This window comes from Tursiops truncatus, chromosome 4 (assembly GCF_011762595.2).
Source record: "Tursiops truncatus isolate mTurTru1 chromosome 4, mTurTru1.mat.Y, whole genome shotgun sequence".
Taxonomy (NCBI): domain Eukaryota; kingdom Metazoa; phylum Chordata; class Mammalia; order Artiodactyla; family Delphinidae; genus Tursiops; species Tursiops truncatus.
In genome coordinates, this window is record NC_047037.1 from 21,838,283 (window position 1) to 21,910,371 (window position 72,089).

General features: G+C 37.4%; 1 long non-coding RNA gene across 1 annotated transcript; it reads left to right on the forward strand.

Annotated features, from left to right (window-relative positions):
- The first annotated feature begins 4,097 nt into the window (after positions 1-4,097).
- On the forward strand, positions 4,098-12,313 carry LOC141278450 (uncharacterized). The gene is made up of 3 exons (XR_012331202.1): positions 4,098-4,161; positions 4,489-4,530; positions 11,918-12,313. It is a non-coding gene; the product is annotated as an uncharacterized lncRNA (long non-coding RNA).
- The last annotated feature ends 59,776 nt before the right edge of the window (positions 12,314-72,089 follow it).

Below are 72,089 nucleotides of genomic sequence, written 5' to 3' on the forward strand. Positions count from 1 at the left end.
GTGGATGGTAGTACTATTCCCCCCCCCAACAAAGTTCTCTTGGAAATAATATTACAATTTAAATTTATCATTTAAAGTTTCCTTTTAAAAGTAGAGTTAGAGCGGATCTTACATAATTAGTTTATAGAATAGATAGCAAAAACGTTTGATTTAAAATACTAGTTTTACAGATTTAATCAGTTCCTATGAAGCCATTTCATCCACTTTCTTGCTCTGAAATATACATTTCATGCTTTTTTTCTTAAAGTGTGAAAAAATCTACATTGCTTCCCAAGCACTTAGATTTTTTCAAGATGTTTGTTTCTTTGGTCTCATTTAGACTCTCCTCATATTTGCTTCATTCAAAAGCTGTATTCTTAACAGTGAACTGTATGTTTCCACCGTAAATGTATGGCAGACCACTTTCCCTGGATCATGGCTCAGGATCCATCTTTAGCTGTAGTTTTATGGGGTCAGTTATTTTGCTTTCCAATTCTGTCTGTTACACTAATTCCCTATTCCAAGGTTTTCCAACTCCACCCATCATTCTCTCTGAGGAGAGTGCCATACTGGGGATGTGTTTTCCTTTTTCAGTGGTAAGTCACTGGAGCAACACTCACTTTGTAACCCAGGGTGTTCCTTTTCCATCGTTACAGACCTTGTTTTTTTTGAAGTAACCCTACATGTTCATTCTATTAGTGAGTTAATAAGATCTCTTTTGGTTGCAAGAACCAGGGAACATTCTGAAAGCCAGCTTAAACCAAAAAGGGAATTTATTAGCTGATATAATTGAATGTCTCGGGGACAAAATTGTATTCAGGCAGATATATCAAGACACTCAAAAAACTCTGTTACCTGCAAACTATTTCTTCCCATCTCTTGGTTCTTCTCTCCTCTGTGTCATCTTCATTTTCAAGGTTCTATTTGTGACTCCAAGCACCTCTCACCTTATATCATCACGGCCCAGAAAACCTAGCAGAATGAGACTTTCTCTTTTCAACCATTCCAGCAAATTTCCGTGAACTGTCATACTGGCCTTGCCTGTCTCAAGACTTCAGCCCTGGCCAAGGGGTTGTAATACATCAGTCCTGGGACCAATGTCCATGCATGGAGCCTGGAGGATGAAATTAATTTCACATCTGTCGTGGACCCGTGGACTAAGAGTCCAGAAAGGGCAGTTTCTGAGGGAAACTTCAGCTATTGGTCTTTAAAATAGAGGGGATGGATACATGATCTTCAGGAAAATGTTTCTTGTGGATATTTTCCCACTAAAATTCTTTCAACATATCCTTCCTTCAGGATAAAATTTGACTTCTGTAACTGAGTATTCAAGGCTCTGATCTTTTTTACTTCTTCAAACTTTGGTCCAATTACCTAGTCTTACAAGTAGCCCCCTTATCAGTTAGATGAATGCTTTTATTATGCCACTGCCTTCATGTCTAATATCTTTTTTTCTTTTATAAAATTGTTATGAATCTTCCCATCCATCCCTCAACAACCTACTCAAGCCCCACGGTTTCCAAAACAGTTTCCTTGGGCATCCTCGTCCGTGATGTTTTATCTTGCCTTTGAACTCCAAATAGTTTTATTGTTTACAATGTTTCCAAATCTTTATTTCATTTATTTATTTATTTTTATTGTGCATATCTATAAGGCTCATAAACTGCCACTAGTTGTTAGTTGTATTTTGGGTATCACGTGTTTGAAAAAAATCACAAAGGTGAAAACTTGCTACTAATTCACTAATGGATTCAAATGAGATTGCATATCGTGAACTTTAAGAGAATCCACATATATGATTGAAAAACACTTTGTACATATATATGCAAGACTTTATTTTTGGGGGGGGGACCGTGCACGTGAATTAAAGCCTTTCCATCTGGAGTGCTCCACACTTAGTGTTCCTATAATTAAGGTGAAGTACTCTTAGTTTATGCCAATTTTTTATCTCCCTTGATATAGCTACTTCCATAATACTAATTATACATTCATATGTTAATAACCTGGAACATTGGACTAATGATAAACATGTATTTTTTGTTGTCATGTTTTAACTCTATGGTTCTTTTATATAATCAGACAAAAATATTGGTTGACTAATTAGAAATTTCTTTTCTGGTTTGACATTTTTACTCCTCTCTGTTGCTATTCTTAACACATTGTGAGTTTATGACTTTCATCATGGGTACTATAAATCAACATTGATATTTTGAAGCTTGGAACTTGGGAGCAAATAAAATGAGCTCATTGTTAATAAATCTGCTGACATTTTGCTTTGCAGAAGAGGTACTGGTATGGCCTGAATTGTATCTCCCCAAATTTTGTATGTTGAAGCCCTAAACCCCAGTGTGACTATACTTGGAGATTAGGCTTTAAAGAGGTAATGAAGGATAAATTAAGTCATAAGGGTAGGATCCTGATTCAATAGGACTGGTGTCCCTATAAGAAGAGGAAGAGACACCAGGAATGCCTGTGAACAAAGGAAAGGCCAGGTGAGGACACAGTAAGAAGGTGGCCTTTCTCTCCTGGGAGAAACCAAACCTGCCAACACCTTGATGTTGAACTTACAGCCTCCGGAACAGTGAGAAAATAAATTTCTGTTGGTTCAGCCACCCAGTCTGTGGTATTTTGTTATGGCAGCCCTAGCAGACTATTACAGGTACAATCAGCATTCTAGTACTGTATTTATCTCACTTGGTTTTCAAATTTTTATTAATTTAGACCTGTTTTGTAACTCCAGTTAGATTATTTGAGTTGAACCCAAAGGTATAGTGGATTTCAAGCATGGCTGCCCTCTAGTCATTTATCACTGAACCTGAGTTGCAAGGTAAAATGTTAATGAACTCATCCACCATTTCCTATTTCCAAGCTTTGAACCTTGCAATTGGTGATGAAGTACCCGAAGCTAGTTCTAGCTTTCTAAGAATAAATTTGGAAACTATGTAAGAGTGTTGTAGATCTTGGCTCTATTGCAATAATATACATTATCTCGTTGGGTGGAATTGTATTGGAAAAATCTGCACAGTGAATTAGGTATATCCACAATGAATTGTGATAAAACAATATTCTTCTTAGGGGCTTGATAGGGTCTGTCTGTCTGTCTCTCTGCCATATAATACCGTTAAGTTGGCTGAAGTCCTTTAATATTCATCAGTGTGCTAATGTGATTATCTTTAGAGCAGATAGACGCTTGGATCTTCTCCGAGGACTTTCAGAAATGCTTATTTGGCATTAAAAGGATCATACATCTATGTAAGTAATTAAAATAAAGATACAAGTGGACTGATATATAGACCTGTGATTTGGCCATTCACAGCAATATCTAAGGAATTGTCTCTAAGTTGCCAAAAGAGCTATGTAATTCACTAATGGATTCAAATGAGATTGAATATTGTGAACTTTAAGAGAATCTACATATATGATTGAAAAACACTGTGTACATATATGTGCAAGACTTTATTTTGGGGGGGGACCGTGCACGTGGATTAAAGCCTTTCCATCTGGAGTGCTCCACACTTAGTGTTCCTATAATTAAGGTGAAGTACTCTTAGTTTATGCCAATTTTTTATGCCAAAAGAGCTATGTAAGTTGCCAAAAGAGCTATGTCTCTAAGTTGCCAAAAGAGCTTACTTGTATAAGTTTAAAGATGACAATTTAGTGAAAAATGTCAGTTATGCTACTTGGTGACATAAAGAGCAAGAGAATTTTGGTGAGTTGGATGGTTGTTTTATATTTTCTTTTTACATTTTGGTCATATTTTTTGAGCTATTATATGTTTTTCATTGCCTGATTATGACTTGAGCTTAGGTTTGACAGAAATTGTCAAGGAAGACTGCAGCAAAGTGATGGAGACATTAGCATTTTTAAGCATATTTATACATTTTGGAATAAATAAAAAGCAGCATAAATAAAAAATAAAATAGTGAACATTTTTATTAATAATAAGAGCTGAGTGCTGTGTGCTAAGTTCTACATTAAGTTAATATGCACTTATCACCACATTTAATCCTTCAAATGACCCTATGAGTTAGATTTTATTTTATAGATGAGTAAACTGAGTCACAGAGGGTTAAGGAAATCAATCAAGCCACAGAAGTAAGAAGGGCTTTGAAGGTTCTCCAGCCGCAGAGCCTATGTTCTGAACTGCTAACCTCCCCATGTGCTAATGTGAGCACATGTAAGGTAATTTATCCAGTAATGAGTTAATAACGTTTGCAGATGTTACTACAGTTTTGGTGAGAATATAACTTTTGTTAATAGCCTGTAATTTTCTAGATAGTTTATTAAATTGCATTCTAATTTCTCAATGGTTGATAAAATCATGAACAGCTGGGGAGAAGAGTCTGGTCTTTATTCTAAAGCCCTTATTTATTTTCAATGAAAGTAAATATAATAGCAATTGCATGGTCTTTTGAATTTTTAAGTAAGGATTTAATTCTGAATTCAGTTAAGCTTTGCTATAATTTTTTGGTGGGACATCTGTTAATATTATTTCTTTATATTGATTAGGCAAATAAAAATTATTCCAAGTGACATGATTCAGATTATATGGTGAGTAAATTGTGGAGTTGGGTTTTTTTCCTTTCTTTTTTCACTAAAATTCGTTTGCTCTTGAAAAATGATATAAATCGTAGGGATTCCTAGGGTTTATAAAAAATATTTCCAAAGTGAAGAAGCTTGTATTTAAATAATTAATAAGCTTAACTGATAATCTGGCTTAATATACATACACACATGTATACACATTTACATGCATTATAAACATATACAGTTTACATATATATGGTATATGTAAATATTTAATATATGTGGATATAATATATATATATAAAGCTATATATTTATTACCTGCTTTGAGAGTGCTCTCCCTCCCTGCCTTTCTCTTCATCTGTCTCTCTGTCTCTGTCTGTTTCTCTCTACACACACACACACACACACACACACACACACACACACACACACACACAAGTATGGATCGTCCAAAGCAGATCACAGTAGTGCAGGCACTTGAACGTTTAATGATGAGTACATTGGAATCATATTATTTGCTACTTTCATTTAATTACTTTTAGCAAAGTTGTGTGGGTCCTGATACGGACTGTTCACTTGCCCATCTTTCTTGGTTGTACCAAACTGAAAAATTGACCCAAGGAGTGAAATGAGGCAAATTATTGTATCAGTTTTCTTGCTGGAAAAGTTGGATTGTAGAGTGTAATGGGTGACCTGAGACCAAAACAGGGCCTCCTCCTCTTTTGAGACAACAAGCCCACCGACTGGGCTGCCACTGCTCTTCTTGGAGGGCCAGACAGAGAAGGTGAGACAGAGCTGCCTCCTTGAGGGAAGTGCATGTTGTCTTCCCCGTGCACGGGGACTGAGAGAGGAAGTTCCACTACACCTGGGGTCTGAAGGCCACGAGCAAGAGAAGGGCTGAGGCCAGTCAGCACTGCTTCTGCAGAACTCACTGCTAACGGCAGCCAATTGTTACTCCCTTGGAGAGGAGTAAGTAATAGGATGACATTTCTTCCCTAGAATCTGGAATTACTGGCAAAAGTCCCCTCTTGGGGACCACAGTGGGAATGTGGTAAGAAGATCTGGGTCCTCCTCTATCCCCATGGTTGGGTCCTCTTAACATTGTCATGTAGAATCTGAGCTCCAAATCTATCCCTATTTTATTTTTCATATCAAATTATGCTCAGCCATGCACTTCAAAGCAGCTTACTAGAGACTGTTATAGGCAACCCGTGATGACATAAATACCACAAATACAGTGTCAGCAACATAAAAATCAACAGAAACCCCTTCCCTTTATTATATTTCTGGGTGTATATAAAAGCCCACAAAACACTGTTGAATTATGGTCAAAATATTAAATATTCAAATCCTGGACAGCATTCCTGCCCCAATATTCTTTTATAATCAGATTATTCTCAACAATATAAGCCTGAGCTCTTGAAGCTATTTCTTTCTGTGTCTGTTCATGACAGACAAGAGAGTACGGCCCCAACAGGGGCATCGCCTCTATAACCATGAACGGCACTTCAAGAAAGAGTCTACTGTGACAGATTTGAGAGCCAGAAAGTAGTGTCAGTCCTTTTATAGCCTGTTACTCCCTGGATGGCTGACAGCTTATAACTTGAAGCAAGCATCTCTGGAACATTTGTACTTCTCAAGGAAATCTCTGTCTTCACCCTTCCAGGAATTTCTCTAATTCCTCTTCCCCACTTAAGTGAGGAATGAATCCATATTAGAATTATCTAAGCAATTTTAAAACTCTACATGTCCATATCTCACTCCAGATGAATTAAGTCAGAATCTCTAGGGGTGGGACCCAGGCATCCATATATTTTACAGCACCCCAAGTTCAAATCCCCTAAGAAAATGGAAGATGACCATTCCATAATAGAACCTCTGTTCTTTAACTCAGAAAGTTGGCCTGTGTTTCTATTCATTCTTGGCCAGTTTATAGTCCTTCCCCACGTAGCTCAATAAGAACATTACATTCAGGATCAGAAGTCCTGCAGAGCCTGATAGTCCCGGATATACCATAGGCACGGGTTTAGGAATCTTCCTCATATTGCAGGTCATGCTTTGCACAGCTGATGATCTTGTTTTTAATCTTGTTATTTCCACAACAGCATGTTTTGCATATGTTTGGGTAAAATTTCTCATTTGAGCTCAGGTGCCTTTTTTTTTTTTTGGCCATGCCACGCGGCTTGTAGGATCTCAGTTCCCCAACCAAGGAGTGAACACAGGCCACGGCAGGGAAAGCCCTGAATCCTAACCACTAGCCACCAGGGAACTCCTGGACCTCAGGAGCCTTAAGAAGCGTGCTCCATGTCATCAGTCATTACACTCTTGAACAAATCTCCAGCGTCATGCACCCCTATCTAAGCCCACTGTGTCCCAAGGGTTTTAGTACAGAGACTTTTCCAGATCATTTGGCATACTCCTGCCTCGATATTCTGGGAATCTTGATGATATCTCTGCTAGAGTCTGTTAAGAAGGTAAATGTGTGTGGCCACTGATTACTTTCTGAAGTGTATATAATGCTGACTAACATCTTTGCTAGGTTTCAGCGGATCAGCGTATGTAGCATCATGGGTCATCTCCTTTCTGGAACCACTGAAGCTACATTATCATCAAAGTTCAAGTATTTGTGTTTGACAACCCAGTAAATATCTATATAAATTCTTTGGCCCCTCATGAGTAGCATCAAGTTTGTCCTCTCTGTAGCAAGCAACAAGAGAAAATTTTTTCTTAAACCTTCTTTGTTAAAAGCTGATAGCCAATATCAGAATTCACAGCACTCCATCAATGTGTGGCATGATGATACTAAAAAGAACTCATCACACCAGTACTAGCTCATTAAGGATGAGCTGTAACACATCAGATGAAACATCTTCAGGATATCAGTGATTCCCCAAGGATAAGAAGCAATGAAACTTCTCTAACACACAGTGGTACTTTGTAAACATGCCCACAATCCTTCACCCTTTTCTGAATTCCCATCCCTTTGCATATAATTTTGCAGCATATCTCAGCAAGAGCTGGAGTCTATTTCCCTTCCCCTTGAATGTGGGTGGGCAGTATGACTTGTATTGGGCAATAAAATTTGGTAGAACTGTGTGCCAGTTCTGAGACCAAGTCTTAAGAAGTCTTTTCATGCTTCCACTTACTTCCTGGGACCCTGCCTCTGCTCTGTGGACAAGAGCAGGCAAGCATGCTGTGGATGAGAGACTGCCTCAGCCAGAGTAATGTTAGTCCAGTTTTCCCAGCAGAGGGCTAAGACAAGTGGAAGAGCCTGGACAATATCAAAGCCATGCGCCCAGATGATAGCTGATGCATGAGAGAGGGAGCCCAGCCAAGTCAGGAAGAATTGCCCAGCCAAGCTCAGCCTAAATGGCTGAACTAGGGAATTGTGGCTAAATAGATGGTGGTTGTTTTAAGCCAAGTTTCGGGTGCTTTGTTAAGCAGTGATAGCTAATGCTGTCATACTAACATGCTACATTTGGGTGATATTTCTGTCTTAATGTGTGGAACTGGGTTAGAACCTAGGGATATTCATGTTCTGTCAAGCTTACTCCAGCACTGGAATTTTTAATTAGAAATATCTTCGTTCAGATCACAGCTCTGCCCTCTGCTAGAACACCTACCATGGCAAGAAGAACAAAGTGCACCAATTTCTCTCCAAACTCTAACTTGTTAAAACCGAGTCCTTTACACTTCTATAGCTACTGTGAGAGGATTGATGTCCCAGTACCACAGTTTCTTGATAAATGATACCAAGAGCTGCCAGTTATCCCTGTGGCTTTCTTTCTCCTCATAGGTACAACTTCCCAGATATCAAAGGCATTTTATATAGTGTAGTATACACACACACACACACACACACACATACACACACACACACAGAATGAGAGAATGGCTGAAGTTTCCGGAAAGCACAGTAGTAGTCAGCACTATTACTATTTCCAGATGAGTTGCTATGCTGATATCTTTTAGCAAAGGTGGTAAGTTGAATATGATTATTTAGAAGGAGAAAGGGGAGAGGAGGACACAGGAGGATGAAGAGGATGGCAGCATCTTCCTGGTAAATGAAACTCTCCCTGGGATGCTAGTTCCTAGGCCCCAACTGGTTCATCCACTATTGCCCTTGAGGTCTCCTCATATTTAAGGGAGTGAACACATTCTGTCACCAGTCCTCAGAGGTATAGGGTAAATTCTGGCATTAGGAATTATTTCAGGCTCTCTCAGTATGGATTTCGTATATTACTATAACTGTGACCCATATGTCCAACCAGGTGTCCAATGTTTTTGAGAAAGAAAATATAACCAAATCCCAACTTATTAATCTGTTTGTAATTTGACATGGATTTTGGCATATGAGTTTTGATAAAGGATGTAGAGTATCTAGAATTTTCAAAACAGTATCTCCCATATTGAGGGGAGTTAGGACTTTTTGAAATATGCACTGGCTGGGCCTGTATTGCCTTATGATAAACATTTAGAGCAAGATTCAGGGGTAACTAATAATTGCACCAGTTGGTTGTAGCCCCTGGATATTTCCTGTATCTACAGTGGTAAAAGTGATGAGTAGATTTTCTCAACAATTTGATAAGATGCGTAATTTCTTCACTTGGAAACTTGTATCCTGTTTCTTATTAGGAAAAAAGGTATATGATTGTCATAGTCTTTTCTTTCATCGCAGCCATTCAAAGCTCAGTATTTATTGTATTTATTATACAGTATTGTATAGTGTGCATTACATAGTCTTCTGCTATAGGAGGAAGGTAGATGTAGTTACCAGGGACTATATAGTTACTGACACTAATTCTTATAGTGATGACACTACCTAACTACCTATCTACTGACAAGTACATGAAAAGGGAAGGTGATTAACTCTGTTTGTAGGAGGGGGAAGTGGGGAAATTTCTAAGACTGTCAGACAGAGGGGGTAGCTTTTGGAGTAAACTTTGATGGATAAGATTTTGCCAGGCAGAGAAGGGGGAAAGGACATTGTAGACAGAGATAATAAGATTGAGTAAAAGTTCAAGAAAAAAAAAAGTGTTTGACTTGCTTACAGAAATCTAAGTAACCTGTGCATTTGTAGAGAAGGGCATATGCTGTGGAGTGAGAGGACATGGGTCTGAACAGATAAGCTTGCATCCCAGTTTAGATGAGTTTGCTAAGGAATTAGCTTTGTCCTCTAAGGACTGAGGCACTTTCCTGATTTATAATCTGAGGGCATGGTAAAAAGATATGCAGATCAGAGCACAAATTGAGCCAGGCAGTGAAATAGTGAGGACTCAGATTTAGTTCTTTATCCTTACTTAAAATGAATAGGAAAAACCAAGAGGATAAGAATATAATATGCTTTAAATTTTTATTTTATTTTTCGGAACCACAAAATATTGACATTTTAGTCAGTGACAGATGGGTGGATATCAATAGCCATGTAAAACCTTTTTCTATTTCCCCTTTTTATTTCATACATTTTCATTATCTTCCTTTCTTCTGCATATTCCATGTGTGTACTTTAAAATATGTGTTTGTCTTTTTGTATAATTGTATTTTATCACAATATTGTGATTTGATCATTAATAACGGTAATAAATTGCATAGCGTCTATCCAATAATAAAAGCTGCATTATAATCATAGTCTACAAATCTTAAAATCTGGCTTGAAATTTCTAGGAAAAGTGGATAAAAACATTGAGTTGACAGCCTGATCATGTTGCACTGGGTTATCACCATATATGTGACTCGGTAACTAGAATGTTTGCTGTCCATTATGTAAGAGAAGTTTGTCATCCCCAGCTCATTTAAAGGTTATAGAATTTCCTTTTATGTAACATTCTTTGTATTCGTGAATCCTATGTCAATTTTCAGGTGTAGCCTCATTGCTGAAAAAAATCCTTGGTGAAAAACCACAATGAAATGAGTTCATTTTCAGAAATTTTTTAAGGATTAAAAAAGGAATGGAGCTGAATTAGAAACAGGAGAAATTTGGTACTAGTCCCCATTCTCTATCAAGTTCCTTCCTCAGCTAAATTTGGTATGATAATAACTTGAAAAGAAGATACAGGAAGATTATAAAGTTCTAGTTGTTAAGATCAAATTTCCATGTGGAAACCCTGTTTTCTTAGTAGGAAATTTTTTTAGAAATCTTAGTTCATGCTTAGGATTGAAGGACTGAAAAACATATGACTATCTGATTTCTGAGCACACCATGTAAGAAATCAACTGGCAAATTGACATCTATAAAATAGGCAAACTTTACACAAAAAGCAGTTTTATAAAATATTATAATGATTATAATGTTTAGATAATTATGGCTTTAAATTTTTTTAATGAAGCTAGAGAAAAAAATTCATGAAAATATCAGATAGCTATTTGTACTACTAGAACCAGAAATAAGAATGTACTGTTGTGTATCTCTATGCACTTTATAAAATATGTTTACTTATGTTATTTTAACCTCACAGCAATTCTCTGAGGGAAAGGGGTTTGCTAGTATTCCATGTAGAAACTAGGAACCTGGGGTCCTCGTGGTTCCTTTAAACAGGTCACACCACGCACAATGTTTGAAGACCATTGAGTTTGTGGGATTTTTTTTCCCCCAGCTCTGACATAAGCCTAAGTTTCTTGCATTGTAAGATAATAAGCGTAGTAGTAAAAGCTCAGCTCTGTCCTGGTATAAAATGCCACTGTATCCATCCTTGTCCTGCAATGTAAAAGTATTGGATCCTATTACATGCAGTACAAACCGTCGATAGATTATGGTTTAGTATATTATCAGTGTCTGGATATATTCCATTAGGAATTTTGGCTGTGAGTACTAGAAAAATAAGATTTTAAGACTTTTCTATTGCTATATCATACAAATGTGTCTTTCCAAAGAATAGGCACTAGAGTGTAAGATTACAAGAACTGCCACTGCACATATATCAATGGAGGTTACATCTCATATATAAATAGAAAAGAGTCTCTTGTCTAAATGTGTAAGCTAGTCAAGCTACTCACTATGTATGATGTGAGCAATTTTGGAAGTTATATGAAGTGTTTAAGGTTACCAGGACATATTAATGCACTTAGAGTCACCATTTAATGCTTGATATATTTTCCAAATGTGCACAACTTACTCCTTGGTACTGTTTTATTATGTGTGCCAAATTTCCAATGCCAAAAGGCTGAATTCTCAGTAATAGGGAGCTTTTTCTCTATCTTGCTTTGACAAACCTCTAACTGAGACCAGACTGACAAGCTGTTTCTGCCATAGCTCTCAGCAGGCCACCTTGGTCTTGGCCTTGACTTTTGGAAAGAGGTTGCCTCATCAGATAACCCTCAGCTACTAGGTCCATCTGAACTTTGAGAGAATATAACACATTTGACTATTAAATGGCCTCTATTGATATCATGCTCTATTGTTTGTTTTTAGATAGACTCTGGACTTCTTTGTTCATCCACCCACTTCTGTTCAAGAATGTATGTTTGGCCTCGAGAACTTGACCAGACCATCTGTGAATATTCCTTTTTTTCCTCTGTGGGAATTTTGATTACGGAGCTCAAGTTTCAAAATGAAGCCAACCAATCATTTATGTATGTGAGAATCAATTTATATTTTCTTTTTATTTTTACTTTTGTTTACTTATTTTTTTGGTTGTGCTGCACATCATGTCGGATCTTAGTTCCCCAACCAAGGATCAAACCCACGCCCCTTGCATTAGAAGCATTAAGTCTTAACCACTTGACCACCAGGGAAATCTCTACATTCTCTTTTAAACTTCTTAGTCATCTTTAAGAGATATACCTCTCAGCAGTGAAATGGAATAGGATTTCTTGATAGAAATAGAGAAAGGAAGAAAATAAATGGCTTAAGCAAAATATACTGTAGCATAGAGATAAGATGTATGGAAAACAGTCTGTCATTCATTAAATAAAATTCTATAGATTTTAGGCTGAGATCTATAGATAAAAAGAAAAGCAGAAAAAAAAAGAGAGTCTAGTTGCCAAATATATGTTACAGTGTTCATCACTAAATTAAAAACCTTTGTGGTGGCTTCATAGAATGAATTTGGGAGTGTTTCTCCCTCTGCAATGTTTTGGAAGAGTCTGAGAAGGATAGGTGTTAGCCTTTCTCTAAATGTTTGATACAATTTGCCTGTGAGGCCATCTGGTCCTGGACTTTTGTTTGTTGAAAGATTTAAAATTACAGTTTCAATTTCATTACTTGTGACAGGTCTGTTTATATTTTCTAATTCTTCCTGGTTCAGTCTTGGAAAATTGTACCTTTCCAAGAATTTGTCCATTTCTTTGTTGTTGTCCATTTTACTGGCATATAGTTGTTTGTAGTAGTCTCTTATAACCCTTTGTATTTCTGTGGTGTCAGTTGTGTTTTCTCCTTTTTCATTTCTAATTTTATTGATTTGCATCCCCTCCCTTTTTTTCTTGACGAGTCTGGCTAAGGGTTTATCAATTTTGTTTATCTTCTCAAAGAAGCAGTGTTTAGTTTTGTTGATCTTTGCTATTGTTTTCTTCATTTCTATATCATTTATTGCTGCTCTGATTTTTATGATTTCTTTCCTTCTTCTGATTTTGGGTTTTCTTTGTTCTTCTTTCTCTAGTTGTTTTTAAGTGTAGGGTTTGATTGTTTGCGATTTTTCTTGTTTCTTGAGGTGAGATTGAATTGCATAAACTTCCCTCTTAGAACTGTTTTTGCTGCGTCCAATAGGTTTTAGGTCATTGTGTTTTCATTGTCATTTGTTTCCATGTATTTAAAAATTTTTTCTTTGATTTCTTCAGTGATCTCTTGGTTATTTAGTAGTGCACTGGGGTGAAGTGAGAGTAGCATTGATATATATACACTACCGAATGTAAAATAGTTAGCTAGCAGGAAGCAGCAGCATAGCACAGGGAGACCAGCTTGGTGCTTTATGATGACCTAGAGGGGTGGGATAGGGAGGATGGGAGGGCTGCTCAAGAGGGCGGGGGTATGGGGACATATGTATGCATATGGCTGATTCACTTTGGTGAACAAAAGAAACTAACAGTACCGTGAAGCAATTATACTCCAATAAAGATCAATTTTAAAAAAACAATAAATAAAAAACCTTTGTAAATTAAGGTATAGATGTTACTGTGTCATCTGAGAAGGAACGTTTTGTTGAGTGTCTACTACAGAAAGCTGGGAACCTCACCACTGTATTCCCAGCAAGGTCCCTCTTATCAGCAAGCTGAAAGGAGTCTTGCTAAGTTCACTCCCTGAATTCTGATCCTTGTTGGAGGTAGCTGAAAAAATGACTTAGGTAGAAACAGACTTAAGCTCCATGTGCTACACCAGACCTGGAACTTGCCTTAATTATTGCTACAGTGTCTACTCAGAAGTGGAGCAGAATTGTGTGAAGTGCTGTGTGAAGACAACAAAATAGGTGGACAATCATAACCTCAGGTCAGAAGAATTGATTCAGACCAAGTATTTTTTTTTGCAGTCATATTATTTTATTTTCTATTTTTTAAAATAGATCTTTATTGGAGTATAATTGCTTTACAGTACTGTGTTAGTTTCTCTTGTACAACAAAGTGGATCAGCCATATGCATACATATATCCCCATATCCCCACCCTCTTGAGCCTCCCTCCCACCCTCCCTATCCCACCCCTCTAGATGGTCACAAAGCACCGAGCTGATCTCCCTGTGCTATGCTGCTGCTTCCCACTAGCTATCTATTTTACATTCGGTACTGTATATATGTCCATGCCACTCTCTCACTTTGTCACAGCTTACCGTTCCCCTTCCCTGTGTCCTCAAGTCCATTCTCTATGTCTACGTCTTTATTCCTGCCCTGCCACTAGGTTGATCAGAACCATTTTTTCTTTTTTAGATTCCATATGTATGTGTTCGCATACAGTATTTGTTTTTCTCTTTCTGACTTACTTCACTCTGTATGACAGACTCTAGGTCCATCCACCTCACTACAAATAACTCAGTTTCATTTCTTTTTTATGGCTGAGTAATATTCCATTGTATATATGTGCCACATCTTCTTTATCCATTCATCTGTCAGTGGGCATTTAGGTTGCTTCCATGCCCTGGCTATTGTAAATAGAGCTGCTATGAACACTGTGGTACATGACTCTTTTTGAATTATGGTTTTCTCTGGGTATATGCCTAGTAGTGGGATTGCTGGGTCATATGGTAATTCTATTTTTAGTTTTCTAAGGAACACCCATACTGATTTCCATAGTAGCTGTATCAATTTACATTCCCACCAACAGTGCAGGAGGGTTCCTTTTTCACCACACCCTTTCCAACATTTATTGTTTCTAGATTTTTTGATAATGGCCATTCTGACTGGTGTGAGGTGATACCTCATTGTAGTTTTGATTTGCATTTCTCTAATAATTAGTGATGTTGAGAATCTTTTCACGTGCCTCTTGGTCATCTATATGTCTTCTTTGGTGAAATGTCTATTGAGGTCTTCCACCCATCTTTTAATTGAATTTTTTTCTTTTTTTTTTTGATACTGAGCTCCTTGAGCTGGTTATATATTTTGGAGATTAATCCTTTGTCCATTGTTTCATTTGCAAATATATTCTCCCATTCTGAGCGTTGTCTTTTCATCTTGTTTATGGTTTCATTTGCTGTGAAAAAGCTTTGAAGTTTAATTAAGACCCATTTTTTAATTTTTGTTTTTATTTCCATTACTCTATGAGGTGGATCAGAAAAGATCTTGCTGTGGTTTATGTCAAAGAGTGTTTTTCCTATGTTTTCCTCTAAGAGTTTTATAGCGTTTGGTCTTACATTTAGGTCTTTAATTCATTTGGAGTTTATTTTTGTGTATGATGTTAGGGAGTGTTCTAATTTCATTCTTTTACATGTAGCTGTCCAGTTTTCCCAGCACCACTTATTGAAGAGGCTGTCTTTTCTCCATTGTATGTTCTTACCTCCTTTGTCATAAATTAGGTCACCATATGTGCATGGGTTTATCTCTGGGCTTTCTCTCCTGTTCCATTGATCTATATTTCTGTTTCTGTGCCAGTACCATATTGTCTTGATTACTGTAGCTTTGTAGTATAGTTTGAAGACAGGGAGCCTGATTCCTCCAACTCTGTTTTTCTTTCTCAAGATTGCTTTGGATGTTTGGGGTCTTTTGTGTTTCCATACGAATTGTAAAATTTTTTGTTCTAATTCTGTGAAGAATGCCATTGGCAGTTTGTTAGGGATTGCACTGAATCTGTAGATTGCTTTGGGTATAATAGTCATTTTCAAAATTTTGATTCTTTCAATCTAAGAACATGGTACATCTTTCCATCTCTTTGTATCGTCTTTAGTTTCTTTTATCAGTGTCTTATAGTTTTCTGCATACAGGTCTTTTGTCTCCTTAGATAGGTTTATTCCTAGGTATTTTATTCTTTTTGTCGCAGTGGTAAAAGGGAGTGCTTCCTTAATTTCTCTTTCTGATTTTTCATTGTTAGTGTATAGGAATTCCAGAGATTTCTGTGCGTTAATTTTGTATCCTGCAACCTTACCAAACTGACTGATTAGTTCTAGTAGTTTTCTTGTGGCACATTTAGGATTTTCTATGTATAGTATCATGTCTTCTGCAAACAGGGACAATTTTACTTCTTCTTTTCCAATTTGTATTCCTTTTGTTTCTTTTTCTTCTCTTATTGCTGTGGCTAAAACTTCCAAAACTATGTTGAATGATAGTGGTGAGAGTGGAAATCCTTGTCTTGCTCCTGATCTTAGTGGAAATGCTTTCAGTTTTTCACCATTGGATATGATGTTTGCTGTGGGTTTGTCATATATGGCCTTTATTATATTGAGGTAGGTTGCCTCTATGCACATTTTCTGGAGAGTTTTTATCATAAATGGGTGTTGAATTTTGTCAAAAGCTTTTTCTGCGTCTATTAAGATGATCATATGGTTTTTATTTCTTAATTTGTTAATTAGTGTATCACATTGATTGATTTACGTATATTGAAGAATCTTTGCATTCCTGGGATAAATCCCACTTGATCATGGTATGTGATCCTTTTAATATGTTTTTGGATTCTGTTTGCTAGTATGTTGTTCAGGATTTTGCATCTATGTTTATCAGTGCTAATGGTCTATAATTTTCTTTTTTTGTGATATCTTTTTCTGGCTTTGGTATCAGGGTGATGGTGGCCTCGTAGAATGAATTTGGGAGTGTTCCTCCCTCTGCAATTTTTGGGAAGAGTTTTAGAAGGATGGGTGTTAGCTCTTCTTTAAATGTTTGATAGAATTCACCTGTGAAGCCATCTGGTCCTGAACTTTTGTTTGTTGGAAGATTTTTTTTTTTTTTTTTTGCGGTACGTGGGCCTCTCACTGTTGTGGCCTCTCCTGTTGCGGAGCCCAGGCTCTGGATGCGCAGGCTCAGCAGCCATGGCTCACGGGCCCAGCTGCCCCACGGCACGCGGGATCCTCCCGGACCGGGGCACGAACCTGTGTCCCCTGCATCGGCAGGCGGACTCTCAACCACTGCGCCACCAGGGAAGCCCCTGTTGGAAGATTTTTAATTACAGTTTCAGTTTCATTACTTATGATAGGTCTGTTTATATTTTCTTATTCTTCCTGGTTCAGTCTTGGAAAATTGAACCTTTCCAAGAATTTGTCCTTTTCTTCGTGGTTGTCCATTTTATTAGCATATAGCTGTTTGTAGTAGCCTCTTATAAACCTTTGTATTTCTGCAGTGTCAGTTGTGATTTCTCCTTTATCATTTCTAATTTTATTAATTTGCATCCTCTCCCTTTTTTTCTTGATGAGTCTGGCTAAGGGCTTATCAATTTTGTTGGTCTTCTCAAAGAAGCAGCTTTTAGTTTTGTTGATCTTTGCTATTGTTTTCTTTGTTTCTATTTCATTTATTTCTGCTCTGAGCTTTATGATTTCTTTCCTTCTACTGACTTTGGGTTTTCTTTGTTCTTTTTTGGGTTTTCTTTATTCTTCCAGACCAGGTTTTTGAGGCTTACATTCAATGGCAAAGGTAAAAGAAGCTTGCAGCAAGTTTTCTAGCAATTAAAAGCGGTCAAGACATGACTAGTTTTGATGAGGAAAATTACATTTCAAATTTGGGGAGTGTTTTTGAATATGATATGAGATATATTGATAATTAGATCCTTATTTCATCAGTGAATGTGTACATGACAGGGGAAAACACATTCTCTTTTTACATACAAAATAACAATGATAATAACTAAAATGTATTGAGTTTTTTACTGTGGCAGGCATTATTCTGGGATTTCTTTCCACACAACTTAATTCTGACACAGTTAAGTACTATTATTGATTCCGTTTTAAACATGATAAAACTGAGGCACAAAGAGGTTAACCAATTTGCCCAAGATTAATGACGGAGCCAGGATTCAAACCTATACACGCCAGCTCCAAATCCCCAATCCCTAACCGTCATGCTACGGAGGATTATAAATTTACTTAGTATTGAAATACTTTAACCCATGAAATAAAAAGTAATGAACTAAGAAACAATGGTTGTAGGAAACATTTGGTTGAAGTCCTTCTAGGAGCATTTCTGATTCTTGAGAATGGTTAGACATAAATTTTCAGTAAAATGTATTTTCATGTATGAAAATAGGAGACTGTGTGAGATCCTTTTTGGCAATTTTATGGAATGAACAAAATTAAAAATTATGAAATTTTGTTTGAGTGGAACACATACATGAGTGTTGCTCTTAACCTTGGCTACACATTGGACTCACCTGGGGAATTTTTAAAATTTATGAATGCCTGGGTCCCAACCCAGAGCTTCTTTCTGAATTGGTGCCAGGAATGGCCTGGGCATTGGGACTTATAAAAACTGCTAGGTGGCAACCACAGCAAAAATTCAGGGCTTGAGTTGAGGGCAGTGTCGTGGTAAAGCCAAAACACTTATGATGGAGTCAGGCTGACGTGGGTTTGAAGTTATAAACGCACACGTGTGAACATTGTGATTTGGAGGAACTGACTTTTTCTTCCTGAGAATCAGCTTTCCCCATGTATACAATGGTGATAATAAAAGTACTTAACTATGGTTTTGTGGCATACACACAAATTTTTTGGCAATGCATACATGTCTCCAAGCATCGTGATTGGCATGGCATCATCATTCAATTAACTTCAGCATTTTGTTTTTAAGACTGAAGGCAGGTCATAGGTGAGTTTTTCCCCATATTGTGAGACCATTATATGGAAAATTAGTAAGGTAGGGTTACTCTTCATTGAATTTAATGCTTTAATTGATAACCTCTATGAATATTAAATGATATGTATCATTTTATATCTAGCTAGCTAACTAGCTATCAACCATCTATCTATCTATCTTTCTGTATATCTCTTGCTTGCTACCCAACTAGCTAACTATACAGTATTTTAGAGCAGGAATTCTCCTCCGTTTGCTTGGCAACACCTATATTCCAGGGCACAGGAGAAAGTCAAAAGACATATAAATCTAAAGGAGGAAGCTTTATAGACCTTTTTCTATCTTCCTGGATCTTTCTGCCTTACCTCAATCTGGCTTATTGAAATGTCCATTAGAAAGTCTAAGACCATCTTTTTGACTGTCCTGGAGCAGGAATTTAACATAGTGACATGTTAGTCACATTGGACATTGTTCTTGGAGGCACAGAATTATGAGTCATTCTATCTTTCTGTGAGGTCTTGTACTGACTCCTGACTTAGATCCAACATCTGCTTTTCTGATTCTGTTTAATTCCCCCTTTCCTGGCTCATACCCACGGCCATGTGAAGGTTTCAAGTTCTTGCCGGCCATACGCTACTGTTCCCAAGTAATGGCCAATGAGCAAGTGCATTAAGACATGATATCATTCAACATACTGCAGGTATTTTGGCTATAAACTTTATTCATTGGGCCAGAAACATTTAAGGATGTCCCAGGCTTTTCAGTGTATCTAAGTTAAGCAAATCTGATTAAAGTGGGATTGTTAGGTCCTTCCTTTCTTATCAGATAATATGAAGACACTGTAGTAAAGGTGATGTTTTAGGGCTGGCAATAGAAAAATCTAAAATATATTTATCTACTTTTAAAATCTAAAATATGTTTATCTACTTTTAAAAATCCTAATTGTTAATTTCTTTAAAGAAATGATTTTTTTCTTTCTTTCCTTTTTTTTTTTTTTTTTTTGCGGTACGCGGGCCTCTCACTGTTGTGGCCTCTCCCGTTGCGGAGCACAGGCTCCGGATGCGCAGGCTCAGCGGCCATGGCTCACGGGCCTAGCCACTCTGTGGCATGTGGGATCTTCCCGGACCGGGGCACGAACCCGTGTCCCCTGCATCGGCAGGCGGACCCTCAACCACTGTGCCACAAGGGAAGCCCTAAAGAAATGATTTTTTGTTTGGATGTTTCATGCAGGCTACATCTCATGATTTCTACAAGTATTAGTTAATTTAAACATCATGACAAACTTGTAGGGTTGATGCTATTACTACCTCTGGTTTACAGATAAAGAAACCAAGGATACCCAACTAGAAACTGATGGAGATAAGATTTAAATGCAGGCAGTCTCTTTCCAGAAAATGGTCTCTTTAACATTATACCCTGTTAACAGCAGCAAAGATTTACAAACACTGTAATGCCCTTTTTAACAGGATATAACAAATTCCCTTTTATTTTTTTCTGGTGTTTAAACATTGTCAAATGATAATATCAGATTCATTATTCCTTTCTGTATTTAACTTTTTTGAGAGATGCCTTGCCAGGGAGGTCTCTGATCATGAAGTTGTCAATAATTAAAGCTTTCTTTTTAGTTTGCAAAATAGGCAATCCGAAGCAATGCTCTTCTAATATAACATATTCTTCTGGAGCTCCACTTTCCTTCTGAAATTCTTTTCCCTTGAGCAGACCTTTCCAGACAGAGAATTGTCTCAACAGTAAGTCTCCATCTTTACTTTCTTCTTTTTCAGTGGTTACTCAAAATATGACAATTTTTTCAGATTGCTTGTTCAAAAACTAAAATCCTGAGGTTTTGTCAATTAATTTTTTTGCAGTAAACTACTTAAATTGGAACTGGTGATAAATACATTTATGAGAAGTTTTTAAAGGCTCCAAATAATTTTCTCATTGAAACATCCTAAATAGAGTAACCACTGCCAACTTGGAGCCCTCTTTGTTAGTAGGTAGTTATTACCTAATTATCTCCAATCCTTACTTATATATGAACATGAAAGAAATCACATTAATCTTAATAACCCAAATTTCTAGTCTTATTTCCAACTGCACATGCAGAAATTCCATATACCTCCCCCAGGTATTTCTGTGGACCCACAGGGATGCATTGTAGGAATTCACACCCCTGTCAATCATCTGCAGTACCAGCTGGCATCCATTAGATCCTTTCCTTCCTGTTCCGCCTCCTCTGTGAAGCTGTAGAAGTGTAGCACCAATGTGGGTGGTGACAAAGCACACATTGAGACCATTACAAGGACATCAATGTACACACCAAGGGTACTGTCCAGGTATGCATCCAAAGCTGCCCATCCTTGTAGGGCTGGAGATGTGCTGAGTTCTGTGCAGTCAAGGAGGAAGTACCCTCTCTCCAACTCCTTCAGAAACAGCAATATTTCTGCCCAGAGTCTCCTATAAATAGCAACCTCTCTTCTGGTCCTTAGCCATTTTTCATAAAGAGCTTAAATCTAGTCCAAGTGATTGGGCAGGGAATAGGTGGCCTACAATAATCTTTTGTTTCTTTCTATTAGTTCTTTCTCCCTTGGGTCCCTTTATAAAAACGAATGTTAAAACTCCTCTCTCAACCTTCTGCTAAATCCTTACCCCCTTGTCTCTGCATAGGAATTCTTGGGACTGGAATGGCAGTTGCATAACTCTACTCAGCAGAAACATTTATTCCAGGATTTACTTTTCCATGGCTGAGAGAATTTTGGTTCCACCAAATCATGACTCATTTCTATTGGGGAATAATTAGGAAAAGAGAGAAATTAGAAATAGAAAAGGGAAATAAAAGAGACAAAAGAATAAGAATAGAGGATCTTGCAATAAAGTTTGGGAGCTGTAAAGGTCAGCCAGAGTGTCAGATCTGCGCTCCCAAGATTATTAGAAAAATTGAATTTAGGATATTCTGTGGAAAACAGACTATAAACAAACTCTTGGTCTAAAGTCATTCTTGGCTGAGCTAAGATTCTATAACCATGTGTTGAGGAGAGCTGTTGAAAACTTACCTTTTTAGCATAGCTGAGTGTATTAAATAAAGATACTCCTGAATCTTCCATCTCAAATAAATTATTATCCATTTCCAGGATAATGGGGAGACGTTAGAGGAAATCAAAACTCTAATTCATATATAAAATAGCTGTTAATATTTGGATGGAAACTCAGGTCCTGGAAAATACAAACACTTCTAAGTATATATATATATTTTTTCAACAAAAAGCTAAAAAAATCCTGCTGAAGGTTTTTGTGAGAGAAAATCTAAAGCTATCATCTAGTGACCAAAGTGATAGTAAATAGAAATGAATTTTAATGTCTTATTAGTAATAATCTGAGATGTGTAAAACATCTTTTATGCTTTACTTTAGTAAAATCTTTTTACTTGAGTGATCATAAAAGTCAGAAAGTCATAAGAGTTACAAAGTTAAATGTGAATTTAATGAAAATTCCATTATCATCAAGGAAGTGCTTTATTCTCTTAGCAGGACCTATGTTTGTTTTTGAAAAATGTGGAATATTGGTCTCCACTATGTTTGTGCGTGTTGTAGGAGAACAGTAATAAAGGAGGTTGTATGTCACAGGATCAGTTGAAAACCTCCACAACTGCATGTGAGTGGGTATGAGATTGGGAGTGAGAAGACCCCAGTTGGATCCCTCACCACTCTCTCCTGATGGCTGGAAGAAAGAGATCATTTCTTCTGGGGTAGTGGCTTAAATGGTAACAGGAGCACATCTCATTTTCAAGTGAGCTTCATTAGCATCCAAGAAAGAGCAGGAGCTTGAGTTTGTAAGACAAAAAAGAAGACAAGACTTTGGAAGTTTCCCAAGGAAAGGGCTTGGGAAAGAAAATCAGTAGTAGGCAGACAAGGGAAGAAGAGAAAGAAGGAAAAAGAAGGGAAGTAAAGAGAGAAATTGAGTGAGGGGGAGAGAGGAAGGGAGAGAGGAAGAGGGAGAGAAGCTCTCTTTAGGAGTCTATAGCCAAGGTGTACAACCAACCTTTCTGTGGTTCATGAGGAAAAATTAAGTTAATGTTAAAGTTCCTGGTGCTTCTTATAAACCCAATAGGACCCTGTGGGTCTTGGGCACAGAAGATTTTCTGTCCCCTGTTCCTTGACTCCAGCCTCCATGACCTTCCCTGAGATCCAAAGGGCAGATTCAGAATAGTTGCTAAACCAGGAAGGGAAGGGTTGCAAAAGACAAGGGAGAGGCAACCAGGAAACAAGAGTGCAGCTTTGGGGCACTGGTACTGGGGTACTGGTTCCACCTCAAGGGATACACGTAACAATGTCTTTAAGCTCTTTAAGATGTCAGCATTCTTCATACCAGAGAAAGACATTAAAGGAACCAGAGAAGCTCATCAAGATTACCTGAGACCAGATTGAAGGAGTGCAGGCCCTGTGCACACCCTCATCTTATCAGCAACCCCACCCTTGAACCGTTGCTGTAAAACTGCTCCTCAAATCCTCCTGGGTTGAGACACACAGTCTTCGAGGGCAGGAGCCTGCTGTGTCCCCCTTTTCTACTTCAACCAAAACTCTGTGTCCAAGATTTGATTCCGCACCAGTGCACAGAGGCTGAGTATTCGGCATCACTATTTTCTACTGTTCTGTGAAGGCCACAGATTCTCCTCATACCCCTATTGTATTTTAGGGATGTGTTTGTTATGGGGAAACTTGTGAGGCAGAATGCCCTTAGGAAAAGTGATGGTAAATTGTGCCCTGATCCTCTTATAAGGATTTCAGTGAAGATAGGGCTGTGTGTCATTCCCCTTCCTGCTCCCCAGTCTAGACAGTCATCCTTGATTTCCTAACCCAACAGGCCTGAGAGGCTGTGAGCTAGGATTTCTTGAATTCCCCAATGGCAAAGACTATCTTTGCAAGATTAAAAAGGAGGCCCCTGACACACCAACTACTGATGTTACCTGAAACCTGAGTTCACCTCTTGGTGGGTGCTGAGCCAAAAGACACAACCAAGACAAGGCACAGGAGAAAGAAGGATTTATTACTTGCAGCAAGTAAGGAGAACAATGCGCATCTTTCCCAAAGCACTGTATCCCCAAAGAGCAAAATTGGGGAAATTTTAAGCTAAGGGTACACGCATATTCATGAAGGGGTGTGAGCAGAGGAGAATTCAGCATAGAATTGGGTCAAAGGTTGACAGAGTCCAAGCTTTAGTTGATTGAAATCAGGAGGGTCAACTTCCATCCTCCACCTGGGTGGGGACCTTAGTTCCTACAGAACTCAAAGATAGATATATATATATATATATATATATATGTATATATATATATATATATATATTTTTTTTTTTTTTTTTTTTTTTTTTTTTTCGGTACGTGGGCCTCTCACTGTTGTGGCCTCTCCCGTTGCAGAGCACAGGCTCCGGATGCGCAGGCTCAGCAGCCATGGCTCACGGGCCCAGCCGCTCTGCGGCATGTAGGATCTTCCCCGACCGGGGCACGAACCCGTGTCCCCTGCATCAGCAGGCGGACTCTCAACCACTGCGCCACCAGGGAAGCCCTCAAAGATATATTTTTATATCCCTTGAGAAGGAAGTAAGATTCTGCTTTGTCACTCCTCTATTGTTTACTGCCTCTTCTCTGTTCTTGCATTCCTTTTTTCCCTTAAGATCATTAATTACTGAGACCTGTTCAAGGGCAAGCATTGTGGCCAGGCATAGAACACAAAACGGCTTAGGCCAAAATGCTTCTCTTATGTCAAGAAAGCCATTCCTGGTTCTGTTTCTCTGGGGACCCCCTAACCTATCTGCTTACAATGGCAGCCAAGCAGTGGAAAAGATGGCCAGCAGGGAATAGTTAGAAGTGTTGTCTAAGACAAGTTCACGTGCCTGATGCACAGTGAGACCAAACAAACTGAACAATCAGAATTTGGAGCAGGGAAAGGTTTATTGCAGGGCCAAGAAAGTAGAATGGGTGGCTCATGTTCAAAACCTTTGAACTCCCCAATGACTTTTGGGGAAGAGTTTTTATAGGCAAAATTTGGGGTGAGAGCTGCAGGGCGTGTGACTTTCTTCTGATTGGTTGGTGGTGAGGTAAAAGGAAAGTGCTCTAGGAATCTTGTGCTCAGCTTAAAGTTACCATCCTCCACCTAGATGGGGGGGCCTCAGTTCCTGCAGAAGAACTCAAAGATATTGTTATGTATATCCCTTGAGGAGCAACCAGGACCCTGCACCATCACTGTACTATTGTTTGTTTTCTTTTCTTTTTAATTTATTTATTTGATTTACTTATTTTTGGTTGCGTTGGGTCTTCGTTGCTGAGCACGGGCTTTCTCTAGTTGCGGTGAGCAGGGGCTACTCTTTGCTGCAGTGCACGGACTTCTCATTGCAGTGGCTTCTCTTGTTATGGAACATGGGCTCTAGGCACATGGGCTTCAGTAGTTGTGACATGTGGGCTCAGTAGTTGTGGCTCATGGGCTGTAGAGCGCAGGCTCAGTAGTTTTGGCTCACAGGCATAGTTGCTCTGTGGCATGTGGGATCTTCCTGAACCAGGGCTCGAACCTGCATCCCCTGCATTGGCAGGCAGATAATCTTAACCACTGCGCCACCAGGGAAGCCCTGTACTATTGTTTCTTGAGTGCTTTTCCTTTGTTTCTGCATTCCTTCACTTTCTTAATTAGAAACTGCTTGAATCTGCCCTTGGGAACTCAGGGAAGGTCTAGGAGGCTGAAGCCTTTTTCCTACAAACAGGAAATGGGGAGCACGGAAAGGCTTTTGCAGCTGGTAGAGCCCCACGGTGTCCTGCTCAGTTTCAGAAGCACTATAAAAATGAAAGCTCCCAGATGACTAACTTTAGTCAAAGTAATGGCTGAAAACCCAACAAAAGTAGCTGTTTTGAGAGAAAAATCACCAGATGTTAGAGGGACTAAAATTTAGAGGGTGGTTAAGTAATTACATATTTTATGTGGACATAACCCCCCTTGGAGATTATAAAGAGGTCCAGGTACGAGTCTAAAGACACTTGTGGGCATTTTGTCAAAGAGTTCCATTAGGTAAAGGACAGAGAGAGACTTGCCTCATCATGATTAGAAGGCAGAGGGAACAGAACTAGTCTGAGGAAGGCCTTCACAACGACACTAAAGCTACAGATCCTTCTTGTTCTCTCATCTTGACATGTGGCCACCCTAGCTCTTTGAATGAAGGGTGTAACTGCTCAAGGAGTGAGCATAGTTATTTGGAGTACTAAGAATTTAAAGCAGCCTTCCTGTCAGTCAACCCCTCCCAGGTTTGTCCCCAGGCAGTTCTTTCCTGTGAAACTAAGAATCCCTTAGGCTATCCTCCTGGGATGGTAAAAAGAAAAATGTCAGTTTATAGGCAGAATACAGAATCCAAAAGCCTAAAGAGTTCTTAATGAATTTCTAATCTGTCTCAGAAAATACCAGCTCAGAAAATTGTTTCTTATACATTGGTACAGTGAAGGAGAAACTCAGGATGAAAATTCTGGTTTCTTATTCCAGTTGTGGGATAATGTCCTCTACCCCTTGTCTGAGAAGGTATAAAAAAATGGGGTGGAAAAAGTCTGGACAAAAATGTTTTTGGATCCCTTATGTTATTTAAATTATTTCTTCTTGTTAAAATCCCCATGAGGCATATTTTTTTTCTAACTTTAGCTTTAAATTCACATTGAAAATTGGGAAACAAATCTTGTTCCATTGGGGGAAAAAGAAGAAAAAGTAAATGAATATAACAGAAGTAAGTCTGTTAATTTTCTAATTAACTGACCAAAGACCTCATGGGCTCATATATCAGAAGGATCAGTTGTGAAAGATGATTTTTCATGTCTAAATATTTTATAGATGCTTTTACCTATATTACTTCCAGAGATGCATATTGTAGATATGTAGGTAGTTTGCTAAAAAGCTACTATTACTCGAGAAATTGGAAGTCTGGGTGGCCCTCTGACCACTTACGTGAACTGATGTATGTGATTGTATGCTCCTGAAAGACACAGCTTATTATATAATTTTGTATTACCCCATATGCTATTCTTAAACCTAGTACACTGAGGTTCTCTATATGACATCATGACAGATCTATGATTCATCAAAATGTCATACAAAAGATGAAAGATTTTAGAAAGCAAAAAAGAATGTGGTGAACATGGAAAGAATATATATATATATATATATATATATATATATATATATATATGAATGGAGTAAGAAGGACACCTCAGGATTTTGTGATTAAATCCATTGGAAAACATTGACTTAGACTTTTAACCTTTTATTTAACCTTTTATTCCATAAATAGCTGGTTTTAAGTGGCTTATTATTAAGTGTATATACATTTAAGTTATATCTAAATTCAGGGTTGACTAATGTTGAACAATCACTCTACCAGTCAGTACCCCAGTGTGGAACAGAATTCCATTCAAATAGTTCAGCTGAAGACTTTAATGAAAGAACTGCTTACAGAGTTGTGGGCAGGGATAAGGGACCAAAAGGTGAGATGGAGACAACCAAAGATAATCAACAATAGGAAGTGGTTACTACCCTTAGACCTGAAGAGACAAAGGGAGGGAGTAATGTACTGATAAAGTAAAATCTGTACTGGAAATAAAGCTTTGCAAGGAAAGCCATGGATAAAGGACCACTTCTTAGGGGCCACAGTCAAGAAGGGATACGGGCAATGCCAGAAAACATAGACCTGGTATATGTATGGGACAGTGGGGTTTGGGAGTGTGGTTATAGGAAAAAGAGATAGGAAAAAAATCACCCCAATACCCCAAACTTTCTCCTCGCAGTCTTTAATCTCTTGTTCATGCTTCCTTTGGCCAAACCCACTAGAAGTCAGAAAACAAGAAACGTGGGAAATATACTTTATAAGGGTCCACTGCTTGAGGCACACAGCAAGACAGAAAGAGGGTGGAGAATGGATCTGGGAGGGTAAGGAGAGAATGACCACTGCAATCTCAGATGTTAAGAATCACAGGTCTTTCCATTGACCCAGGCCAATAGAGAGATGATGGGTAAAAGCAAGCTTGACTAATGCAGAAGGAGGGCAGTGAATGACACCACCTCTGATACAGGCATTCTAGTCGGAAAAAATATGCTCTTAACACACACAGCATGACTATCTGGGTATGGACTAATTGCTTCTGGTGTTCTCTTTATTATTTGGGTGTAGATGGGAGAGGTTGCTATGAAGGAGATCCTGTTAGTAGCACAAAACTCAAAGATATGTTCCTGGGGAGAAAGCATGGTTTGGCAAGAAGACCGTTGTACTGAGAGTCAAGATACCCTGTTTTCTCACTTACTGGATATATAACCTGGCTACCTAACTTTTTGAAAATCAGTTAACACTCCATAAAGTGAAGAAGCTTGACTCTAAGAACCTCTGGTTTTGAAAGGTTACGAGTCTTTAGTCAGCCTCCCTCAAAATGCCCACCTCCTTCATTATTAGAAGATTAACCTCACAGAACATTAAAGTGATATAAGGTTTTTTGTTTTTGTTTTTGATTTAATTTTCCTAGGCTTTGGTGCCATGTTAGATTCTTCTTGCACTTTTCCTAGCATTTATCACCAAATTCTGAATTTTCTTCCCCTGATGTTTTATTCAGTTTTGCTCTTTCTCTTCCATTTTGCTTTGATCCAGGCCCTACCACTTCACAGCTGGAGCACTAAAGCAACCTCCTTATGGCCTGAACAACCCATTCTCCTTAAATTGAGTTGTTATAAAGAAAGAAAAATTGTTAATGGATTCTTCATAGAGTAGGATGGATTGTTCACAATGGGGTTCAGTGTATGGCTGCCCTAAGATGTGACACTCTAGCATGCATATTATTTTGAGCTGAGAAAAATTAAGGCCCCAAATTCTCAGCAAGAACTATTGAAATTCCCCCTTATTGCCTAAAATAATTTAATATAGGAGACCTGTCCTAGGAAGGAGCTATCACCAGAGATAACTTGGTAAAGTATGGACTAGGTGTGGTAGAGATAGGGAGAAATCTAGGAAGGCCCCTTTGATCAAATTCATCTCTCTGTCCCATTGCTTTTGAATAGCCTGTTACTGAACAGAACTCAGGTCCCCACTCCTGCTGTTCAGCAAAGCCAATCTACTGACACTAGGTTGTGTCAAAGGAAAGTACAGCATTTATTGCAGGGTGCCAAGCAAGGAGAATGGACACCTAGTGCTCAGAAGACGCAAACTCCCTGATGGCTTTCAGGCAGGGGCTTTTAAAGACTATTTTAGGGGAGAGGGTTGTAAGATGCATGACCAACGCGTGGACAATTTTCTGATTGATCGGTGGTGAGGTAGCAGCGTGGTGTTTCAGGAAACTCAACCATCAATCTTCTGACTCGAACCTAAGGTCTATGTGTTTGAGGTCAGCAGTTTTCACCTGGTGAGGTTCTGGTTTCTGTAAAAACAGCTTAAGAATGTGTATCAGACATTGTTTCCGTTCTTCTCAAGGACTCCATCTCACAGTTTGACTTATTGCTTAAGTAATTCTCTCCTTCTTTGTTTGATTGCCTCTTCTTTGCTCCCATTTCTGCTCCTTCTTACATGATTAACTGCTTGAGTCTGCTCTTTGGAACTCAGGGAGGCCTAGGAGACTAAAGCTTTTTCTACAAACAAGAGGCAGGGACACAAAGGGGCTTTTATATCCAGCCCCCCTCCCACACCTCCCCCCCGCCAGGGTCCTGCTGGGTTTCAGTCCCCCGCTTTCTTTCATACTCCTCAGTCCTGAGGGAAACAGGGGTGGGACAAGAAATGGAATAAAGTTGTGGATAGAGAGGTTAATTATAAACTTGGCAGGGAAACTTGGTTTCAGGCCCAGGAAACATTTGTTTATCAAACATTGACTCTTTTTATCTTCTTGTGAATTACCTTACTTCCTTTTGAATGCTCAGACCCCTACCTCCTTTTCCTGAGCCCAGAATAATATAATACCTCAACTTGCCTTGCTGTCTTTGGAATTCTTTATACTTATGTGTATTCCCCATGCACAGGTAATACATTTTATTTTATCCTGTTAATCTGTCTTATGTTATTTTAATTACCAGTCAAAAGAACTAAGAAGGGAAAGAGGGAAAATGTCCCCTTCCCCACAGTCACAAAGTAAACAGAGATGAACTAAAATACCCGTATTTTGATTTAAATCCAACAAACCTCTACCAAGTATATACTGTTGTACTTAACATTATATTATATGCTGAGGATGAAACAATGAAAGACATTGAACCTGTCCTCAGAAGGCCCCACAGTTTAGATTTTAGCTGCTGAAAATATATAATGGGAGCAGTGTGTTTCTTTCGTAAAATGTTAATTTTGTTTAAATATAATTTTTTAAAGGTGAAACCATGACTCTTACAAAATATAAAAGGAACAAATGTTGGAGGTTTTATTTACTTCATTAATTAATGAGGTGTTATGGACTGAGTGGTGCCCTCCAAAAAGATGTTGAAGTCCTAACCCCCTGTAACTGCGAATGTGACATTATTTGGAAATAGGGTCTTGGCTGATATAATTGAATTAAGAGGAGGTCGTCCTGGATTAGAGTGGGCCTTTAATCAAATGACTGGTCTCTTTAAAAGCAGGCCATGTGAAGACATAGGAACATAGGGACCCTGTGGAAAAGGCCACGTAACTATGCAGGACAGAGTTGGAGTGATGCAGCTGCAAGGTAAGGAAGGCCAAGTATTGCCAGTATCCACCAGAAGCTCGGAAGAGGTAAGAAAGAGACACCCCCAGAGCCTTCAGAGAGAGCATGGCCCTGCTGACACCTTGATTTCAAACTTCTGCCTTCTAAAATGTGAGAGCATAAATTTCTGTTGATTTAAGCTATCAAGATTATGGTACTGCATTGCAGCAGCTCTAAAAATAAACCAATGCATAAGGGAAAGAGTAAACTATCAACAGATTCAAAGGAGACTATAAAGAGCCCATATGTCTATTTAAGCAATGAGCAATGCTGAAAGTAACTTTTTAAATAGATATAAAAGTTGTAGATCACTACAGACTAGGATAAGACCAAGGGTGTGGTAGACACCATAACAAACCCTAGAATAAGATGTTGAAATGTTGTCATTTCAACATCTTTCACAATTTAATCAAAATCAGAAAATCGATCAAAATCAGAAAATCAATCAATGATAAATTACTCGTTACTCATTTGAAATACATTTCTGTGTTGAAAGATTTATCCCCCTTTTGGTTTTTTCAGTCCTCAGTACTTCTTATTTGGTTACATTTTTATTGTAACAATTTTCTTACTAAAAGGTTTTAGTATGGAAATTGCAATTGCATATATCTTTTCTCAGATATGCAATGGGGCCCTATACCCTAGAACATTCTGTTCATGGTTGATTTTAATCTGCTTTACATTTGTGCTCTATCTTCCAACTTTATCTCTTGCTTTTCCTAAGCAATCTTTCAGTCTTACAAGGAACGATGGATCTTAAGGAAAACATACATTCGATGCTCTGTGCATAAATTCTCAGAAGGTGCCCCCTCTCTTCCTCGTGTCCATCTATCTGGATATTACTCAATCTTCAGGGTAAGACTTTAAGAGGAACACACCCTCTCTCCCTTTCCTGCAGCTCTCACCCATACCCTATCGTTACACATCTGAGCATTAATCCTATGTGCTCCCTTTCTGGAGCCAAAGGCATTTGATTTTGACACCTTGTTACAGAGACTGAAGGATATAAGCTACTTGTTATCAGGAGTCTTGATTTCTACTAAGCCTATATCCTTTGTGCAGTCCTTGGCTCAGCTGTGCATGTAGATGTATTTACATATGGATTTATTCTGTTTATAAGTCAATCAAAATAAATTTTTAGGCTATGTGAAAAGCCAGTGATAATAGCATGAGTTCACATTTGTATATTCTTGAGCTTGCATATATCTGTATATGCATTTTCTCATTAAATTCTCAAAATTATCTGATGAGGTAGGAATTATTTTCTCTATTTTACAGATGGGAAAACTGAGTCTTAGATAAATGAAATGACTTACTCATCACACAGCCAATAAGCAGGAGGTCTGCTTTTTTTTTTTCTTTTAACATGTGAAGAAGTTCAAATAAATGTAAACCCACGCACATCCTTTTGCTTCTAGTGGAAAGAAAAATTGCATTTAAAAAATGCTGCAGGGCTTCCCTGGTGGCGCAGTGGTTGAGAGTCCGCCTGCCGATGCAGGGGACGTGGGTTCGTGCCCCGGTCCAGGAAGAACCCACATGCCATGGAGCTGCTGGGCCCGTGAGTCATGGCCACTGAGCCTGCGCGTCTGGATCCTGTGCTCCGCAATGGGAAAGGCCCACGTACTGCAAAAGGAAAAAAAAAAAATGCTGCAGCATGTTAGTAGGGCATTTAACTGCAGAGCTGAGAAAATGAGAGTAAGAAAATCTTTAGTTAGCTTTGCAAATCACCTGAAAGCATTCTATCTGTAAACACAGGATTTGGTTTGTAAAATTAGCCTCACTTCTACCCACATTCATCAGTTCTATCTTATTTTCTGATTGCTTTTGCTCATCTCCTTTTATTCTTTCCTCACAAGGTTAAAAAGAACACACGTAGCTGTCTACACAGAGCAGCTTCACATGCAAACAAATTTCATTTTAAAACGGCCAACAAATGATACATAAGAGGACTAGCTAAATATATTATGTTTCTATTAGTTCCATTACCAGAATTCTTTAGATCCACTACAAGATTACTTTTAAGTCTATCCTTATTTCTGTAAGATACCAAATTAGACATCGATACTTATTTTTCATAACTGATTTAATCTAAAATTGAACTAGTTCATAATGATATTGAAATATATTACTACATTAAAATTTTGTGCACCTTTTCAAAAGAACAGAAACAAATAAACAAGTTGACCATTTAATTTATTATATATTTAAATGCTGTCAGGAAATGTAAGTCCTGTTAAACAAGGAAATAAACTAAGCTATGTGTATGATTTGCTTAACATCCAAAGGCTTCTTCTTTGGAAGTAAACAGGGAAGAAACTGTTTCACCAAAATAGAATTTTCTTTAATAACTGAAACTTTCTACTTAGGAGGCCAACACTTTAATTTTTATTACGGATGACAGTATTTCCCAAATAGGTCATACTCTTTTATGACTTCTTAAATAGGAAACACTTTACCCATCATTATGAAATGGTTCACGATTATGAAATTGATGAGTGTACTCTGTTACAAACACAATTTCAGGAACTATTATAATGTGAAGAGTTATTTACTCCCAAACTAAATTGCTACAAACTGCTAAAATGTTTGAATGCCTCCATTTGCTTTTATTTTTTTAATTCTGTTTTTTACTAAATTTTTAATAGAACTTTAAAACATACAGCAAAGTTGAAAGAATTTTACAATAAACACCTATATACCCAAAGCCTAGATTATCCTATTAACATTGTATCATATGACGTATTTGCTTTATCACATATCTATGAATCTATGCATTCCTCTATCCATCCATCAATTCACCTTACTTTTTTTTATTCATTTGAAAGTAATTGCAGACATTAGTATGTTTCTCTCTTTATAATTCAGCATGCATATCACTAATGAGAGTTCAATATTTGATAGTTTTTTCTTTTGAGATAAAACTTATATAACAATGACATGAAAATTGCTGAGTTTTGACAAATGCATACACCAATATAATCCAAATTCTATCAAGATTTCAATTTTTAAAAATTGTTTTGTTTTAGTTTATTTGCTATTGTTTTTGTTTTATTTGTTTTGATAGTTGTAGGTTGTTTCTGTACCCAGGGTCAGCCTGAGGTGTAAACTTCACATCTCCTCATGTCTTTTTTGAGCCTGAGTTTTTCCCTGGGCATACACAGCCACTGTCTTCTTTTCTCCATATTTGCAGTTGCTTTTTCAATGTCCTAGTTTTTAATGTCTCATCTACAAAAGGAGAAAAAGAAAAATTAAGTGGGTGCATAAAAGGGTGCCAGTTCTTTAAAGCCCTAGGAAGGCATTAACCAGAGGGGGAGAGGCATCTGACATTAGGGGGTGTGCAACAATGGCTACCCACCTCTTTGCACCTCCCTGACCAGAAACAGTGATCAGCAATCAGAGCACACGTCCCCTATATTTGAAAGACAGTGTGCTTTTTGCCCACCTTGGCTTCCTTCTGTTGTATGCAGGCTGTTCCATGAACAAGTGCAGAGCCACCTACCACAGGGCTGGGAAGAAGGGGACTGAGTAGCTTCTACTGTGGTAAGAGATTAGACTGACTGAAATTAACCACAATTTACCGTCCAAACCTTCCCTGGAAGTTGCAAACGTTCAATAAACTCCAGAGTTCCAAAATAGTTCCATCAGACAGATTCTGCCAGTGCCATTGTTTTCTAAGTGGGAAGACAGATTCCTGGTATTTCCTACTCTGCCTTCTTCCCAGAATCCTTTCTCTCCCTCCACTCGCTTTTGATAGTGTTTCTGACTCTTTCCTCTTTTTTCAGAAGACATTCTTGAATATCCTATAGATGGAGCTCAAGATCTCCTGACATTGTATTGATATTCCTTCTTGAAAAATTTTAAAATGAAACTAACACTTTCTACTATTATTAGGTAAATTCTCTTGCACTTCTTTAGAGATGGACCACATTTTGCATTGAGGAAGAAAAATATTTAATATATCCAAGTTACTTTTTAAATTTTCTGTTGTCCAAAACTAATGCTTACTTGCTTGTTATGTTTTGATAAAATTAGGAAGAAACGTACAATTGTAATCCTAAGTATTTAAAACAACAAAAATAACAAATGGCTGTGAGGATATGTCTCATATGGTTACTTCTTCTGTCCTGGGAGAAGAAATAAAACATGTCAGGACAGCATCTCTGCTCTGAGTCCCACCACTAAAAGTGTTTTGCCGGCTCTAGAGATTGAGGACTAGTCAAACTGATGGAGAATCCCACCCTTTGCAGATGACTGTGAGGTGTGTAATATCTGAGAAGTGCTTGATTCTGCATTTATCAGGGCATAAAGGAGACTGAACCAGTTTGATGGGTCTTTCTGTCTGAGGGTTTCTGTGGTTTCCATGTCTACTGCTATGGCTCAGGGAGTGGAAGTGCCTTAAATTTTCAGAGCCCAAGCAGTTAGTTAGGACTGTTGCTTTTCCCACTGTGTACAACTAGTCTTTTTCTTTTCCCACTTAGGAATTCAGCATGGTGTTAATAGGAAAAGAAATGTTTCAAACTTTCAAATCTGGCAAACCTTTGCTAATTCCTAATACTCACTTATTCTCTGACCTTATTTAGTTTTAGAAACGTCTTTGAATCTTGGTTTCTTCACCTGCAAAATATCAATAATAACCCAGAACTCAGAAGGTTGCTGTAAGTAACAAGTTTGGCACAGTTATCATCAAATAAAGGTTATCATCAAATAAAGGTTTGTTTACTTCTAAATTGATATGTCAAAACCCTGGCAAAATTCAAATGGTCAAGTATATTATTGTTGATTTTAACTAAGAGCGAATAGTTCAGGGGTATGCTAACATTTCAGTGCTAACAAGAGCAATTTGGAAAAAATCTGTAACCGGCCACTCTGTGTGAATCTGTGGCTGAGGAGAGTAAATGAGCCTTGAGGATACATGGTGCCCCTGTCCCCTCCTCTACCTTCCAAGTTCAAAATTCAAATTCCATCTCTAGACAGTTTGTGTCAAATTCAACTCAGGCAGATGTCAATATTCACTGGGTCTACTCTGACGGGAACAGGACCCTAAATAATTCTTTACATATATTATCTCATTTAGATATTTCAGAAACCATGTTTTGGAGATTTCACCCTGTTTTTTATTTTTGTATTTTTAAATTTTAAAAAATTTATTTATTTTATTTATTTATTTTTGGCTGCATTGGGTCTTCGTTGCTGTGCGCAGGTCTTCTTTAGTTGTGGCGAGTGGGGGCTACTCTTTGTTGCCGTGCACGGGCTTCTCACTGCGGTGGCTTCTCTTGTTGCAGAGCATGGGTTCTAGGCATGCGGGCTTCAGTAGTTACAGCACGTGGGCTCAGTAGTTGTGGCTTGCGGGCTCTAAAGCACAGGCTCAGTAGTTGTGGCGCATAGGTTTAGGTGCTCCGCGGCACGTGGGATCTTCTCAGACCAGGGATCGAATCCATGTCCCCTGCATTGGCAGGCGGATTCTTAACCACTGCACCACCAGGGAAGTCCCCTCACCCTGTTTTAAAAATGAAGACAGTGAGACTATAGAGAAATTTGGTGAATTGATCAATGTAGTAAGTGGTAGTAAGGAATCAAATCGAGCCAATCCAGGTCCAAAGTCCATTCTCTTAACCAGTGGGTTCTTCTGCAGATTTGTATGTTACCTAGAAAGATAGATCAAGAATGGACAGAGCATTGGGGAAGAGAACAGAGAACAACTTGCTGGTGAGGCTAGGTCTCACTCCATGATAACTTTGGAAAGGGAGGGCCACCAGGTAAAGAATATCAGGCAAATAATTTAGCCTCAGCAAATTGAGGATGGGCTCTAGCTGGAAGCAGATAAACATTTCTTCAGCTCACTGGCTATGATTTAGAGCTATGGTGTGGGCTTGGAGGAGTTGAGGTGAAATCTGATACCTAGGCTTAAGAAAGAGTCAGGAGTTTTCATGATTGGCTTCTAGAACTAATTTTTGATTCTTCTCTTTTTTTTTAAGAACTTTTTATTGGAGTGTAGTTGATTTACAATGTTGTGTTAATTTCAGGTATACAGCAAAGTGAATTAGTTATACATATATCTACTCTTTTTTAGATTCTTTTTCCATATTGGTCATTATAGAGTATTGAGTAGAGTTCTCTGTGCTATACAGTAAGTCCTTATTAGTTATCTATTTTATATATAGTAATGTGTATATCTCAATCCCAGTCTCCCAAATTATCCCTCTTCTCCCCCATTCCCCCCAGTAACCATAACTTTGTTTTCTACATCTGTGACACTACTCCTTTTGTAAATAAGTTCATTTGTGCCATCTTTTAGATTCCTCATATAAGTGATATCATATATTTGTCTTTCTCTGTCTGGCTTACTTCACTCAGTATGACAATCTCTAGGCCCATACATGTTGCTGCAAATGGCATTATTTTGTTCTTTTTTATGGATGAGTAATATTCCATTGTGTATATGTACCACATCTTCTTTATCCACACCTCTGTCAATGGACATTTATGTTGCTTTCATTACAGCACTATTTACAACCTTTGATTCTTCTTTTAGAAAAGTTCACGCAGAGACTTTAGTGCAGCTTCTCCAAACTGTTTTCAACAAAACACTAGTCTCACAAGTTGACAATTGTTTTGCTTTTGTCTGTGTATGTGGGGAGGGTGGGTATGTATGTGACAGTGTGAGGAAGAATCTGATGGGAAAGATTTACCAGTCAGATTAGTTACAGTCTAGGACTTCTCAGGATGCCAATGTCTAGAAGGAATGAAGTAAGAAGTCTGTGGGCTCCATTTTATTTTTTCATAATCTCCTGATTAGACCTAGCCTTAATTTGGTTAGGTGATCTGTTACTATGTTATTTAAAATGTTATTTAAATTTTGGAATAGTCTTAAAAATATTTTAAAATTACGTGTTTTTGCAGATTTTAGTAAGTTGTGATGTTACTTTTTATATTCTATTTGGGAAATCTAAATGCAAAACTTTAGATTGAAAGAAGGAATCAAGCTTTGTAAATAACCTGGAAGAAAACAAAAGTAAATATAAAATGTCTGCAAAATAGAAAGACTTTTAAAATCCAATTTAAAAATAATAAAAAAAATTACACGTCATTAGTACAAAATTCAGTCTTCACAAGAAAGTACAAAATAATTAGTAAACACAAACGCCCCCTCCTTCTCCCACTTCTATCCCTCTCAAATGGCGTTCTCTGAAGGTCGCTACTGTTACTTTTTTTCTGAAGCCCTCTTGAAAAACATAAACATGTAACAAAATATGTATGAAAGGTAATTATATGTTATATAAATAATTGCATACTATGTGTATTTTTTACATTCATGAAGTCATAGTACTCATATTGTCTGTACTTCTAATATAGTGATTATTTCCTAACAGTGAATGATGATCCATATCATATTTTGATCAGCTGCATAGTAGCTTTTTGTCACATACAACATAATTTATTGAAATACTGACTTAAAAATGGACATTTAGGATATTTGCAGATTAGCCAAGTCTTTAGCATGCAACCACCAAATCATCAGCAGCAGTATTACTGAGCCAAAAATTATTTTAAAAATTAGAAATTTTACTTTTGTATGAAAAGTGAATGATACTATTAACATTGGGCTTTCTAAGCTTAAAAACTTGGGGGGGAAAACCTTCAAACTCAAAGAAGATTGATTAAGTTATGAATTTTTTTCCTGACATCAACATAAGTATAAACCAAATTAAAATATGATTAAAAAATGGTTAAGGGGACTGAGGAGTCTGAAAGGGAGATTGGCCAAATGGGCTTTGTGGAGGCAAGGGAGTCGGTAGTGATTATGTTCCTTCCTGGAAAGTGTAGGTTTTCAGGAAGATAAAATGAAGGGAGCACAGAAGAGGCTCAAACTTGGGGAAGGTCATTAAACTATAAAAAGTAACCGCAAAAGGTCATATACATGGGAGAAAAGCCAGAGCAAGATAGCTCTAGAGTATGGAACCATGACAGTAGCTCTAGGTACCCAATCTACTTTAGCAAGACTCTCAAGAGGACTATTTAGTTTCAAAGAAATGGGGTGGGACAAATACATGTTAACAAATGAAGAAGCAAAGAAAAACAAAATGAAAGAACACAAAGAGGTGCATCCCCAAGGAGGCAACATAATTGGGATTACCATTTGAAAGAGGACTCAGCCTCTGCAGAAAGTCAATTAAACATAAAGAATATGAAATGCTTTTTTTTTTTTTGCCTGTCAATCTGTGTTATCTTTTCTATTATGTACCTATTGCCTCAATAATTTTTATAATGAACTACTCAAAACCTAGTAATTTAAGAAATCAAGTATGTATTAGTTCTCCAAGTCTCCTGGACAATTGGGCAATTCTGCCTGTGAATATTGGCCAGGATGAGTAGTTCTGGTGTTGGTTAGGATTCACTCACAAGTCGGGCAATTTTCATGCTATTGACTCATATAAGATGACTTTGTCTGACTCCACATGCCTCATCTTCCAACAGGATAGCCTGAACCTGCTCTTATCATGATCACAGGAATTCAAGAAAGAAAGCAAAAATGCACACATGTTTTTTTTTGCTTGCACCAAGTTTGTTGCTATCCCATTGCCCAACAAGTCACATGGCCAAGTCCAAGGTCAGAGTGGAAGGGCAATATCAAAGGATATGGCTATGGAAAGACTTTAAAAATTGGAATTATTAGTACAGTCATCTACCACCCATTCTCTTTTGCTTCTTGGCCCTTCGCTATGCCTATATCTTTTTTCTCTATTTTCTCATCCCCATGCCAATAACTATTCAGTGTTCAGACCTCAGCTTCAATGCCATTTCTTAGCAAAGTCTTCCCTGGCCCCTCCTAGATTGGGTTAAGTACCACTACTGTGTGTTGCTACGGCACCCTGCACATACCTTGCCACATCACTTACTGGATTGGATACTCTATGAGGGTGATGCTCATAGCTTGATGTTAGAATTACAAAAATAATTTTACACACATTTTCAGGAAGCCTTCAGCTCAGAAAAATTACTACACTATTTCTTGAATATACCTAAATTACATTTTAATTAAAAAATTAAATAACTAAAAGTAACTTTAAATGTTCCCTCTAATTATTTACAACATGCATAAAAATTAAAATTCTCAAAATGTAAAAGTGAAACATTAAATATCAAATGGGTGGTCAAAGCACATCTTATAGAGCAAATATGATTTTACTAGAGTGGAAAAATCTGTCATAATCTGTGTGATTATCTTTCTCTTCACGTTTAACTGGAATTGTGTTGTAGCTCTATTAGACAAGTAAACACTCAAGTGACACATCCTACTGACATGTCTCTAATGTGTCCAGGTGTTAGGGTGAGAGAAGAACAGCTGTTCCCTGTCACGATTTCTAGGTGGAACTGCACACACTGGCCACGCTGGCCTTTACGTGATGGAAGCAAAGGACTCGCAGATGATTTGTTTGAAAGAGTAGCTGGATTCTTTTATCAGCATCTAGGAACTCAGTCTCCCTAAAGCACAAGCCTCAAACTAGCTCCTCAGGAGAACAAAAGAGGGGAAGGATATGGCTTCTCTTTTTTTCCTCCCCATCAGAGAACTCAGAGTGAAAACTAACTTCTTCTAGCCTTGAAGGAGATGATAAAAACCAATCACACAGATCTTAAGTAGAAGATTGAAGGATTTAGAATAACTGTAAACGTGCAATGCCTGAGAGAGGGGTCAACAAACTCAAAATACATTGAAAGGAGTTGCAATTTCTCTTCTAGAGATCCTAGGAACTTGGATAGAATTTTTAAAAATGTGTTTGGGAGTTTTTCACTTGTAAGCCAGAAAAACATATATTTTCAGATCAATATCTACCATTTTTGAGTACTTTGGTTTTACCATTTTTTCATTACAAATCTTTAAGGTTAAGAGGTTTTCTAAAACATGCCTGAGATTTATTTCAATCAGTTATGGTACAACAGAAGATATAGAAATAATTGTCATGAAGGAGGAAGTTTATTTTCACAGATTCCAAGAAACAGGAGAAACACCATGCCACAGGGGTTCACATAGGGAAGGACCAGGGTCAGGAGGTGGAAAAGAGGGAGGGAGAACATAGCCCAGAGCCTTTATTGAAGTTTTGCAAGAAGGAATGGATGAATCAAGCTAGGTATGCTAAGTTCAGGATTGGCTAGTTTGAATAATTTCAGTGGATGCTATAGAGGTAGTCCTTAGTTATCTAGTACCTGCCCTGGGGTGACTTAAGGCAAGAGGAATACTGGCTTGGTGTGGGAGGGTTTGATAAAGGAGATAATTGAGGATGTGAGCTCTAGATTGGTTGGTTGGTATATCAAAGACATACTCACAGGGGAGTAGTTTGCTATCTCTAAGAATCAGGTAGCTCTAGGAGGGGCAGTCCCTCCAAAATCTAGCCCCCAAATTCCAGAGCGTCAGGAATACAGAAAATAAGAAAATATAGACAGTACAAGATGGAAAATCAGATTCAAAAATGAAATAGAGAATAACGGGTTAAAACCATTTGAACCTTGTATCTTTTGAAAATTATTGGATGTTCTCACTTAGGTAACTTATTTAGGGTGCCTATAATAAAGAAGGGTCAATTACCTAATTCTAAATATTAAAATAATTTAGAATTTGTTCTGTGTTTATGTTAGGCAAGTTTTCATGTTCCTGACATTTTATATGCAAATAGGAGTCCTTGCAGTAATATTTCACTATGAAATAATATTCATTCGAGGATTTTGACTATTTTCTCTTGCCTTCCTTTACATCATTAGGTCTAATAGCCATTCTTTTCTCAGATTTTAGTGGGAGAAATATTTTGTTAGAGAAATCTCTCTATGAAGACCCTTCAGGAGGGATATAGTGGGATTCAGAAGAAATGTATTGCCATCCTTATTCAGCCACAAAACTAACTACACAACTTTAAGACTCAATTTCTCTTTATCTCAGTTTCTTAATTTGGAAGATGAATTACAGTAATTTCATGTCTGACATGATGTTACACCATTGTGATGTTGACTAGATCAGTCCTGGAGTTTTATATTTTAGCTGTGAGTTTCACCTTTCAAGCCATCTGCCCAACTTGTCATGATTCTCTTACTTGTACCCAAGTCCCAGGTTGGGCCTTTAAGCAGCCATTTTGAGCAACACAACTCCACCTCCCCAGCCCCCAACCCTTAGAACCAGAGTTCTGGATTAGGAGACAAGAGGTTGCCCCTCACATCCAAACTGTAACATATCAGAAACCTTTTCAGGGAAGACTACATGAAAAAGTCCTGTGGGGCTGGATCCATAATATTGAGACTTGGAGCTGTGAGAATCTCTATTCTAACATTAAAATTAGGCAACAGAACAAATTAGCGAGCAAAGATTTTAAGAAGGAGGAGAATGAGGAAGAAGAAAATTGATACACAGAGGTAAAGAGACATGAGAAGTGGAGAGCCCTGGCTCATGATGGCTTCTGGTCCTCCTTCTAATCTTCTGTGGATAAGATGAATTCTCCACCTTGGCATCAATATGATTCCCTTGCATTCTTCTAACTACTCTCCCCTCCCCCCATGAATAATTTTTGGTTATAAAACTCAGGTTTCCTTCTATTTGTTACAACAAAAGGAATCCCAACATGGTCAGGTACAGAAAGACTTAAAACACTAGGAAAGGAGAGTGACTAGGTGAAGAGGGAACTTAAATCAAGATCACATGATTACAGACCAAATGTTTATCCTGGAGATTAGAAGACTCTTGGGGTAGGAAGTCTTCAAGCATTTGAAGACTATCATATAAAAAGCAAGATTATATACTATTTTCTGTTTGACTGTATATACGGCTGAGAGCCATGGGGAAGCAGATTTCAACTCAGTCTAAGAATCTTCTGAGCTGGTCCATAATGGTTTGTGAATTCCCTGATACACACTGAAATTAGTTTTTTCAAGATAGATGTACTCTTGGCAGGGATAATGTAGAGATCAAAATTTGTGTAGAGGGTTGACAATAAGAATTTAAGTCTTTTTTCAATGTATTCAATGAATTAATATTTCCAGGTAACAATGACTCATTCCAGTATGGACTTATTATAGCATTATATATCTCCTCACCTCAATTAACACTTGAAAATATATTATTTTCTAATGTTCCTTATTATTTTGTATTTGTAGACTTCATTTTCCCAACCAGTTTATAAATTTCAGATTTTAAGAATTCTGCTTATGTATCCTAACAGAGAGGCACTAAATAAATATTGAATTGAAACTGGTACAGAAATCTTTGACAAAGCCTTGGAAAAATACCTCACATTTAAAAAGTAATTTCTTCAAGTGATGCTGGCACTATTACTATTTCACCCTCTTTTATACTTCCTCAGGGAACACAACCTCTGTTAATAAAATTACTCTCCTTCAAGAAAGTTGCTTTCTCCAATTTGTTGACATACTTGAGTCTTGGCCTGTTGAACATATTACAATAGTCACTTAGACCAAAGAGTAATATTTTTAAGTGTATGCTTTTCTCTTGGGTCTTTCAGCGTAAAGAAAGAGTCATTTAAGTTAGATTTTGTTTTCATGAATTCTCTTTAATTGCAAAAAACCCTGCTATAGCATTAAAAACAAGTCCCAGATGTGCTGTGTATACTCTATACTCCAGATAGAGGTATAAAAGCCTCAAACGCTTATGAATAGTCTCCATGCATGAAAATATGGGTTTGATTTCACATGATTTATGTGGATGGCTATATAGAAATAAGTTGATATTTTTCTTTAAGTAATGAGATACAATTTCTGCCATATTTAAAAGCCTGCTGGATTTAATTTTGCATTGTTTTTCCCTGGCTTTAAAAAAATGATTTTAAAATTTATTTTTAATAACAAAAATAATTCATGAATATAAACCAAAAATCTGCATACTTACTTAAACATCCCAATTTCTTTCCTGAAGATAACCACCTTATCAGTCTTATTTTCTATATAATTTAGAGACATATAAATGCATATAGAAAATATATATTGCATCTATTTGCATAAATCTTGTATATATTTTTCTATAACTTTCTTTTCTATAATTTCTTGGGGAATTGTTCCATATCTCAATATGATATTATCATGTTACTTTTTACTGCTGTGTTGTACTTCAACATGTGGCTATACCATATAGGTTATTTAGCCATCCCTATTGGTAAAAATTTTGATTGTTTTGTTTTTTATTCTATTGTACTTGTTCCTGTTTACACATTTATGTGTAGTCATCTAGGATAGAGAGCTGCCAGATTACTGAGTCCACACTTTTTACATATTATTAGAGATGACCAATATGGCTGTATTAATTAAATTTCCACCATCAAGAGTATTAGAAAACTCTTTTGCCTGCATCAGAAACATTGATGTGGTCTAACTTTATAATTTCTGCTAATCCATTGGATAAAAGTAGCTCATTATGATTTACTTTATATTCTGTCTTTTGTGAATTGTGACAATAGAGTTTGTTTATACACTTCCACCTTTTTGATTGAGTATGTACTTGAAATATTTTACCTGTTTAGCATATTTTCTCCTTGTTTCTCATTTATTTTTAACTTTCTTTTTGATTTCCATTTATCTTTTAAATTTAAAATTTAACTTCATGCAGAAGTTTTAAATTTAGATGTAGTTAAAATTACAAACAATTTTTCCCATAACTTTGCATTTAATGTTTTGATTTTTGAAGACGTTCCTGACATCAGGACATAACCAAAATAACCTATGTTATAATTTAATATTTCCACAGTTTTTCCCAAATTTTTTATTTAGAAATTTAATCCATAGAGAGTTTATTTTTTGTGAATCATGTGAATGGACAGTCAGGTTATCAAACATAGTTGATTGAATAATTTATCATTTTAATAATGTGAAATATTTTTATTGTCTAATAAATTCAAATAAATATACAAGTGTAGTTCTGAACTTTTTATTATGTTCCATTGATATATTTGTCTGATATTTACCAAAACCAAAGAAATTTTAACATTTTATAGCTTGTTTTAAATTTCAGTAGAGCAAATCCTTTTTCATTTTTCTCTTCAAAAATTTTTGGTTCAGCTCCAGCATTTTTTTTCCTTGGATTAAAATTAGTAATTAATTTGTTGAGTTTTGTTTTAAAAAATGTTTGGATTCTCATTGAGTTTGCCTAGAGAAGAACTGATGTCTTCAAAATATTGAATGTTTTTCCAGCGCATGTTCTGTATCCCTATATATTTTGTACCTTTCTAATATCCTTGTAATATTCCTATTGAATTGTTCTTTCAGATGTATTACTATGAGTTTTAAATATATATATAGTTGCTATTTTACATGGATTCCTTTTTAATAATATATTTACTTACTGATTCTTATTACTACTGTGTATGAAACTCATCAAATTTATGTTTATCCTGAAGCTAGTTACTTGACTGAAATTTTGCATTAATTCTATTTTGTTTAACTATTTTCTTGCATTTGCTAAATAGAGTAACACATTGAAAACTATGATTTCTTTCTACTATTTGTACCTGTGTGGTTTTTGTTTTTGTTTTCTGGGTTTTGGTCTTGCTTCACTGGCATATGTCCTAGTGGCATATACCATCTACTTGAAGGTTTTTGAATTTAGAATAGAGAGCCCTTAGTACCCCCTTTCCTCAGCTGAGAGCCTTAACATTTCTCGACCACATATATTTCTCTGCTCTGGAACAGTTTATATAATATAGGATATATCTGTTTCTGAAGGTTTGGTAAAACTTGCCAGTAATAACTTGCATTTTCATGTATGGTTTTGAGAGAGTTTGTCTGTGCCTTTTTATTTTCCAGAATAAGTACATTGCTTATTCTTGAGGTGCATTTTTTAATTTTCCTTAAAAATTTGATTTTAGAGAGAATTTCGAATTTACTGTTGTAAAGTTATACCTGATTCTTATATTTTTTTTGAAAAAAATCTTTGGATATAGTTAGGTCTCCTTTATAATTTCTAAATTGTTGTTGGAGGAGGTCACCAAGAGGATGTGACGGCCATTTGACCAGAGAGCTGGACCCAGGTAATTGGAGGCTCCTCCCTCCCTTCCCTATTCTTGGAAAGTACATTCTGCCCACTGTTAACCACAGTGGGAGCCACTTTTAAGGACTCAGCCTTGAGAGAGGCTGTGTTGTTGAGACCATCTGGATGGGATAGGTGACTAAACCCAGTTAAGGCCCCTATACAATGGTTTAAGATTCTGGCAGGTGGGTGCTGAGATCTACTCATCTTGCTGCCACCCTAGACAAGCCTCATATGTAAGAAAGTTTCCTTGCTTATTAAACTGCCACCTATCAATCTGAAGTGGTCTGCCTCTTTCTGCAGACTCTCCTTGCCCTCCATGCCTAGGGTTCAATTTGTGAACCAACAATTGTTTATTTGTTTCATTTCTTCTTCTTCTTTTTTTCTTTCTTAATCAAATTTGCTGTAGGTGTATCTATATTATCTAGTGATGTACTAGAGTGAGCTTGTATTCCATGAGACCATGACCAACCACATTCTCCACTTCTCTCTTTTCCTCTTCTGTTTTCTCTCCTTACCCCATTCACAATTTACCCCTTCACCTCTTATCTTCTACTCCTCTTATCTTCTTCTTTTTCCTTTCTGTGTGGGAATATGGGACTTAATTGGGCCAAATAACTTCCAAAATGTTCCCTTACCCACTCTTTAAAATATTTCTAGCAAGGCTTTAGGGTTAAATATATAATAGCTTAAAAGTAATGCATATAAAATTTCCTTTGTGGTTTATAGAACTTTTATTTTTTTCAAAATTGATAAGGTTGTGAGTTTTTAAAATTGTTCCAAATGAATCACCATAATTGGAATTTTTAGTTTAATTATCCTTCCAATAAATATTTAAATCCTGCTTATTCTATTATTTTCTCTCTTTATTCTATTTGCTGATTATTTTAATTTGTTTCAAAGAAATGACTTGTATTTCAGGGTCTCTGGGCAACAGTCTTATTTTTCTATTGGAATTTAACCCACAAAATAGTTTAGCTAGGATTTAGGACTGTCTTTGCTAGCACTACCACAATAAAATTGTTTTGTTCTCTTATTCCTGGATGTCTTGTTTTGTTCCAAATATTGAAATAACAATAGATTTGGAAGAAATAATAAATATTAGAGAAAATGCCATTGATAAAATCCCACCTCTAAAACATATTAAACGTCATCCGAAAAACCCAAATCAACTAGCAAATGGAGAAATCATTTTTTTCCCCTATTACTAGGCATTTTAAGTGAGATGTCCTCAAAATATGCCACACATTTCTCAGTCTCTACTTTTAAAATTTGTGTGATCAAGAAAAGATGTGGTTTATTGTTTATAAATTCTTACAGCGATGTGGTGTTTGAGTCACATTTAAAACTTTTTAATGTTTTAATAATAAGATGTAATATTCACCTTCTAAAATTGTGCCCATTTTAGTAAGGGGCAATTTTAATGTTTATTTATTTTTTTACATTCCAAGATCAAAGGAGACCATTTAATATGATAATGAAATCTTCAAGATAGACTTTACACAGTTAAATAGTGTAGAGGTTGAGATAACATTCCAATTTTACTTCAAGTTTTAAGCATCTCAGAAAAGAACTATTATTGTCACACAGTCTCACATAAAATAACACCTCCTGTGAGAAGCTTGTTTTTGGTAAAATTATTTCTAAAAAAGTGTTTTCAGACATTTAACCTTAAGCGTGCTTCATATATAGAGACACATGGACTCTTACACCATTTTAAAATTCCTTCTCACTGCCTTTTCATAATACAGCTCTAGCAAGTCTTTTACTAAATACTAAAATAACCTAATGGACAGTCAAGGTATAAGGCCAAATGTGTTAACCAACAACATGCTTTCTGGAATCATAGTTAATTTCTTTTTTTTCTCTTGATGGGTATCACCTAGCTCTGTAACTGCTTTCTACAGTTCTCTTCTTATAAACCCCCCTCAGGTTGTGCTGATATTTTCATGTCGCATAATCTGGAGCCACACACTGGTTCTCTGAAACTTTATACTCTGGACTATCTGAGGAAGACGCATGTTTCTTGCTGTCTCACATGACCCCACCAACAAAAATGAAAATAATGACTACGGTTGACCCTTGAACAATGCAGCGGTTAGGAGTACCCCCCCTCTTGCAGTAGAAAATCAGAGCATAACTTTGACTCCCTTCAGATTTAACTACTAATAGCCTAGTGTTGACCAGAAGCCTTACTGATAACACGAAGTTAGTTGATTAACATATTTTGTATGTTATATGTATTATATACTGTATTGTTACAATGAAATAAGCTAGAGAAAAGAATATGTTAGTAAGAATATCATAAGGAAGAGAAAATACATTCACAGTACTGTACTGTATTTATCAATACCATAAGGTTACATCATTTGTTTACAAGATGAATCATCTGTCAGTACCTACATCAATATTGTCTTATATGCTACAAAACACTATAGATATTATACATATTATCAACACTAGACATCAAAAATGAAGAGATAATGCAAAAAAGAGATTCATATTGATTTACAGGTATAACGATTTATGCATTCATTGATAACAAAGAAGCAATATGATTGCTTAATGGTAGCCTAGTGTAATCGATACAATATCTTCATTGTAGCCTAGCTTATACACTAATGAATGAATGATTATAAAATTTTTATGGCATACAATATTAGAGTTGTATTCACAATACAGTATTAGAAACACTGTTCCATTTTTTAAAAAGCCACTTACCTGTGATGACAAGCTGATACACAGTTTCTCCAATTGCAAGAGAGAGAGAGGCATCTTGTATGGTAAGGTAATTCTTCGAAAGCAAAGTTATAAAACTGTAAGAAACTAGCACATTATTAATTTTATATTAAATATTACTCACCTTATGCCTATGTAAGGTTAGGCTGGCCACTTCACTACACACTACACATGATGTTCTACACAATGAATACTTAAGTGATGGTGATGATGATGACACAAAAATGTCTCATACTGTTCTTGACATACAATTATCAGGTTTTCCCATGAAGACACTCATACACATAGACAACAGATAAGTTTATTAAGTGTACAGATAGTTATTTATTATTCATTAAGTGGAGGTGGATCATCATAAAGGGCTTCATCCTCCTCATCTTCACATTCAGTCCATCGAGGAGGAGGAAGAAGAAGAGGGGCTGGTCTTGCTGTCTCAGGAGGGGCAGAGGTGGAGGAGCTGGAAGGGAAGGCAGGAGAGGCTGCCATGCTCAGCGTAACTTTATGGAAATACATTGTAACTTCTGTCTGAATTTTTGCTTTTTTATTTATTTATTTATTTTTTTGCGGTACCCGGGCCTCTCACTGTTGTGGCCTCTTCCGTCGCGGAGCACAGGCTCCAGACGCGCAGGCCCAGCGGCCATGGCTCACGGCCCCAGCCGTTCCGCGGCATGTGGGATCTTCCCGGATCGGGACACGAACCCGTGTCTCCTGCATCGGCAGGCGGACTCTCAACCACTGCGCCACCAGGAAAGCCCTATTCTTAAACAACGTTTCTATATGGTACCAGTCCTCTTCCACCATTTGCTTTAGTTTCAGTGCCTGTATCATAGAAGTTCCGTGTCATAAAAGAAGTCAAAAACAGTCTTGAATAATTGGAAGCCTTCTGCCAGATTGTCTAATGTCAATTTGTTTCCTGGCACTGCTTCTTCTATGTCTTCTTTCTTATCATCTGGCACTGGTTTGGAAGCACTCATCTCCATATTTTGAAAACTTCCCATCTCTTTTTGTTATATCCATAACCTCTTCTATGATTTCCCTGATTGGCTGTGTTGTAAATCCTGTGAAGTCATGCATAACATCTGGACATAGTTGTTGTTTTTTTTTCCAGAAGGAATTTATTGTTTGGGGCTTGATGGCTTTCACTGCTTTTTCTATAACACTGATGGCATCTTCAATGGTGTAATCCTTCCAGACCTTCACGATGTTCTCTGTATTGAGGTTCTCTTCCAGAGCGTTAGCAATCCTTTCCATAGTGTACTATGTGTAATCAGCCTTGAAGGTCTTTATGAGCCCCTAATCTGAATTAAAGACATTGTGTTTGGAGGCGAGTAGACCACATTGATGCCTTCGGTGTTGAACTCACGGGGTTCTGGGTGCCAGGGGCCTTGTTCAGTATGAAAATAACTTTCAAAAGAAGTTCTTTACTGGGAGGATACTTCCTGACCTCAGAGACAAGGCATTGATGGAACCAATCCAGAAAAAGCGTTCTTTGGTCCAGGCCTTCTTGTGTGATGAAAAGACTAGCAGCTGGTGTTTATCTTTTCCTTTCGAGGCTCAGGAATTGGCAGCTTTATAGATAAAGGCAGCCCTGATCATAAACTTGACTGCATTTACACAAAACAGTAGAGTTAACCTATCCCTACCTGCCTTAAATCCTGGTGTTCCCTTTTACTCCTTACTAAAAACTGTCCTTAGTGACTTCTTTTTTTTTTTTTTTCTCAGAATAGGGTGATTTCATCTGCATTAAAAACTAGTCCAGGCAGATATCCTTTCTCTTCAATGATTTTCTTAATGGCATCTGTAAACTCATCTGCTGCCACATGGTCAGCAGAAGCTGCTTCTCCTGTTATCTGGATACTTCTATTAAAGTCAAATCTTTTTCTAAAATTATCGAAACATCCTTTTCTGGCATTAAATTCTCCACCTTTAGATCCTTCACCTTCCTTTTGTTTTAAGTTGTCATAAAATGACTTTGCTTTTTCTCAAATTATATTAGAGCCTCTAGCTATCTTTCATATAGCAATCCTGCATCTACATACAAGCAGCATTTTCAATATGAGATAAAAAGATATTAAAAAAAAAGTGCAAGGTGTTCACACCTGATAGCATAGCTGCAGCAATGTCTTCACACATTTCCTTTTCTTTTTTTTTTGCAGTAGCCCTTATTTTGGATTCATATATCGTGCAATGGTGGGTATACACAGCACAGACCTCAACTATGGTACATATCAAGCAATCCAACTTTTTCTTATAATGTCATGACTATTCTCTGCTTCTTGGGAGCACTTCCAGCATCACTAGTAGCACATCGTATGCATCCCATGGTGTTAGTCAAGGTTTACGGTATTGCACTAAACATGATATAAAATACGCAAGAACCTCAAGAGATCACTTTTTACTGGATATGTAACTTACTGAAGAGATGAACTACTCACATGGAAATGATTAGCGTCGTGTTTTAAGTGAATACTTGTCGCAGTAGCACAAGTGCCTATGAAGTTGTCCCAGTACTGCAGTATGTACTAGTTAGTTTTATGCAGATATGACTTATCACTGCATCTTTATGTTTGTTTACATTTCTCTGGACTGCAAATGGCACCATGTACGATCTGGAAATGTCTGCGTGCGTTTAAATTTTGATAAATTTTAACTTTTTATAATAGATTTGTATATATTTTGTTGTAGTAATAAAAGAGACTAGTATCTACAAATATTTTGTGTATTCATGACATACCTAACTTTTTCTTAATTTTTTTTGATATTTCTCGGCTACATGGTTCAACCGCAGGTCTTTTTTTTCAAATTGTCACAAATCTCCAAAAAATGTTCCAATATACTTGTTGAAAAAAACTGCATATAAGTAGATGCACACAGTTGAAGCCCACATTGTTCAAGGGGCAACTGTAAATGGTAATTTCTGTGTTATCCTAAAAAATGCTGGTAAGATATTCCCCTTGTTTGGTCCAAGAGGAGTTAAAAAAGACACTGAGGGACTTCCCTGGTGACACAGTGGTTAAGAATTCACCTGCCAATACAGGGGACATGGGTTCAAGCCCTAGTCCAGGAAGATCCCACATGCCGCGGAGCACCTAAGCCTGTGCACCACAACTACTGAGCCTGCTCTCTAGAGCCCATGAGCCACAACTACTGAAGTCCACACACCTAGAGTCCATGCTCCACAACAAGAGAAACCACTGCAATGAGAAGCCTGCGCACTGCAACAAAAAGTAGCCCCCGCTCACCGCAACTAGAGAAAGCCCACATGCAGCAACGAAGACCCAACACAGCCAAAAAAATAATAATAATAAATAAATAAATAAAAAGACACTGAATGAACTTGTACAAATGGGAGAGAAGTAAGTACATATTGAGGGTGGACAGTAATCAGGAATGCATGGGAGAAGAGAAAGATCTCCTGAATAAGAAGACAATGAGAAAATAGGCACCCTGTTACCAAACTAGTTCTTCCTGATAGTTGGAAATCTCCACAATTCTTAGAATTTTATCTTTGTCACCATCAGAATTACACCCTCAGCTTGAGAAATGCTGAGACCCATGTCAGATCTTTGCGGAGGTAAGCAGTAAAGAGTAAATTGAGGTGGAAATATATGGAGAGCTGTCCAAAATTGTGCCCTAAAATAACTTGCTATTTTGACAAAATAATAAAACATAAAACCTAGCACAGATAATACAATATGAGAATATTTCAGAACCATACTGACCACATTATAATGGCAAATATGAAGGGTACCTTCTTATTGAATCAAGTGCCCAAAGAAGTTATTTCCTGGTCTTTTTTTCTGCATCACCTCACTCTTTTGAAACTGAACAATGTTGCCTTAGCAACTGAAGAAAAATATATCTTGGACACATCTGTTGTTTATCCTGCATCATTTCAAAATACAATTTGGATGTGCTGGCATGCAAAGTGATCCTTAATTTAATGAATATACACAGTTTTCACAGAATTGCTATAAAAAGTTCTATTTAAATTAGTTTTCCAGATTGTAGATTGTTAGGTATGGAAAATAAATATCCACTGTTAATGGAATATATTAACATAATAACTGCCTGATTAAAATTGAGACGTTTATATAATGAAATCTGACCCACAAAGACAGCAAAATCACACCTACTTCTCATATTCAGCCAGCAATATCAATAAAACATTCAAAGAGATGTATTAGGACATATTTAGTTATTTTAATTATGTATCAAGCTTCATGCCATGTACTTCAATGACCCAATTAATGTTTTATAATAGCTCTATTCCTCTTTAGAGCTAAGTAGACCTAATCATGTAAAGTAACTTTAAAATTAAAAATGCACTTCACTTTAAGTGAATCTGATTATAAGAAAACTGGGTCTTATCTAATATATTTATCTTATAGGGGAAGGATGCAGGAGCGCTCCAGTGTGCCAGGCACTGCACCTGGGGCCTTACTGCATCTGGGGCCTCACCGCCTAACCGCCCCTGGAGATATAACTTATGTGTACAGGCATAACTCATTTTATTGTGCTTCATTTTCATGTGCTTTGCAGATATTGCGTTTTTTACCAATTGAAGGTTTGTGGCAATCCTACTGGGGAAGATCTAGCAGCACCGTCTTTTCGATAGCATTTGCTCACTTTGTGTTTCTGTGTCACATTTTGATAATTCTCACAACATTTCAAACTTTTTCATTATTATTATTGATATATTTGTTATGGTGATTTATGATCAGTGATCTTTGATGTTACCATTGTAATTATTTTGAGGCACCATGAACCATGCCCACGTAAGATGGCAAACTTAATCGATAAATGTTACGTGTGTTCTGCCTACTCCACTGACCAGCTGTTCCCCCATCTCTCTCCCTCTCCTCGAGCCTATCTATTCCCTGAGACATGACAATATTGAAATCAGGCTAATTAATAACCCTACAGTGGCCTCTAAGTGTTCAGAAAGGAAGAGGCACAGGTTTCTCACTTTAAATCAAAAGCAATAAATGATTAAGTTTAGTGAGGAAGGAGTGTCAAAAGCTGAGATAGGCCAGAACTTAGGCCTCTTGAGCCAAATAGCCAAGTTGTGAATGCAAAGGAAAAGTTCCTGAAAAGTCAATGCCTGGCTTCAAAGCTTCAAAAGACAGGCTGACCCTCTTGTTAGAGGCTAAAGCAGTGACTTTAAATTGAAGGCAATGCCTGTTTACCATTCCAATAACACCAGGGCCCTTAAGAATTATGCTGACTCTACTCTGCCTGTGCTCTATAATGGAACAACAAAGGCTGGATAACAGCTCATCCATTTACAACATTATTTATTGAATATTTTAAGCCCACTGTTAAGACCTACTGCTCAGAAAAAAAGACCTCTTTCAAAATGTTAATGTTTATTGACAAGGCATCTGGGTTTCCAAAAGCTCTGATGGAGATGTACAATGAGATTAATGTTGTTCTTATTCCTGCTTACACAACATCCATTCCGCAACACATGGATCAAAGAATAATTTTGACTTTTAAGTATTATTCTTTAAGAAATACGTTTTGTAAGGTTATAACTGCCATAGGTAGTGACTCCTTTGATGAATCTAGGCAAAGTAAATTGAAAATTTTCTGAAAAGGATTCACCATTCTAGATGTCCTTAAGAACATTCATGGTTCATGGGAAGAGGTCAAAATATTAACATTAACAGGAGTAGGGAAGAAATTGATTCCAACTGTCATAGATGACTTTGAAGGGTTTAAGACGTCAGTGGAGGAAGTAACTGCAGATGTGGTTGAAATAGAAAGAGAACTAGAATTAGAAGTGGAGTCTGAAGATGTGACTGAATTGCTGCAATCTCATGATAAAACTTTAAGGAATGAAGAGCTGCTCCTTATGGATGAGCAAAGAAAGTGGTTCCTTGACATAGAATCTACTCTCTAGTGAAGATGCTGTGAAGATTGTTGAAATGACAACAAAGGATTTAGAATATTATACAAACTTAGTTGATAAAGCAGTGGCAGGGTTTACAAGAATTAACTCCAATTTTGAAAGAAGTTCTACTGTGGGTAAAATGCTATCAAACAGCATTGCATGCTATAGAGAAATCTTTTGTAAAAGGAGGAGTCCATTGATGTAGTGAACTTCATTGTTGTCTTATTTTAAGAAATCACTGCAGTCACCCCAACTTTTAGCAGTCATCACCCTGATCCGTCAGCAGCCATCAACATCGAGGCAAGACCCTCCACCAGCAAAAAGATTATAACTTGCTGAAGGCTCAAATGATGGTTAGCACTTTTTAGCAATAAAATATGTTAAAATTAAGTTATTTACATTGTTTTCTTAGACAAAATTTATTGCAAATTTAATAGACTACAGTGTAGTGTAAACATAACTTTTATACACACGGGAACACCAAAAAAAATCCCGTGACTCACTTTATTGAGATATTCACTTTGTTGCCCTGGTCTGGAACTGAACCTGCAATATATATATCTTCGAGGTATATCTGTGTGTTACTTGCCACTTTACGGAATGGAAAGAGAGACCCAGAGAGATTAAGTAATTTTCTCAAGATTACAAATCCATCAAATGGCATTGCTTGTTTTTCAACCCTGAGGATGCTTCCTCACCTCTCATCCTTTCCAGCGTGCTGTGCTCTCTACTTTCATCTATTTTGACAAGATTTATTTTTTGAGATGAACTATCTAGATCCTTAATTGTAAATACATTATACTCCTGCTTGTTTTCTATTTGTTTCACTTGTATGATGTTTTCTTTCCTCTCTATCCTCGACTTCTTTTCATCAGACTTTTTATTATTCTAATATTTTGGTCATTATTAACCTTAGAAGTTATATAGACTTTTACTGTTCTTTTTATTATCTTAGAAATTGCAATATTTATCCTCTACTTAACAAAGTTTAATATATTTTGGTACTTTTCTTCCACTTCCAGAAAATGGATCTGTTTCTATTGTTTGTTACTTTTTTTGGTTTTCAATCAAGGTGTCTTGTTTCTTCATGGGCCCAATTATTTTTTTATTGCATCCCAGACATAGTATTTGAAAAATTATTTATAGAAATAACTTGAGTCCTAGGATGGTGTTTTCCTTCTCCAGAAGGAAAGGGCATTTATTTGCTTGAACCCAACATCTATAGTTTTTAGACCTCTGGGGCAGGGGGTCTCCTTAATCTAATTTTGATGAGTGAGTAATTCAAAGTTGAGAGGCAATCCCTGTGAGGCCTGGTTGATACCTAACTTGTAAATTTCAGGTCCTCGCCCATGCAGGAGAGTTTAGAAACAAACCTCTGTCTGCTCTGGACTCGTATTTGTCTCCCCCTTCCCCAGTCTGTCAGCCTCCCTACTGCCCTACTGCCAGTGGAATTATTAAAAGTCCAAGAGTAAAGTGGTCTCAAATGCCTGACTTACATTTCTGGATTTCCATGGTCTCCCAAATCTTGGGCCAATAACTCTGCATGGACTTGTTAGCTCTCCATTTCCTACAAAGTTTATGTCTATAATTTTTAAAAATGTTTTTTTTTTTAGTTATCCTCACTGGAAAGGGCAGTCTGAATGATCTAGTTCATGAGTACAGGAAGCCTCTTTTGCAATTCAAATATGATTTCAAGTTTAAGAAAATACTATTTCTTTCAATTTTTTAAAAGCACATCTAGTAAACAAATAGGTTTCCCATATAATTATAAATCTGATACCTTTTCTCTAAAATTGTATGTTTCTAATACGATAAAAAAGAAAGTACCAAACAATTGGCCACCCTTAAAAAATATTATTCTGGGGCTTCCCTGGTGGCACAGTGGTTGAGAATCTGCCTGCCAATGCAGGGGATGTGGGTTCGAGCCCTGGTCTGGGAAGATCCCACATGCCGCGGAGCAACTGGGCCCGTGAGCCACAACTACTGAGCCTCCGTGTCTGGAGCCTGTGCTCCACAACAAGAGAGGCCGCGACAGTGAGAGGCCCGTGCACTGTGATGAAGAGTGGCCCCCGCTTGCCACAACTAGAGAAAGCCCTCACACAGAAACGAAGATCCAACACAGCCAAAATTAAAAAGAAAACACACAAAAAAACAAAAGAAATATTATTCTGATATTTCAAAATAGATTCTGATTTTGAAATGCATGTGAGCATTTAGAAATATGGCTTCACAAGCAAATAAATTAGTTGGGAGAAAGAGCTTAAAGATGACCCATATATCACAGCCAAGTAGTGGTGTGGAGCTTGAAGTGGGAAGAATGGGCAGATTATCTAGGCTTTGAAAAGGAGTTTGGATTTCATTCACACAATGAAAAACTTTAAGCAGTAGTGACAAGGTTCAACATACACAAAAAATAAAAATAAAAATTCTCTGTCTGCTATGGGGGATTCATATAAGGAAACAAGATGGGATGATGTTAGTTAGTGAGAATTACAGAAGTCCTGGTGAGGGAAGACAGTGGCTTAGGCTAGGCTGGTAGCAGTGGCTGTGGATAGGAGTGGACATATTTGAGATATTTTTTAATGAGGAAATAAGTTGTTTTGTTTTTCAGTGATTCTCCTTGAGCTACTTTTGTCCATTCTAGGATGGCAATATTCTTCCTACTCTTCAAGACCTTATGAATTCATTTACAGATTTGTAAGACTGAGGTACTTAGATATTCCTCATTCTGAATGGGCATAGCATTTTATTTATACTGCATCATAGCACTTCCGGTGTAATTTGGTTACTCTTGGTTACATTTGTGTTCTTTGTTATGAAAAATCTGCTCCAGGACAATGTTCATAGCTTCCTAATTGCCTACCAGTGGTGTTTGGCATAATGGCCAGCACCAAATAGGTGCTCAATAAATGTCCTCTGAATGAAAACTTGTTTGTGTATTTGTAAATATTTTACTATTTTGACTATTGTCCCTTTGAATAGCCTGAGTTAATGAAGTTTGCCTGCTCTTGAAGAATGGAGTCTTTTAAATAAGCAATGCATTGCAAATTCATATTCAGAAATGTGCTTGTGTTACATTTTTAGAGAATGTGAGTAATGAAGTAGTTGTATTGTTAATCAAAAGTGAGCATTAAAATTCATTTTACTACAGTGATGAGGAAGCTAGACAGATTCAGTTTGGTTTTAAATGCAAGTTTCCCTCACAACCAGAGCTATTTTGTGGGACAACTGAATGAAGAATTGTAAACAACCGTGGAAAAACATGTATTTGTCACCAAAATCAAGATAAAGATTCCATGCCCAGTGTATATTTTCATGATAGAATAACTAGAAAGACTGTGGTTTTTGGCAGCAAACTAAACCTAAGATTTTTTTAGCTCAGATTTTATTTTATACTTTTACTGAATTGTAAGAAAAGAGTCTGTCTACATGCTAAAACACAGACATTGATAATAAAATGTACTCATGTTTTATTATATATGTGTATATATTACATATGTTATATGTAACTTGTGCTATATGTGCATGTATGTGTATTTTTCTTGTTTACTGTTTTATTTACTCTCTTCTTTTCTTTGCCTCAGTTGGATCTTACTATCTGCAGTTTTGAAAACTACATCCTGAAATATGCTATGATAATCTTTTTCTTACGAAAGGCTGTAAGTTCTGTTTTTTATTGACAGTGACCCAAATGCTATCCAATCAGAATTGTCGTCTGGAATATAAGAATTTGAACTATAAATATAGCCTTCACTTCTTATTCCAGGAAGCTACTTGTTCTGAATGCTGATCTGCCTGGAATAATGTTTTATTGCAAGTAAGAAGATCTTCATTTATAGATTGATCTAAATTTTCTAAGCGTCCCCCTTCTTGCTTGCTTGTTTATTTTGTTTGTTTGTTTGTTTGATAGTTTCTAGAGGACCTATGTAGACTCCCCTAAAGATTTGCCCAATAAAAGTGAACAAAATAAATTGTTGAATAAAGGCACCTTGTGGTGCCCAGTCGCCTTACTTGGTTTCTGAGGTGACTTTTAACATGTGGTGATAGAGTTTTTGCTCTCCCTGAGTCTATTTCTGGTTTATTTCTACTTCATGCAGATATGGATTATTTTGTTTTAGGGACCATTTGAGTATGATCTGTTGTATGTTTATGGGACTTGGGGAAATCCCCCGTGATTAGCCCCCTCTTCTTTGTAACTGGATCGAGGGGGGTAATTTTAGTCTGGTCTAAACTGTGTTTGAGAACATCTTCATTTGAGGACTTGTTAACTTTTTGTGACTTTGTGCTGATTTTCTCATGTTTGGGAAACATTTAAGTCAAAATCAGAAGTTCTTTTCTGAAAGAGCTCACATTCCTTGTAATTAGTGTGATGTTCTGCTATTTTTATTTTAAAACGTTGTCACTTTGGTTAAAATTGTAGTCAAGACTGTAATCATTTTGTCTTTTGATATAATAACCAGTCTCCTCTGATAACATTAAGTGATATTGACTTTCCCGCATTCAGAGTATAGGTTTTCAGGTATCAGCTGGCATTACTACCAGAACAGACAGTTGTTAGGCTCTACCAGGGAACTGGATTAGGAAATCCAGGAGACCTTTAGTCTAGAAGCAGACGACTCTGTGAAAGCAGACTTCTAAGCCAAGTCCTGGCTATAAAGAATTAATTATGTAGGAATGGCTGTAACTGATACAAGGGGAATTTAATTATAGTTAATGTTATATTTTTTCATGGTCATATTATAAAAAAATTTTCTTTCTCCTTGGCCTCTTTCTTCTTATTTATTTACATTTTTATTTTTGGCTGCGTTTGGGTCTTCATTGCTGCGCATGGGCTTTCTTAATTGCAGGGAGCGGGGGCTATTCTTTGTTGCTGTGCGCGGGCTTCTCATTGTGGTGGCTTCGCTTGTTATGTAGCATGGGCTCTAGGAACGTGGGCTTCAGTAGTTGTAGCATGTGGGCTCAGTAGTTATGGCTTGTGGGCTCTAGAGTGCAGGCTCAGTAGTTGTGGTGCACGGGCTTATTTGCTCCGCGGCATGTGGAATCTTCCCGGACCAGGGCTTGAACCTGTGTGCCTTGCATTGGCAGGTGGATTTGTAACCACTGTGTCACCAGGGAAGCACTCCTTGGCTTATTTCTAATCATCAATTCAACAGGCCACATTTGTGCAAATTGAAATAAAACTCTATTTGAATGTTGTCTTGCCCCAACCAACCCTCTCAGAATTTGGGAAAAAATACTTACGGAAAATCTTAAGAGAGTTTGATGATAATCTAATGGTCATTATCAGAACTTAAAAATAGTTAATGTATAGAAAATAGCGATTGTATATTGATTAGCTTTGTCTTCTAGACTAATTAGGTAAATGGTCAAATACCAGAAACAATATTTTTCATAGCAATGTAGTTATTTGCATTGGTTCAATAAGAACCTCTTCTTTTTTCCACCAAAATTAATTGGAGGAACCAAAATTTGTAATCAGGACTATTCCAGAAATGTCATATTTAAAAGTAAACTCATTACAGAATGTAGATTAGTTGTTACCAGGAACTGAGGGGAAAGTAAGATAGGAAGTTATTGCTTAATGGGTACAGTTTTTATTTTGGGTGATGAAAAAGTTTTGGAAATAGGTAGTGCTGATCGCTGTACAACATTGTCAGTGTAACTGATGCCATTGAATTGTACACTTAAAACTGGTTAAAATGGCAAATTTTTGTTATCTATTTTTTTCAACAATAACAATTTAAAAAATAGATATCTTTAAGTGTAGTAAGGCTATTATAAAGAACAGGCCCGTTTTCCAGTTTTGGAAACAGTGCTTCAAAGTCCTTCCAGGCAACTGGTCTGATATCTACTACTAAATGACCAAAATAATATAATTTCATAACAAGTTTGATGTCATTTATTCAAGGGAAAACAGTCCATAGATTGGGAGATGCAGTGCCCCAGTGAGGCACTCTTCCCAAGGGATTTTGGGCAGGAGTGAGTTTATAAAACTCACGTTAGAAGCTTTGGTGAATTAAAAGCAGCAAGGCAGAAATAAGACATGATTGGCTAAGAGGTCAGGGATTTCCTGGTAAGGCTAGCAGATCCTGTTCTCTGGGGTAAGGTGAGCTACCTAAAGCTGAGTTGGAGGATTGTGATTGGTATATGTTAGGTTTCCTAGACAGTGAGGTGGATCCCATAAGTGTGGGCAGACTTAGGTTTCGAATTGTAACATGCTGCCTGGCCATGAGGGCAGCCTCCATTTCATGGGTTCAGATATACAAATTTCCTTTATCACTACTCTAGTATTTATAGACTCGCAAGGCTTAGAGGTGGTAAAGAATGTCATTTCCTGGCAGACCAGGAACGTTGGTGAACCTGGGACCTCTCAGAGAAAGAGACACACACCTGTAGTCAGTGCCTGGTAAAGTAGAATGAGATGGTATTTCTGGCACTACAAAAGGAACAATAAGTATGACTGTACAGTAAGTCGCGTACATGTGAACCTTCAAGTTGCAAACTTTCAAATATAAGAACATGTATGCCAGCCCCTGTATGCCAGCTGTTATACTGTACTACTGTACTTTTCAAGGTACTACTGTAAGATTAAACGTTCTCCTCATTTTTTTGTTTGTTTTTTATGTATTATTTGTGTGAAAAGTATTATAAACCTATGACAGTACAGTACTATATAGCCGATTGTGTTAGTTGGGTACGTAGGCTAACTCTGTTGGACTTAGGAACAAATTGGACTTACGAATGTGCTCTTGGAAAAGAACTCGTTCATATGTAGGGAACTAACTGTCGTCTTTAGAAAAGTTCCAGACAGAAATTAACTCTTTAACCTTAATATTTTATCACTTTGTTCTGTTAAACATGCAATAAGATGTATTAATCATCACTTTTCATTGAATCTAAAAAATATAAAGAGATGAAACTAGATCAGAGTACCAAATTAATTACACCGAATCAGAAAGTCATAGAACAGACTTGCTCAGGTAAAATGCAGGCTCCTGATACAGGATATTGGCCAGAGGGACATTTGGAACAAATGAAAGTGAGTTTTCACAGTTTACCCTCTTCTGACTTGGCAGACATATCAGGTCACTGAGAAGCTTTAAATTTCCAGAGGCCTGCATTCCAAGAGATAATCCATGAATCACAGGACAATTCTAAACCTTTGACACTCCAAGATAAATTACTGTTATTTCCTTATCAAAGGCAGGAAGTTTGGTTCTTCATCAAAACAAACCCAAAATTTATTCAATCAGAATTTTGTCCACTGTTGTTTATTTTCAGCTATAATTACAATCTTTGTTGATTATATTATGTATAATACTTTATTGCAAATAAAACAAAACAAGACAAATAAATCATACCTCACAGTGGTCAAAATGTCTATTTTTTTTTTTTTTTTCACTTTTCACTCTAGGACAGCAAATGCTTTGACTTTGTAGAAACCTGGTTCATTTCATACCGGTGAAATAACTTTTGGTGATGCATACTTTATAAAGCATACAATCACGCTCTTTGGGTTTCCATAAAACCTACAAAAATGTAACTTTGTTCCAGACTTTTTTGTAGCTGGCCTCATATGTCATATCTTTGTCTTTTTTTTTTCCCCTCAGATTTAGACTCTAGGCATATACTAACTCGAGTGGCCTGTTTTATATGAAGTGATATTTTAGCTTCAGTCTTCTTCATGGCTTTGATCTTGCATTTTTCCTTTTAAAATAATTTATTCCTTTGGAATCTGAATATTTCAAAGACTCAAGGTTTTCTACAAATAACTTTCCTCTGATTTCAATTTCAGATTTTATTTTCTTTTTTTGTGGCATAAGGTAGGGGTTTTAAATTTAATGCAGTTTTTATTTCTTTCTTCCTTCAAAGAAGCAAAAGCCAGTTCCCCCCTCCTACATCTCCCCATCCCACCAGCCCCCTGTGGAAAAGAGTCAGCATTTCCTGTTAAGAAAATGTCAGCATTACTGATGAATTCACTCTTACAATGTATAGCTTAAAACTGGCAGAATAAAATTCAGAGTAGAAACAATTTGAATTGTCACAATTTTAATCAAATAATGAAACTGAGCAGGACCCTGTGGGCCTCCTGGGCATGGAAGCTTTTCTGTGTCCCCAGTTCCTTGTTTGTAGGTAACAGACTCCAGCCTCCATGACCTTCCCTGAGTCCCAAAGGGCAGATTTGAAGAGTTACTAATCAGGGAAGGGAGGGAATGCAGAGACAAGGGAGGAACAGTCAAGAAACATAGTGCAGCCTTGGCAGGTCCTGGTTCACCTCAAGTAATAAACATAACAATGTCTTTGAGTCCTTCTGCAGGAACTAAGGCCCCCCCCCCCACCCCACCAGATGGAAGATGGTAACTTCAGGCTGAACACAAGATTCCTGTAATACCACCCTGTTTCCTCGCCACCAGACAATCAGCAGAGTCACACACCCTGCAGCCCTCACCCTAAATTTTGCCCATAAAAAATTCTCCCAGAAAACCCTCAGAGAGTACAGGAGGTTTTGAACTGAAGCCACCTGTTCTTTTCGCTTGGCCCTGAAATAAACCTTTCTCTGCTCCAAACTTTGACATTTTGTTTTGTTTGGCCTCACTGTGTGTTGGGCACACGAGCTTGTGTTTGCTAACAGACTCACTGGAAAAGGTAATTTAGAGGTAAATGACTTTAAACTGAACTTGTCTAGACCAGAATAGGGGCTTAACTCCCCGGTAGGACTTTACTTGCTGGGCTCTGTCTTCAGAGGTGAAGGTAAAACTGACATGCTTCTGGATTTTCCAGTTTACTTCTGCATCTTAGATGTGTACTTTGTGGTTTTGACTCTTAGAAGATTACAGACGTATGTCAGTCTGATTACTTTCCCCTAAAGAGTATCGTTCAGGTGACACATCAGAATAGCGAAGCTCAGCAATGCTGATTAACATCTGATGGATGACCTCTTTCTTCTTCCACCTCCACCTCATCTCCCTGCCCACGGGAAATTCAATCAACTGTCACCCTGTGGGTGACAGCTGTAGTGTGTTTATCTGAGTAGTTGATTAATGGTTATGAATTCAGTACCTGGATGATAGTCAGTTCCACCTTGGTATAAATTGTTCAAGGAAAGTGATGTGTTTCTGCATAAAAATACTGGCATGTATGGTTAACTCCAAAACCGCCCTTAAATTGAGTTCTTGTCATCTTTCAATAGTGGTGATGAGGCAGGAGATAGATGGCCCCCGGTACAAATGGTTTGAGTTAGTTCCCTATGGACCAATACTCTGAGACAAGAATAACAAGACAATTGAGAGAACAGGCTGGGCCCTGCCCAGAAAGAAAATAAGAAACCACATATTCCCCATTCTCGAAGTCAGGAGACCTCCCCGACTACACATGCACAAGGTTCCTTGGAGGTCAAAAGGGGAGTGATGCCAAGTGACGATGTCAAGTTTACCCATAGGCCTCTTTGGTAGAATCCATCTTGGCTAAGAGAGGCATGGACACACATGGGAAAATCCTGAGATATACCAAATATGCATTTTGAACCAAGCAAATCAGAATGATTGGCCAAAGGAAACATGGAAGAAATGCTCCATAAAAGTGATTCAAATTGCCACAAGGGCGCGACTGTCTCTCTGAGCTCGCCCGTGTGTCTATCCATAAGTATTGTATTCTTTTTTTTCTCCTAATAAATACTTTACTTGTTTCACTACTTTCTGTCTTTGTGGGAATACTTTTTCTGCAAAGCCGTAGGGCCAGGGCCTTGTCGCTGACCACTTGTCTAGTGACTCGGATTCAGTGCTCTCACCACCGCAACCCGACATCAGTCTCTGGCCGGGAACTGAAAACCTGCTTCAAGCTGCTGCAGGCTGAGGCCACCCGAGATCAGTGACACATTTATCTCTGAGGTAGTTGATTCTTCTACTCATCTAGGAATAAATTTTAAGTCCAATACAAAAATCTATTATCTGGCCCAGCTCTTTTGACAATTGGTCAGTCAGGGTTCCACCAGAGAAACAGAACCCTTGTAGGATATATAGATAGATTAAATCATCAGAAACTCTTATCAATGGAGATGGCATGGACTTAAACCTGCATAACAAACCTTACTTTTGTTTACCATACTTTTCCTGGTCACCTACTTCATAACTAGCTTCCCCTACACCCTTTTCTCCTTTGTCTTTAAACTAAAGGTAGTACTTAAGCCTGAATTCTAAGCTAACTCTGAGAGTTAGTCATTTCTCTCTGGGTATCTACCACATATACTCCAGGTAGATGTGTTAATAAACTTCCGTTTGTTTTTCTCTTGTTAATCTGTCTTTTGTTACTGAGTTCCCAGCTGAGAACTTAGAAGGGTAGGGGGAAAGTTATTTTCTTCTCCCCTAAAACTAGATACTACATACTTGCCAAAATAACACTTAAAACTGACTATCACAACGATCTTCTTGTCATATTTGGTCACAGACTACTTTAGTAATCTCAAGTTCACTGTCGGGTCCAGACTTCTGTGGGTGAGGCTCTCAACCAACGGAACAAAATCCAGAACAAAATCTTGACCTTTTTTCAAGATTTAGTACTTACTATGTACTAGGCAAAGTGAAGGAAGAATAACTTTGCCTGTAACCTTCTAAGTTCCTGGCTGAGATACCCCTGTAATAAAAGACAGATTAACAAGAGAAAAACAAACAGAAGTTTAAAAGCATGTATACCTCATATTTACATGGGAGATATGCAGGAAAAGTGAGTAAAACTCTCTGAAATGGCCCAAGTAACCACCTTAAACACCACCTGCAGTAAAAGATAAAAGAAAGATGTTGGTGGGGCAGGGCTTGTGAGGGGAGGCCAGGTAAAGGAAGTTATCAGGAAAAACAGTAAAAAAGGGTAAGCTTGTTAGAGGTAAGTTCCTGCCTTCTCCATAGATAACAGTTTCTTGTGATTTAGAGTAGCCTTCTCTTCCTGGTACAGAGAGGGAGACACAAATGGAGATTTCCTTTATAAATGTAAATTTCCCTTGCAAAAAGGTAACTTCTACCTTGTTTTCAGAGCTTCTCCTGTGTCTCCTGTCTCTACTGTTTCTTAAAATAATCAGCTCAAAAATAATCCTTATGGAAAAGAAGCATATTTGGGAATGGCATAGTTCCATTTCACAGGTATATTTCTAAGTACATTGTAACTAGATAATTATTTAAGCAACATGATAATGCCTTGAGATGGGTTCTTTTATTAGTCCCATTTTACATATTGAGTTACCGAGAGACGTTAAGCAACTTGCCTAAGAGAGTGAATGTACTTACAATTATGCCACGCTGTCCTTTGTGGGTTCAAACGGATTCCAATTTCTTAAGAAGTTGGGTGTATGAGAAGGTTGAGGAACTATTAATTTCCAGTCATCAATCTTATGATGAAATTTAAAACTATTTCCTTAATTATTAAACTTAGGTAGTCAGCATAGCATTGGCTCAGGCATTCTCCTCATTTTACCACTTTCACTCTCATATTATATTCATTATAGCTGTTTGGGGCTTGGTGATATTTGATGAACCTTCACATTTGTGTTTTTCTCGCCACTTGTTACCTGTTACCATTGTTCCAACAGTCTCATAGTCATGGAAGACTATGCTCTAGCCTTAGGTCTAACTAAGCTAGGTTAACTATGTTTAATTAGAAGTTCAGATAATTACCATATCTTAGGTCAACATCTTAGATAACAAACTCTCCTCTGCCCCTCACATAAATGTTACATATACAGCATTCTAGGAAACACATTTTTTTTCCTGCTCAGTCATTGTGTAAAACTATGAAAGTTCAATAGAGAAAAAGTAATTTTATGACGTACCAGCGTTCTTACAGAAGAGTCCTAGACCGGGAGACATGTTTTTGTGACAAGTTCATGATTTCCACAAATTTAGACACAAGCAGGAGCTTTTGTTCATTTAATGTAAACTTCCTCTGGAGAGACTCCTCATTTCTTCATGAAGATAGACTCCTGGTGGTTTGGTCTCACGGTGTGTCAGTCACTAAAGAATTTTGAGAACTGGAGATGTGCCTTTTTAAGATTATGAGAGAAATGATTAGTTTAGAAATTTAGAAATGATTAGAGACCTGAGAGACCAGGTCAGAGAATGGCTTCCATGAGGAGGGTACAAGGGGGAACCTCAAACAAAAGTTTTATGAGTTAGTACACTCTCAGGAAGCAAATAAGAACAAAACAAAACAAAGAAAAAACAAGATGAGAATTTAAATTGAAAAATAAATGGGAGGGAAAAATGTGGGACATAGAGTTAACAGAAAGAAATAAAATATTGCTGATCTAAAATGTTGTTTCCGTTATAGTTACATTAGTAAAGGATGTCAGAATGAAGACCAACCATAAGAAAAGATATTTGGTTTCAGTGAGAAAATAGACAATAGGGACACTTTTGGGGGGAGAGTTTGTGTTGTTGTTATTGTTTACTAACTTATAGGTTTGGAGAGAAATATAGAAAAGTAAAAGAAGAAAATCATCCACAATTCATCTATTCCAAATAACTTTTAATATTTTTTTACTTTTATTCCAAAGTTCTTTCACGCATTTTATGAAATATTTTTCCTTCAGTGTAAAATGCCATTGATTATAAGAGCAGCATTAATTTAATAATACATTTTCAGAAAACAGAATTTTTAAATGGCCATTTTAAATGTACACAAATGAATTGGATGAGGATATGTGATAATTGTAGTCATAATTTATATATACATTTGAATCCTGTCCTGTTCAATTAACATTTGTAGAATAACAATTTTTCATAGCAGTAGAAACTCGTAATGGGCCCTATTTTAACAGCTGTTTGTAATTCTACCTTGTGGATTTACTGTATTTATTTAACTTTCCACCATAGTTGGCATGTAGTTTGATTCTAACTCTGTCATGGATATATTTGTGCATGAATCATTTTTGTGTCAGATTATTGTCTCAAGATAGATTTGTGGTAGTAGCATAATTAGGTTGAAGAGTAAGAAAATATTTATGATATTTGATATCCATTGCCAAATAGCTTTCCAGAAGAATTTATAACGAAGTTTTGTAACAGTGTCTAATGGGAGACTTTTTTAAATATCAATTTGTTTCTCAAATTGTGTAAGTATCTTGCTAGCAAGACATGATGTGGTGAGGACATGGCAACTCTCTTTTGTAGTTGAAATTAGATTTAGATCATCAGAGATTTTTGGTTTATTTTGGACTGTGTCAGAAAAATATAAATCTATGTTACTTGAAAATTTTGGGCTGCTTCCGTTTTCTCACATAATGCAGAATTTGTTCGCTTTATATCTAATATTGCATTATTTTAACAATTCCAGTTTATGGCAGACCAGCTTAGATTTGTTCTGGGGAATCCAATTGTGTAACAGTTGTGGAAAGGGGAAGATGATGTGATCACACTGCCAGGAACTTTTAATTTTTTTGTGTGGGAAAGAAAAGAATTATAGCTAGTACATGTGAAAGCCAAAGATAAGCTCTACGTGTGTAGAGGAGAAAAAATTCTTCCTTCTTCCCTTCTAGGTCCTTTGGCTGGTCTAATAATTAAATTGATATAAGATGGATTAACAGGGGAAAAACACATTTTATTATGTACTTATGGGAACCCACAAAGACATGAGACTCAAAGGTAGTCAGGCAATTTAGGCTCCTATGCCATCCTGAGCTCAGGATGAGGAGCTCAAAGGAGAGGAAGGGAACTCACAGGGCAATAAGGAGATGAGATGTTTGCTAATTAGATGTTTGCCCTGCCATACAGATAAGTCTTTCAGATTAAAAAAAAAAAAACAAAAAAACATTGTCTCTGATAATAGCTCTCTTTCTGGTATATGTCTCCTATCTAAATTCTTTTATAAAGGCTGTTAAGGGAGAGGTAAAAAGCTTGTTCTGAGTCTACTGGGTCTTGATTGCCTTCAGGTCAAAATAACCCACATGCCAATGTGGCACAAATTTGGGATGGCATATTCTGCTCCCCTTCACAGGTCAGGTTAAAAAAAAATGATTGCGCATATGGTAAAAGGAGATATTTTACATGAAAGAAGGAAAGGCAGGCTAGTGTCATCCATTTAATTTCTTTTAAAATTTTTTTTAAAAACTTTATTTTATATTGGAGTGTTGTTGATTAAAAATTTGTGTTAGTTTCAGGCGTACAGCAAAGTGATTCAGTTATACATATACATGTATCTATTTTTTTTTCAAATTCTTTTCCCATTTAGGTTATTGCAGAATATCGAGCAGAGTTCCCCATGCTATACAGTAGGTCCTTGTTGGTTATCTATTTAAAATATAGTAGTGTCTTAATGTCATCCATTTAAATTGCATGTTATGGGGCTTCCCTGGTGGTGCAGTGGTTGAGAGTCCGCCTGCCGATGCAGGGGACACGGGTTCGTGCCCTGGTCCGGGAAGATCCCACGTGCCGCGGAGCAGCTGGGCCTGTGAGCCATGGCCGCTGAGCCTGCGCGTCCGGAGCCTGTGCTCTGCAACGGGAGAGGCCACAACAGTGAGAGGCCCGCGTACTGCAAAAAAAACCAATAATAATAATTAAAAAAAATAAAATAAATTGCATGTTATGTTCTTTCTCTCAAATTACTGAAAACCAAATCATGACAAGGAAATAATGATAAGGAATAAATAAAGATAAAGAATAAATAATGATAAAGAATAAATAATGATAAGGAATGAATCCTCAGTCTGAAGAGAATGAAAATATGGGGAGAAAGGAGCTGGCGTGAGAATAAGGAGGATGAAACAACTGAGGTACTTGAGGTGACACAGGAGGGCAGTAAGAATACAGCAGGGGGAAAAGAGTTCTTGCTGAAGAAAGGAGACAGAATTTTAAGTTGTAAGGAAGTGGTATTGTCTGAAGTCCACAGAAGAAGAAAGCAAATGTGGTAGGGAGTACCTGAAGATTGTAATGGGAGAAGATCCAGCACAATAGAAAGAATAGAATAGTACAGGTAGAACCTAAGCAGACAGAGAAAAACAAGGGAATAAAGGAAACACAGAAGCTGCATTACAAACAAAATAAACGTATATGATCTGGTCACGGGGAGCATACCATAAAAAATCAAAAGGCTGGATATTTAGTTATTAAACTTTGAAAGAAAAAAAGCAGATGGCTTTCATTCAAGGAAATTAAGGTAAGAAAATGCTCGAATATAAAGAACAAAATTGATTTTCTCTGAAGAGACAGGATTGGGGGATTTTATATTTATTGCTCAGGAAAAAACTTACTAGAGGCTAGCCAGAAGTGTCATTAACACATTCAGTGAATATCCAAAAGATATATATACCATGGAGGATGCAAAATATATGTTCATGGAGGTGGACTCGGGAGAAGATAAACAGATTTATGACTGTACAGGTCGCCTTTTGGAAAGTTATAGTGACTTATTTCAGAAAGAAGAGGAAACAATGAAGGGACATATCGCTCTGTGTTTAATTATGGAAAACTTGTTGGTCAAAAGGGAGTCAAAGGAGCACGGGGAGAGAGTGACCATGTCACCTTAGAAATCATGATCCTGATTGGGAGCAGTCAGATGGGTCCTGGACATTAGGCAAAGCACCTTAACAAATTCATGATGAGTGACAGGACATGTAAACAGAAGAAAAAGCAGGATGTCTAATCAAAGGCAAGTACAAAAGCCTGGCATGAACCATTGAGAGAGTGTGCCGGTTATTAAGCTATTGTCTCTCAGTTTCAAGCCCACTCTGTGTACTTGGCATGTGAGGCTGGGGCTGAGATTCCACAGACCATATTTCTGCTTTGCCAGCTGCTTCTTGCTGGGCTCTGGCAATAGGGACATCAGAAGGACATGCAAGGTTGGGGGAAGGAAAAGGGCTGTTCTCCTTTCTGTGGACTTGCATCTGTTTGCTATTCCTGTGAGCATAATACCAGTAATGCTTTTCACCCCAGCAGAGATGGCTCCTTCCAGGGGCAGCATCTGAATCCAGTTTGCAGTTTCCCCGTCTTTTGCAAACCCCCCCCAGGCAGACACCAGCACCAACTCGCCAACACAACACCCCCTCGGCAGAAGCCTGAGTCCCATCTTCACTGATCCCTCCTTCAAGCCTATAGGCTGTAACCATGACAACCTTTTCCCTTGTTCCTCCTCCCCTAGAGGTGGTCGTTGTTTCCCAGAGTTCTTACTTTCACTGTACATTTTTTTTTTTTTTTTTTTTTTTTTGTAGTATGCGGGCCTCTCACTGTTGTGGCCTCTCCCGCTGCGGAGCACAGGCTCCGGACGCGCAGGCTCAGTGGCCATGGCTCACGGGCCCAGCCGTTCCGCGGCATGTGGAATCTTCCCGGACCGGGGCACCAACCCGTGTCCCCTGCATCGGCAAGCGGACTCTCAACCACTGCGCCACCAGGGAAGCCCCACTATACATTTTTGTACCTTTTTGATTCTTTCCTAGTTAGCTTTAGACCTACTTAATTTTTAGGCATCTAATGAGTTAATTTTGGTAAAAAAAAAAAATTACTAAGGTTAATTATTAAGGTTCTTTGTAATAATCAGAATGCTAAATATATTAGGGACTCTGTTAGCTCCACTGATTATAATAGATGTGGCAAACAACATAACAGAAATAGACCCTTTCATATAAGAACACCTAGATGACTTTTGGGCTTGGTGATTACTTTTTAGATACAACACCAAAGCTTGATCCATGAAAGAAATAATTAATATGCTAGTTTTTTTATTTTTTTTATTTTTTTTTATTTTTTTTTATTTTTTGAAAAACTTGAATCTGGACTATGTTGTAGCCAGTGGCTCCCAAAAGCTGGACCAGTTGCATCTAACTCCTTGGGACAGCTTTCAAAAAATAGCGATCCCAGTTCCCAAGCCCAGAAGTTCTGACTCAGTGAATCTAGGGTGGAGGCCAGGAGTCTCTTTTAAACAGCCCCTCCTGGGGATGTTGGTGTACCAATCGTGTTGGCAGGCACTGGGGAAACCTTGAGGTTATTAGGTCCAGGTTGCATTTTATTTTTTATTTTTTATTTTTTTTATTTATTTTTTTTTTAACATCTTTATTGGAGTATAATTGCTTTACAATGGTATGTTAGTTTCAGCTTCACAACAAAATGAATCAGTTATATATATACATATATTCCCATATCTCTTCCCGCTTGCGTCTCCCTCCCTCCCACCCTCCCTATCCCACCCCTCCAGGCGGTCACAAAGCACCGAGCTGATCTCCCCGTGCTATGCGGCTGCTTCCCACTAGCTATCTACCTTACGTTTGGTAGTGTATATATGTCCATGCCTCCTTATCGCTTTGTCACCGTTTACACTTCCCCCTCCCCATAGCCTCAAGTCCATTCTCTAGTAAGTCTGTGTCTTTATTCCTGTTTCACCCCTAGGTTTTTCATGACATTTTTTTTTTAAAATTCCATATATATGTGTTAGCATACGGTATTTGTCTCTCTCTTTCTGACTTACTTCACTCTGTATGACAGACTCTAGGTCTATCCACCTCATTACAAATAGCTCAATTTCGTCTCTTTTTATGGCTGAGTAATATTCCATTGTATATATGTGCCACATCTTCTTTATCCATTCATCCGATGATGGACACTTACGTTGTTTCCATCTCTGGGCTATTGAAAATAGAGCTGCAATGAACATTTTGGTACATGACTCTTTTTGAATTATGGTTTTCTCAGGGTATATGCCCAGTAGTGGGATTGCTGGGTCATATGGTAGTTCTATTTGTAGCTTTTTAAGGAACCTCCATACTGTTCTCCACAGTGGCTGTATCAATTTACATTCCCACCAACAGTGTAAGAGGGTTCCCTTTTCTCCACACCCTCTCCAGCATTTATTGTTTCTAGATTTTTTGATGATGGCCATTCTGACTGGTGTGAGATGATATCTCATTGTAGTTTTGATTTGCATTTCTCTAATGATTAGTGATGTTGAGCATTCTTTCATGTGTTTGTTGGCACTCTGTATATCTTCTTTGGAGAAATGTCTATTTAGGTCTTCTGCCCATTTTTGGATTGGGTTGTTTGTTTTTTTGTTATTAAGCTGCATGAGCTGCTTATAAATTTTGGAGATCAATCCTTTGTCAGTTGCTTCATTTGCAAATATTTTCTCCCATTCTGAGGGT